Below are 71233 nucleotides of genomic sequence, written 5' to 3' on the forward strand. Positions count from 1 at the left end.
GGTGGAGCACAGTTTTGTTTTGGTGCATTGGGCCAGGAGTGCCGTTCGGACATTGTTAAGTTTGAGGAGCCTATTGGCTATCCAAGTGGAGTGAGCAGCTGGATTTTGCCTGTATAAGTGATCTGGGGGATATAGTAAAGCTTCAGGAAGTGAGGTCGTGCTGAGGTACTTCCAGAACCGGCCACGTCCTCCTAAAAGCTAGAACATCCCTGAAGGGCAGCTCATCGCGCCGCAGCCCCTTCAGCCGACAAAGCCCTTCTTTTTCCTCCTTGGGGAATGGCGAGAAAAAGAAACAGAACTGACGCGGCGCGTCAGAGAGAACAGAACTCTCGCTCGCCGCAAGGAAAGACGCGATGCGTGTTGGGATGGGAACGCAGACGGGTCCCAGCGGGTGGGGCGGTCTCGGGGGCGGGTGGGCGGGGGCCTGAGGGTGGGCGGGGCCGCGGCGCGGGCGCACGTCACCGAGGGGGGCGTGGCCGGCCTCCTTCCCTCCCGCAGGTCCACGGGAGATCAGCTGGTCTGCGCTGCCATGACGTGGGCCGGGGCACGTCACCGCCGAATGGCAGCCTCCAGGAAGGCACCGCGAGTAAGGTGAGGGCACTCTGCCGCGGAGCCGGTGTCCGGGCAGCGCGCGCCACCCCCGGCCCCGAGCGCGCATGTTGCACTCGGGAGGGCAGGGACGAGCGGGTGAGGAGCGGCGGGCTGCCCACCGCAGTCGGGCGCCGGCCGGGGCTGACCGGAGCCCCGCGAGCGAGGCCACGGGGAGGGAGCCATGCAGCCGGGCAAGTTCCGGTTCGTTTCCGGCGGGGTCGCGGGCACCCCCGGGCAGCCCGAGCCGGGTCCCTGGACGAGTGTGTGTGCGGAGCTGAGGCGCTCGGCCTGAGGGGGCGGTGGCCATCGCCGCCCCCTCCCCGGCCCGGCCAGAGGCCCCGCTGTGGCAGGAAGTTGACCCCTCCTGGCCCCTCCCGGGGTTCGGGGAGGCGGGCGAGCCCCTGCCCTCGCCCCTCTACCCTGGGAATCTAATTCTCAAGTTACATGTATGACAGTATGACACCTGCAGTTCGTTTTCCTGATCTGTCACCGCCACTAAGATCGGCAGCCGCGGCCCTTCCCACCCAGATGGGTTTCAGAGGCTGTGTACGGGAATACTTGGGCATAATCTCCAGGAAAATCTCACCAGTAACCTGCCCTGGGTTCTCCCTGGATTCAGGGAGGTGAGAAGGATAATCCCCTGGATTCACATTAAACAGCTTTCAGCCTGTGCTTCAGCCGCAACCAGGGTATATTTACCAGAGCAGCTAGCAAAACAGGAGACTGAGAGATACGTTGAGAGGTCACAAAGGCCAGAAGCCAAACTCTCTGGCAATCCACACGGGGTCAGCTGTCCTCTGACCAGTTGCAACTTGAATGAAGAGGCTGGACAGCATGGCCAGACGCACTTGCTGAACACAGACCATGGCTTGTGCTTGTGTTTGTGAGTGGACGGATCCCAAGCTGACCTTGACTTGGACTTGGCCTTGCCACAGCGTGTTGGGGATGAGTAGAGGACCTGCCCGCTCGGTGGAAGGGTGTCTGATGTGGGGCTAACCTGCATGGGGAAGGAGCTGCCTATGTGTTAAGTGCTGGAAGTGGGGTCAGGCAAGTGGATAATGAGTTCTCTTTCTAGAAACTTCTATGCCGAGAAGTAGCCTTTGAGGACCAAATTGATCTTTGCTGGATTCATAGAATCACAACATTTTAAGGGTAGAAGGGTCTTTCAGCATCAGCTGAGAGAGCCTCCTTACCTCACACAAGAGGCAACTGAGAGGCTGAGAGAAGGGAGGCCATTTGCCCCAGGCATCTCCCCTAATGGCAGAATTTGAGTGCCATTCAGTGTAAACATGACTTAGTTTAGGTGATGGCAACTAAACTCAAATTGACTTATGCAAGGGGGTGAGCTGGCTTCTAGTGCAGCTGAGTCCACGAGACCACACTGGCATCAGACTTGGCTTCTCTCTTACACCTCTTGGCTCTGATTTCTTCAGTGTTGGCTTCATTCTCAGGCAGACTTTCTCCTTTGGCAGGGTATGACAGTTCTAGTCTGACAGCCCCCGCAGAAATAGGGCCCTTTTACCTAATGGTTGGAGCAGAAATTCCAGATCTGATCCTCACTGGACTGATTTGATCCTTACGTCCATCCCTGAACCGATCATTGTGATTTGGAGGGATGGATTGAGCAGGTCTGGGTCCCAGTACTTGGTGGGTGAGTGGGTGAGACTCATTCCAACTCTGTGGACTGAAAGTGGAGAAGAGACGTTCTCAGAAGGAAAACCTAGGTGCTCTGATCAAAAGAAGGAGGGTTGGATTCTGGGTAGGCAAAATAACATTGCCCACTTCTTCATCCTAGAACTTGTTCCATTCTACCCTTGTCTCACCTCACAGGGCATGATTGAGCATTTTGGTCCTCGTGTTGCCCCATCCTGAACGATATACGTGTACGATTCTCATCATGGACTGGGGGAAGGGGGAGGGTAACAACACTGCTGGGATTTCTTTAAAAAGAGAGAGGGAGAAAAACGTGTCATAACCATCTTATAAAAAGATTGAATAGCAAGTTCTCTGCATGCTTCTTTCTTCTTACCGTCTCATGGTACGTCATGACACTGAGAAGGTGTAGGCTGAAGAAGTCCTGGGCAGGAGAAGAGCACTGAGCTGCAAGTTGGGAGGCCTGGACTCCAGTTCTGCCTGAGTCATCCTATAGCCCTGAGGCCTTGAGCAAATTGTTTGATCTCTGTTTCTCAGTTTCTTTCTAGAGGGGGGAGCTGAGCTGGATCATCCCTGAGGTATATTCTAGCTCTAACATTTAATGATAGCCCTGCTTTGACCGAGAGTCTGAGAATGTGTCTGTCCAAGTAAGAGAAGGGTAGATGGATCTTGGACTCTACCGAGACCAGGGTATGACAGGAGCATGACCATTTTAATGTTTAGCTGCTTTGTGGCTCCTTTGATCCTTACAGGCAGGTGGAGGTGGTGATGCTGACAGAGAGAGCTTAAACTCAAGTTCTCTGTGAGCATCAGCTGTCAGACCTGATTTCTGGTCTTGGCTTTGCAGCTCCTGATGTGTAATGGCCTGTGGCAAGTTATCTTTGTTTCTTCTCTTGTGAAGTGAATGAATAGGGCTACTTCTGAATAACCCCCCTCCAGCTCTCTTGTCCTGTGTGTGAACCAGTCACTGGCACCAGTTAAATTTGAATAGATAGAGAAATTGACTTCCTTGGCTCACCATCTTGTAAATGTGCATATGAAGTCAAGGGAGATCAGGTGAGAATGTGACTTGTATCGCTGTCCAAGAAAAGGAGGTTTCTTACTTTGTAAAATATAACAGCTTTATTGAGATATAATTCATGTACCACACAATTCACCTATTAAAAAGTACAATTCAGTGGTTTTGAGAATATTCCCAGAGTTGTACAACCATTACCACGGTCAATTTTTAGAACATTTTAATCCTCCCCAGAAGAAACCCTGTACACATTGCAGTCACTCCTCATTTCCCCAACTCCACCGCAGCCCTAGGCAACCATTAATCTACTTTCTGTCTCTATGGATTTGCCCATTCTGGACACTGAATATGGAATCAAACAGTATATGGTCTTTGACTGGCTTTTTTCACTTAGCATAAAATGTTTTCCAGGTTTACTGTGATGTAGCATGTATCAGTAATTATTCCTTTTTATTGCCAAATAATATTCCATTGTGTGTTTAGACCACTTTTATTTATCCATCAATTGATGGACATTTGTGTTGTTTCTACTTTTTGACCATTATGAATAATGCTGCTATGAACATTTGTGTGTAAGCTTTTTTTTTTTTTCATTTTTGGCATTTTAACATGGAGACAAAAGTGGTAACAATAGCAAAGCAAAAAATAATAATAAAAAAGACCAATATTTAACTTTCCCATCACCCAAGTCTCACACTGAAGTTCTATTCCCGTGTCCCCCATCAGCACCACTGAACTAAAAAATCTATTTTAAAGCACCCAAACCAGTCCAGACCCTCTCGAAACCAAGAGCCCCAGCCAGAGCTGTCGCCTCTCTTGGGTCCAAGCGAGAGGAGGGTTCCGGGAAAGGCACCTCATAACTCACGCAGCGCAACACCGGGGACGGGTTTGGGCACAGGGCACTTGGCGGGGAGCCGGGGTGGCAGTCACAGCCTCTGTGCTGACACGCAGGGAAGGGGACTTCTTCCGTGATCCCAACTATTTGGTTACACAGCCAAGTAAACGTGACTAGAGAGTTGGGTTAGCGGAACAGGAACCCGGGCCTCAGAAACAGATGGGGCCGCTTCCAGCAGGATCCAGCGGGGGGGGGGGGGCGGGGGAAGGGGGTTGGAATAAAGACAGAAGCACAAAGGCGATAAAGGCTGGTTGTGTGTAAGCTTTTATGTGGACTTAGTTTTCTTCGGTATGCACTTAGGAGTGGAATTGCTGGGTCATAGGCTAACTCTGTATTTAATCTTTTCAGGAATGCTAGACAGTTTTCCAAAGCTATTATACCATTTTACATGCCCACCAGCAATGTCTGGGTGTTCCAATTTTTCCACATCCTTGCCCATACTTGTTATTGTCTGTTTTTTTGTTTGTTTGTTTGTTTTTAATTATAATCTTCCTAGTGGATGTGAAGTGGTATCTCATTGTGGTTTTGATTTGCATTTCCCTAATGAATGATGATGTTGAAAATCTTTTCATGTGCTTATTGGTCATTTGTATATCTTCTTAGGAGAAATATCTCTTAAAACCTTTGACCATTTAAAAATTGTAATATTTGTCTTTTTATTTTTGAGTTGTAATAGTTCTTTATATACTCTGGATACTGGAATCTTATCATATATATGAGTTGCAAATATTTTCTCTCATTTTATGGGTTGTCTTTTCACTTTCTTTATGGTATCCTTTGAAGCATAAAAGTCTTTAATTTAGTGAAGTCCAGTCTATTTATTTTTCTTTTGGGGCATTTGCTTTTGATGTCATATCTAAGAAATTGCCTAATTCAAGGTCATGCAGATTTATGCCTGTGTTTTCGTCTAAAAAAACATTTACGTCTGTGTGATCCATTTTGAGTTAATTTTTGTATATAGTGTGAGGGTAGACGTTCAACTTGGTTCTTTTACATGTGAATATCCAGGTGTCCCATCATCATTTGTTGAAGAGACTATAGTTTTCTCCTTTGAATGGTACCCTTGTAAAAAATTGACAGTAAATGTGACGGTTTATTTCTCAACTCCATTTCATTGATAAGTCTATCCTTTTGCCAGTACCACACTGTCTTGATTACTGTAGTTTTATTAGTTTTGAAATCAGGAAGGGTGAATCTTTCAACTTTGTTCTTTTTCATGATTGTTTTGGTTATTCTGGATTCCTTGCATTTCCGTATGAATTTAGGATCTGCTTGTAAATTTCTACATAGAAGCTAGCCGGAATTTGATAGGAATTGCATTGAATCTGTAGATTATTTGGGGGAGTATTGCCATTTTAACAATATTGTCTTCCAACCCATGAACATGGAAAGTCTTTCCATTTATTTAGGTCTTCTTTAATTTCTTTCAAAATGCTTTGTAGTTTTCAGAGTATAGGTTTTTTACCTCTTTTGTTAAATTTATTCCTAGGTATTTATTGGTTTGGTGCTGTCATAAATGAACTTTTCTTAATTTCATTTTTGCATTGTCCATTGCAAGTATGTAGAAATACAATTGATTTTTGTATATTGATTTAGTATACTGCATTCTTCTTCTTTTTTTTTTTTGGCCACATTACATGACATGTGGGATCTTAGTTCCCCAACCAGGGATCGAACCCGTGCCCCTGCAGTGGAAGCATGGAGTCCTAACCACTGGACCACCAGGGAATGCCTGTATCCTGCATTCTTGATGAGCTGTTTGCTAGTTCTGATTTTTTGTGTGGATTCTTTAGGATTTTCTATATTGAAGATAATGCCATTTGCAGTAAAGATAGTTTTACTTCTCTAAAGGCTAATCTGGATGCCTTTTATTTTAGTTTCTTGCCTTATTGCCTTGGATAGGACCTCCAGCACAATCTTGACTAGAGGTAGCAAGAGTGGACTTGTCTATTTTGTTCCTGATCTTAGGGAGAAAGCATTCAGCCTTTTGACATTAAGGTTGATGTTAACCATGGCTTTTGTAGTATTCTTGATCAGACTGAGGAACTTCTCCTTTTCTAGTTTGTTGAGTACTTTCATCATGAAGGGGTGTTGGATTTTGTCAAATGCTTTTTCTGTGTCTATTGAGGTGATTATGTAGTTTTTGTTCTTTATTCTATTGACATTGTGTATTACATTAATTTTTATATGTTGAACCAATCTTGCATACCTGGGATAAATTCCACTTGGTGATGGTGTATGATCCTTTTATATCTTACTGGATTCAGTTTGCTAGTATTTTGTTGAGGATATTTGCATTTATATTTATAAGAAATATTTAGGTATCTTACTTTTTAATGAAAGAAAATACGGTTCCCCCAGTAAAGGACACCTCATTCTGTCCAAGGAAATTAAAGTAGCAGCCATCTAAGAGCAGGCCTGGAATGACTGGTGAAAATGTCTGGCTGTGTGGTGGACTAAGCACATACAAATGTGGTAAAATTATAACAAAACTATTTTTAAGTTCATAGCTGAATAAAATCTAAAACCCTTTCTGTAGCCAACAACAGGCTCCTTGTTGCCTCTGATCTTGTCTCCTAACCGCTTACCTCCCTGTCCCCCAACACACACATCAATACCACACTGGCCTCCTTGCTTTCCTTCAGGTATACCATGCCTTAGGGCCCTTGCACTTGCTGTTCCCCTTTTCTGGAGTGTTCTTCCCCTAGACATCCACATGGCTCCATCCCTCACTTTTTTTTAGGTCTCTGCTAAAATGTCATCTGTTAGTAAAGAGGCCTTGCCTGGCAACCCCATCTAAAATAACCTTTCCTCTTACCTTGCTGACACTGTCTTCCCCTTGCCCTGCTTGACTTTTTTTCATAGAACACATACTCACTGCCTGATAGACCGTTTTCTTGTGTCTGTTGCCTCTCCTCCTATATCCTCCCCTTCTAGGATCCTCCCGCTTTCCCCTGCCCCACCATGTAAACCTCTTGAGGTCAGAGATGTTGTCTGTTTTGTTCACTGTTGTGTCTAGAATAAGGCCTGGATTATAGAAGATTTTCAGTAAATATTTATTGACTGAATGGGCTTGAAAGAAAGAGAAATCCTCAGGTGCCAGAAATGTAGGGGAGCTTAAAGCCTGCATGGCAGCTGGTAAGCTGAGCCTTGAGGGATTATACATGCTGTAGGCCTTCGTAGTTGGGGTCCACGGCACCAGACTATCCTTGTATGAGGACAGGACACTTGTATGTAAATCTCCTTGCTAAGAAGTTAAAGTGAAAATTAATCTCAGAAGCAAACAACAGTGACAGCAGTGCTTGTACAATCCAGGATACGTCTCATTCTCATAGATAAAATAGTCTGTGAGTCTATAAGAAAAAGAATGACCCACGAAGAGGGAGCCAGCAGACCAAGCAAACTTGAGGATTACTATTCCAAGACCTTCTAATGGAGGGTCTGAAATGAATTTTAAAATAAGGGCCCCAAATAATTAAAGCTAAGAGAAGGAATAGAAACCATAGTGAAAGAATATGACACCATGAAGAAAGGACAGGCAAATTTGAAAAAGAACCAAATAGAACTGTACATGTGAAAAATATAGTCATTGCAAATAAAATATTTTTAGACTAGTTAAACAGGAGATTAGACATAGCTGAAGAGAATTCATGAATTAGAGATTGGGACTGAGAAGGTTTACCTGCCATGGTGTTGTTGTATCTGCAAGTTTTATCTGAAACTTATTTATTTCATCACTGATACTGGGGTGAGAGTTTTTCTGACTCACGAAGGAAAACGGCTAAGTCAAGTTGATGTTCCTCTCTGACTAAGCCTTGCCACGTTTACTAAGGTCAAAGTCTGCAATATCCTGTTCTTTCTCTTCCTTAGGGCAAACTACCAGGATTTTCAGCTGAAAAATCTGAGAATAATTGAACCTAACGAGGCAACACACTCAGGACACCCAGGTGTAGAAACAGGTAATAATTTTGTCTGTTACTGAGATGGAACATCTCAAAAGGATTTGGGGTTCCCTCACCCCAACACCAAGTTGGGAGAGAAGAGAGGGTAAGGGATTAATAATTGATCATGAGTGGGGATGAAGGGATATATATCTGGAAATTAAAAACCATTTTGTCTTTTGGTTTCCTGGGTTGTTATTGTTTTTATGTGTGTGTATAGCTATTTTTCAGTAGAAAGTTAGAGTTATGGTTTTTGCATTTCCTGTTCTTGGGATGGTGGTGATGGTGGTGGTAGTGGTAGAGACAGGTTGTTATTGAAAAAGTCCTATTCTGATTTTTCTAATTTCTAATATAATCCTTTATTGACCACCTTAGAGATTAGCTTTCAGTTTTCGTTATAAGACTATGAAATAAGAAAAGTTTATGGTGTATTATTGTGCTTTATAAATTGAATGGGCATTCAGGAAAATCTTTTTGGGAAAAATTTCTGGAACCATATCCTCTTCCCAGGACTGGTTAGTTATATTATTGGGTTGCCAGAAACCTGAATTCTGAAAAGTGGTGTATTTCTATATTTCTGTCCCATGTAAACTGGTGCTTTTCTGTGGGCTACCCAGGAGAACTATAGTGTTTCCTTCTAGTTGACTGAAAAAATCAATCCTGTGAAGCACGTTAGAAACCATAACAGATCTCTCTTTGGAAGGTCAATGCTGCAACTACATGCAATTTTAGGTCCTTTTTCTTTAAAAATTTGGATGTATCTAACACATTTTGGGCCGTGTTAGGAGGGAGGACAGGAAGGAATGGGAAAAAGAGGAAGTAGGAAAGGGAAAAGTGATAGAATAATTGAATTTAGAGTTTGAAGAGAACTTATCTTTCTTTTTATTACATATGAAGAAATAGAGGTTCAGGGAGCTTCAGTTGTCTGAGGTTGTAAATCCCAGCTGGAAACTGGAACCCACTTGTTTCGATTCCTTTGGCCTTAAAATGCTTTAAGAGAGCCTCTGTTATGTTCCCTAGATAATATGATCTAATAGAGCATGGGCTTGGTAATTGGATAGAGCTTGGGTCCTGGTCCTGATGACCCAGTTGATTTGGGCAAGGATTTAGCTCCTGTTTATTTATCTGTAAAATGGGAATAGTGAAATCTCCCTGGGGGGGATTATTGTGAGAATTAACCACTAATGTATGTAAAACCCTTGGCCCTTGCTCAGCAGTGGGACAGAGAAACAAACCACCATCTCTAAAGCTATGGATGCTGGAAAAGCAGCTTGGCATCTGTGCAAATGTTAAGGTGCTGAAATTGGAGTAAGCCAGTCCCTTCTATTCTTATAACAAGGCATGTAGGAATCCCAGCTGGTGCTTCAGATTCAGATTCAAATAATATTTCTTGAGCTTCTACAATGTATCAGATGCTGTGCATGGAGCTTTCACACATGCTGTCATGTTAAATTCTTCTAGCCACCCAGTGAGGTAAATAGGGTGTGCTCTTCATGTACTTCCAAGCAGTGAAAAGTCTTTTGTTTGTGATAAAGGCTGAAGGTTTAGGAGCTTATGTCTAAAAGCAGACCCACATATGCAAGAGACTTGCAAATGAGTCATTCTTTTTAAAGCATGATTTAAAAATACCTGGCAATGTATGGGCTAATTTTACATCATGGCCTAGGTTTGTTGTTCTTGGCTCCCCACTTCCCTGCACACCCTGATTAGCTCTTGGCTGCTTCTAACATTTCTGAAAAGTAATGGGATGTGGAATGAGCAGATGCTATTATACAGCATCTTCTAGGATCCTAGCTTTCTTTCACTGAAGATTCATTACTGTTATGCTGAGTCTGAAAAGATCATAAACACAAAGTTGTGATATTCATTCAGCCATCTTTGAGTGAGTGTATGCATATGTTAGGTGCTTGGCTAGATACATGGATTCAGAGATGAAGTTGACATGGTCCCTGCCTTAAGGAGAAGCAATATATACACCTAATGCACCATTTATCACATTGCTTTCATAGTTAGTTAATTGTGTATCTACCTCTAGTAATTGCAAACACAACATTTACTAGACGCCAGACACTGTTTCTAAGTGCTTTGTATATAGTAGCCCATTTAATCCTCATAAAAATTACCCTATGAGGATCACCAGCCATAATTTTCACCTCTGCCATCTTGACTCATTTCAACTGCTGCCACCTCAGTGGCTGGGTTTTATAATTATACCTGCTTTGTCTCCTCCTCAGTTCTAGCTGCTCACCCATTCAGTCACTTTTAAGGCCTGTTGGCCTGTGGCCACCTCTCCCTCAGCCACCTTTGCCCATTGTATCCTCCTCCTTGATAGGTGCCTCCACTGCCACAGCCCATTCGTTGCCTCAGCCAGTGCCCCTTATCACATCCTATCTGTTAGTTGTGGTATTGGGAGTTCTTTCATTGGGTCTGATATAGGTGACAGGTGGCTGCATCAGACTCAGGACACCGACCAAATATGAAGGGCATGAAGGATGAGGAAGGAAGGCGCAGGGGAGATGTTAATAGTGGTGAGGGGGGCAGGTGGCATTGTGGAGGGAAGTGTGAAGATGCCACTGTAGTGGAGTGAAACTGAGGATGCTGGTGATTCTGGGGAGGCCAGTCAAGAGGAGGAATGGAATGATGAGGCAAGAGATGGTGATGAAGGTCAGAACGTGGTGCTGAGGAGGCCGGTTGTGGTGACCAGGAAGCAGAGGATGTCTTTGACCGGCTCCATTTTGCCTTTGATGGTTTTCAGTTTGTAATTGAGGATTTTGTGCTTGCCATTGGTTCTGTTGACTTCATTGATGAAGTCAGTAACATAATACTGATCCATACTACAGTCAGTGCTACTGACACCCAGTCGGTGCCATCAAAATCTGTGAGTCAGGATGTGCCCAAATAGAAGCCAGATTCTATAAGGAAATTGATGATCCTGAAAGAAAATATACTGGCTGCTGTCATATAGTTGCTTTTTAAAATTCCAGATGCTCAGGCTGTACTCCAGACTAATTAAATAAGTTCCCCAGGTAGTTCTCATGTGCAGCCAAGGTTGGAATACTGCTCCAAAGGCTGTCTCCGTTTTTGCTTGACTTTTAAAAATGTTAAATTGCTCAGAAATATGGTTCGGAAACACAGATTTATTCTGAGGCTCCTGAAAGATGTCATAATAAAGTTTTCAGATGCTGGCAAGCGTATGAGGTCATAATAGCCTTCATTTTGAACCCAGTGGAGGTATTGACATATAAATTTACGTCAGATTAGATACTTCTGATCCCTCTTTTTTAGGTACGTGAGAAATTATAGGCTCAGTAGGTCAGACAAAAGGAAAGGATGTCCCTCTGAAAAGTATTCAGAAGCATCTGTAATGCAGGGATCATGGACATGTTTGAATCATGAATAGGACCATTTCCATTGTCTCTCTCTTTGAGTACTTCTGTCTTTTGGAGACTTCTGAGTGGGAGCCCTGAGGCCAGCAGCTGAAGCTGCCCTTGCAGATTATGAATAAAATGGGGCACTTTTTCAGTGAGTCCCAAGAGTAGTAGTATGGTACCTCGTAGGGGAATCTATTGGAGATAACCATAAAGACTGAGGCTTTTATAGCCTAAGGTGCTGGTGATGATGGAGAAGCAGCAGATAAAAATGCTAAAGAAAAAAACAAAAAAAGGATCTATACCTAGCAGAGTACAAGCCACAGTGAGCCAGGGTGTAAATTCTTGAAGATAACCTGTAGTACAATAGCCTCAACGTAAATTACTTACAGCATTGTGCATTAGGATGTTTTTGGTTAAGTCAGGTATTTTTTATTTGTTTAAAAAATGGGTTGGCAAAATCCAAAAGTCTGACAACACCAAATGGTGGCTAGGATGTGGACCAGCAGGAACTTGCATTCATTAATGGTGGGAATGCAAAATGGTACAGCCACTTTAGAAGACATTTTGGTAGTTTCTTACAAAACCAAATATACTCTTACCATATGATCCAGCAATCATGTGCCTTGGTATTTATCCAAAGGAATTGAAAACTTATGTCTACAGAAAAACCTGCAACATGGATGTTTTATTTTTATTCATAATCACCAAAACTTGGGAGCAACCAAGGTGTCCTTCAGTTTGTGAATGAATAAACAAACTGTGGTACATCCAGACAATGGAATATTATTCAGCAATGAAAAGAGATGAACTATTAATCCATGAAGAGACATGGAGGAATCTTAAATGCATATTGCTAAGTGAAAGAAGCCTATCTGAAAAGGCTATATACTGTATGATTACAACAATATGACTTTCTGGAAAAGGCAAAACTATGGAGACAGTAAAAAGATTAGTCATACCAATGGATTGGGGGGAGGGGAAAGAAGGATGAATAGACTGAGCAGAGAGGATTTTTAGGGCAATGAAAACTATTAAACTTAAATCATAATGATGGATATGTGTCATTATACATTTGTCAAAACCCATAGAGTATACAACACCAACAGTGAACCCTAATGTAAACTGTGGACTTTGGGGGATCATGATGTGTCAATGTAGATCATCAGTTATAACAAATGTACCACTCTGGTACTTAACTAGTCATTGAGTGGCGTGGAGCAGTCTGGTTTTGGTACAAACTCTCCTGTTGTTGCAGACAGCAGAATGGCTCCAAAGGTAACTTCGGAGCTGCTTCGGCAGCTGAGACAAGCCATGAGGAACCTGGAGTATGTGACAGAACCAATCCAGGCCTACATCATCCCGTCGGGAGATGCCCACCAGGTACTGAGTGGAGATGGGCTGGCGATGGAACTCGTCAGCCCCTCGTTTCTTTTTATTCCTTTCCCTCAGCCCCAATGTGTTTGTAGGATTCAAATTGTCAACCCACATCTAAGCATGTTCTCCAGGGCTAGGCACAGGGACCTGTGTCCAGTAGAGTCTCACTGAATGCTTATTGATTTGGCCCTGGCTTCCTTATTTCCACTGTATATAGCTAGCTTTCAATACATTGTGGAAGAATTAGGAGATAAATGAAGGGGCAGAAGTCTGGACCTTTCTGTTGCTGATGCACTTTACCCCATCTCCTTTGCCACATCATGTCCCCAGCAGAATTGTCTGTCCTGCCTCCCTTCTCCCCATCCAGACTGTCCTGTCCCACTGGCACAGCCAGAAGGGCAGCCAGAAATTCATCTTGGATCTCCACTCTAGCAGGTTTTAGGGATGATTCTGTATATTACCCCCATCATCCCCCCAGCCACCACCTTTGGTGGAAGCATTTCAATAAGTGCCCTCTATGTCTGAGAACACGAGTGATTTAATTATGGGAGAGTCGGGTTTAGAGAGGTGGAGACTGCATGTGATGGGGCTGAAAAGCAGAGGACGAAAGGATTCTAGGATTTACTTTTTTAGGTCGTTGAGTCAGCAGGTGTTTGGATGCCTACACCATGGTCGTGGTACTGCAGGGTTACAGAGACGAATTTAAGTTTGAATTCCTGCCCTCCCCGTGTTTACGGTTTAGTAGAGACCTGAGGTGGTATACAAAGTGCTATTCTTCCATAGAGTCATCCACACATATACTTCTTATAGCCTTTGTTTATGTGCACTGCCTTAGGTATGGTACGTGACACAAAGATGAGAATGGTCCTGGTCTCAAGAAGTAGACAGTTCAGTAATGGAGCTCAGGTGTGCATACACACGTCGGTATTGCAAGGTGGACTGTGGACGTGCCATCAAGGAAATCTGGGCAGAGGGCTGTGGGTGTTTGAGGGTGAGAGGGGAGGGTGATGGAAGGCTTCATGGGCAGGGAGGCAGGTGAACTGGACCTTGAAGGACGCATAGAGTTGGGTAAATAGAGAAGGGGGAAGGGATTCTAGATAGAAGGATTAGTAGGAGCAAAGGCAGAGAAGCAGGGAAGCTTAGAGTGCTTTTCAGAAACAAGGTGGTAAGTTCCTCTGGCAAAAGCCTAAGGAAGTAAAAAGCAATAGTCAGAAATACTGGTGTTCTAGAATTCTTTAGTTGCAGGCAATAGAAACCACCTTGAAGTACTCTGAGCAATAAAAATGCTGCTTTATAAGGATTTAGGGGCAGGGCCACTGCACTGGCACAACTCCAGATTGTGAATGGTACTCTCTGGAGTTGTGCCTCAGGTAGTCTGTCCCGTGGAACCTGAGGGCAGGGTGCAGCTGGCCCTCTAGGAGGACTGGAATGGGAGGGGTTTCAGCTCTTGCTGCAGATAAGTTTCTTTCTGTCTCAGGCAACAAGGTAGATAGTGAATAGATGGCCATCTCACAGTATCTGCATATATATCTCTTTATCTGTTACTTTCAAGATACCAGATTGAGCCAGAACCTTAATTCCAAATCCGGAGGCCTGGGTGAGAACTTGATTGGTGTAGTAGCTTGGTGTTTACCCTTGGTCACTGTGAGTGTATAAGTACGTGTGTGTGTGTGTGTGTGTGTGTGTGTGCGCGCGCGCGCATGTGCATGCGTGCTCACATGTGAGATCACGTGTGGCACTGACATGACTGATGAGGGTCTGCCATGATGGAGGGGGTGGCAGATAAGGGTATTACTGTAAGCTGAAGCAAAGTTCCCGAAAGAGGTCCACTCTAGCTGACCTCCTTTCTGCCCCTCCTCCAACAGTGGCAAACCATATGGTCGTGACAATATCAGGCCAGTGTTAACCTGGGGACAGCATCAAGATTGGACCCCTGCTTGGAGGCACAGGAGATTTCCTGGCCTCAGGAGCAAATGAAGGGCTGAAATAAATAACCAAAGGGACTGGATGATTTGAGGCAACAGCATGACATTCAGGATATTTTGATGTTTAGAACAGAGTTTCCCAAACCGTATTCTACAGCATTCCTGTTGTGTTTTGTAAGGTGTTCTGCAAAAAATGTAGTCAGGGGTCAAGAAAATAGTGAAATGAGCTGAACAGTTTCTTTTTTTTTTTATTGTGGTAAAAAAACTTAACATTTAACCATTTTTCACACCACTGTACAATGCATCAGTGTTAACTGTGTGCACATAATTGTACAGCGGATCTCTAGAACTTTTTCGTCTTGCAAACCTGAAACTACAGCCACTGAACCCCTCTCCCTGTCCCCGCCAACTGCCATCCTACTTTCTAAGAATTTGACCACCTTAGGTGCCTCATCTAAGTGGAATCATGCAGTATTGTCTTTTGGTAACTGAAAAAAACTTATTTCACTTAGTGTAATGTCCTCAAGGTTCATCCATGTTGTAGCTTATGACGGGATTTCTTTCTTTTTTAAGGCTAAATAATAATCCATTGTATGCATATACTACATTTTCTTTATTCATTTGTTTATGAACATTCAGGTTGCTTCCACCTCTTGGCTCTTGTGAATAATGCTGCACTGAACATGGATCTGTAAATGTTTCTTTGAGATCTTGTTCAATTCTTTTGGATATATACCTGAAGTGGGATTGCTGGATCCTATAGTAATTCTATTTTTAATTTTTTCGGGAACCTCCATACTGTTTCCCATGGTGGCCATGCCATTTTACATTTACCCCAATAGTGCACAAGAATTCCAATTTCTTTACATCCTTGCCAACACTTGTTATTTCTTTTTTTTGATGGTGGTGTCCTAATGGATATGAGGTAATATCTTGTGGTTTTGACTTGTATTTCCCTGATGATTAGTGAAGTTGAGCATCTTTTCATATGCTTGTTGGCCATTTGTGTGTCTTCTTTGGAGAAGTGTCTATTCAAGTCCTTTGCCCATTTGAACAGTTTTCTAAACTGTAGGATTTCTCAAGGCCTTTAATATATGAGTGTGCACTGTACAACTCTAAGGAACAGATGAAGTATTCAGCACTTTTCAGATTTAAATGTCCATGGAATTCCCACAGTCATCTCAGGAGTGGGGTAGGGGACTCTGTTCCATGGAATTCCTTAGTCTGTTGATCTTCAGTAGCACTTTTTGTACCACAGTGGGTTTGAACTTGCTCCTTGAAGACGTGAGAGGAAGGGGAGGTGTAAAGAGGAGAGGCCCCTGAAGATGAGGGTTTGGCAAGTAGACGCAGTTGAAGGGGTGAAGGGGGAGGTGGGAGAACAATGTGTAAGTGTAGGAGAAGCAGCAGATCAGGCCGGAAAGAGGCTGTTGGCACGTGAGAAAGCCGAGGTGGCCGTGTACTGTAATGTTAAATTTAGTAGGCGGGGGAGGTAAGGAGAGACTGGTGGGGTTTAGGGTGGGGCTTTGGTGACAGAATTCTTCCATTCACCTCTGTTCTGTAGATGAACAAGATTCACCAGCTTCATAGGAACCAAAGTTTCATCTTGACTAAGGGCTGGATGAGTAGGTAGGGTAGCCGACATAGCTTGGGCCTGAGGAGGTGTAAGTAGCAGAGGAACTGGGCATCCCACCATTTAAGAAGGGCAGACCTTGGCCTTGTCCTCAAGGAACTCCTTGTTTCTTCTCCTGCCTGGGTACCTCTGATGGGCTCTTCCTTGCCTCCTGTCAGGCCCAGGCTTCAGCCTTTGGACTTGGGCTTCCTGTCACATGGATTCCCTGCTGGATTCACCAGTGGTGTTTTTCATTCTCTGCCTTTCAACTGATTGGATGCAGCCCATGTGTATCGGTGAGGGCGATCTTTATTGGGTCTACCAATTCAAATGTTAATCTTTTCCAGAAACAACCTCACAGACACACTGAGAAATAATGTTTTACCAGCTGGCTATCTGGGAATCCCTTAGCAAGTCAAGCTGACACATAACATTAACCCTCACAGCACTAGCACACTGCTGTCTGAAATTGGGTCTCTCCTTTGAAAGGGTCTCACAGGCTGTTGTGGAGCAGCAGCCAAACTCCTGCTAGTTCTGCTTTACTTGTGAACCTTCACCTCCAGGGGAGGCCTCATTGTGTGGAAAGATTGGACCTGTGAGTATTACTTGCGTTAACCTTTGAAGGCTTCCAGTTAAGGGTGTGCTGGAAGCTTTGTAGTGTTGGTATTTCAGTTTCAGTTTCCTTTTGCCTGGAGTTAGGATAAAATCTGTGTGTTTACTGGTAGGGGATGTTCTTGTAGCCAAGCCAAGTTTATCTTGATGTTCTTGGTCCTGGGTGCTGTTCCTGAGCCAACTTTTTTTGGTATCATAATGCTGGTTTTTGGTCTGATACTCTGATTGATTTTTTAAAATTCTGTCTTTGACATTAGGTGTGACCTAATAGACCCAAAGCAATTTCTTATTCAGCTTTGGGAATGGCAGCGACACTGGCCAAACCCCAGTGATGTTCCAGGCTTCCCCTCAGTGTTTCATCTCCTGCTAATGGATCTGGAATATCAAAATTGGATGGGTCCTCCCTAAATGAGGAAGTTTAAGCTCTAATCCTGGAAAAATGTGTTTTCCAGCAACATCCTGAAAACACAAAAAGTTAAGCTTGCTTGATATGAGCTGTCACTTTTATTGCAGAAGTCACTATTTGTTTAGGCTTCACAAACTTATATTCTTGTACTCTTGCTGTCCTCTTCTCTCTCACCTCCCTCCCCACTACCCCCCCCCCCCCCATTTTTCTTTTATAATCTTTGGTTATCATTTCTATTGCTGTAGCTTAGCCATCTGCCTTGCAAGGCGGGAGAAGTTGTGTTTTGCTTGTCTGGTGCATATTTCCTGACTACCATATCAGGGCTAAGTATTGGGACAAATGTAAAAGGCAAGCAGTTAGCATATCGGTAAGCGTATGGGCTCTAGAAACTGTCTGGGTTCAGGTGGCAGATTTGCCACTTAACTAGCTGCTTGACCTCAAGTAAGTTACCTCAAACTCCTAAGTGTCAGGTAATCTCTCTGTGTCTCAGTTTCCCCACCAGCAAAAATGGGACAGTGACACATCTATCTCTTAGGGCTGTTGTTAGGATCAAATGAGTTAATAGATATAAATGCTTAAAGCATGTCTGTCACCTAATAAGTCTCATTATATTAGCTGCTATTTCTGTTGTTGTTATTATTACTATTATAGAAATGAATGAGGGAAAATATTCCCTTAAAGAGGTTAAAGAGTAGATAGCCCCAGTCACAAATCTAACACAAAATGCGACTAGTAAATGTCATAGGAAAGAACTCAATCAGCACTGTCCAGTAGAAATATATGAGGCACATATGTAGTTTTAACTATTCTAATAGCCATAGTAAAAAAAAAGTAAAAAGAAGCAGTGAAATTATTTTTAATAATACATTTCATTTACCCCAGTATGTCCAAAATATTATCATTTCATCACATCATCAGTATAAAAAATCATTAGTGAGATAGTTTACATTTCTTTTTTTATACTGAGTCTTCAATTCCGGTATGTATATCATTACAAAACATCTCAACTTGAATGTGGAATGTTCGTGGGAAATATTTGATCTGTATTTAGATTTCATAAAATTTACAGTTGAAAAAGTGGCCTTACATACCAAAGTTTTTCTAAACATACTTAAAAAGTTTTGTAATAACTGAGCCTTGAGCATCAGTTTTAAAATTTATATTTAAATTAGTTGAAATAAAATCAGACATTTAGTTTCTCAGTCACATTAGCCACATTTCAAGTGCTTGGTAGCTACATGTGTTTGGTGTCTACTCTAATGCTAAGCACAGATTTAAAGTGTGGACTGAACTCACAGGTGAGAGGGAATATTTTAAGCTGACAGGGTCAAGGAAGGCTTCATGATGGAAATGCATTTAAATTGGAATGTGAACAGGTAGAATTTGGGTGCTTATAGGTAGAGAGGTACAAGAAATACCATGGGCAAATCCATGGAAGTAGGAGAACGTGAATAATGATAACCCTAAAGAAGAAAGAATAATAGGGTCTGGTCAAGGCCACTCAGGAGCCACCAGAGTCAGGAGTTTAGGTTTCTGTTAGACGGTAGGGACCCACTGAAGGTCTTTGAATAAGAGAGTGACACGATCAATCAACGGGAGCAGTGTTCAGTGTGGATTGGAGAAGGGAGACACTGGGAACTGAGAAGCCTGTTCCGAGGCCACTGCAGGATCCCAGAGTCGGGCTACAGAGGGCCTGGACATGGGTGCTGGTCTTAGGAGCAGAGAAGAAGGGAAGGGTTTGGAGGAGAAGCAGTAGATAGATGGAGCGAGGACCTTGCAGGCAGATGACCGAGGGAACTGGGAAGTTTGGAAGCTGAGAGGGTTTGTGGTGCCGTCCACAGAAAGAAATGAGGAGCCCCACGTTCCTTGTTTCAGGCCCCATGGAGAGGAGGGCCCTCGTTGGGATGACTGTTAGGTGGGACTCTGGGTCCTTGCCAGGGCTGTGAGGACAGGGAGGAAGTGCTGGCTCTGTGTGACCTGCCGCAGGAGCCTCCTCAGTAACAGAGAGGCTGCTGTTCTCTGGGGCTCTTGCTCCTGTTTCGTTTCAGGCTAGATTCAGCGTTGCTGGAATTTCTCCTACGGGTTGGGGAGGGAGGGTGTTAGAGAAATGAAGAGGAGTCTTGAATTCTGTCCTTTGTGTACTTTGCAAAGCACAGATACACACACCCACACACTGTTGCGTGTTGGAGACAGTACGTACCCCGAATACGTAATTGTGCAAGGACTTGGCACTCCAGGGCTCTGCTCCTCTCTGTCCTTTGCGACTCTAAGGGTTTTTTCTTTTAAACTCAGAACAATGGTTGTAGTATTAATGAGTTTGGGCCCGGGGGGACTTTTACAGCGAGGAAGTGTCCATTGTCTCTTGTAATCTGGGTATTTTCATGTACCTTCTAAGCCAAATGTTGGGATTTGCGGGCACTACTGGCCCCAAATCAGGAGAATCATTGGCTGGGGCCAGAACTGCACTGGCCCCACCTTTGAGAAATCCGAACTCTTCATCCTCCCCTTCTGTGAGGCCCCTCTTCTGCTTTTGGGCTCGGCTTAGTCCAAAGATCCCGTTCTTGGGGGGGGCGGCCCTGCCACCTTGAGCTTTTGGCTGTGTTTATGGTTCCTCCTTCTGGAAGACATGACTCTGATTTTCCGAAACTCTTTTTGATTCTACTTCCATTCCTCCAGGAGCTGGCTTCCTGTTTTTATTTCTTAAATAGGCTCTTTCCTGGGGTGGAGGTAGTGATTTTTATCCCAGAGTGATTTTATTCACCGTATTAATTAGAGTAACGCTAGCTGTGGTAACACATCTCAAAGTTTCAGTGACTCTGTATTGTAGAGCCTTATTTCTTGTTCATGCAGCAGTCCAGAGTGGGTGTTCCTGGTTGGTGGGTGACTTTCTTCCACTAGGAAGAAGAGTGATTCAGGGATCCAGGCACTTTCCATCCTGTGATGCCGCCATTCCAGCTGGCGGAAGGGAAGGAGTATGGAGAGGGTGCGTCCATCTTTAACTGCCCTGACTCAGATATCACTTCCCACCCACTTTCCGTTGGTGAGAACTAGTCATGTGATCCCTCCTAGATGCAAGGGGGCCTGGGAAATGAAGTCCTGGATGGGAAACCAATCGTTCTTCAGTGACTTTACAGTAAGGAAAGGGCATGAATCTTTGGGCAGCTATCCGTTTTTCCCACATACCTTGACTTGGTTTCATTTAAGAGACAAGAAAGCCAGTAAGTGGGGGAGCCAGGCTTGAACATAGGTTTGATTCCTGCATGTAGGAGACATCTATTATGTGGTTGATGAAGATAGAGGTGAATGGGGGGCATACCTGTGTTCCTTGTTCCCTCACAGTTTATAATCCACTTGTGTAGACCAGATGTGCATGATCTCTGTACAGAATAAAAGAGGTTGCTTGGCAGTGTGGTAAAGGCATGGGCTTTTGAAAGTCAGACCTGAGATCAGATCTCGGCTCAGCCACTTAGAGCAGTGGTGTCTTGGTTGGGGGGTGGTGGTAAGTAAGTAATTTACTTCCCTGAGCTGCTGATTCTTCTTCTTTTTTTTTTTTTTTAAATCTGTAAATGGGAAGGATGATACCTTCCAGAGCTGCTGTTGGGGTTAGAATTAGGGGAAATGAAGATAGTTATTGGCAAGTAGTCAATCTTAGCCAATATTATTTGTTATCATCACCCAAGGTGGGGAGCGTCGATAAATGCCATTGTGGATGGTTCGGTAAAATTGAGAGGTGTGGGAGATCTCTGAAAGCTGGATGGGTCAGAAAGCTTTGTGGAAGAGGGCATGTTTGAGCTGGATTTGGAGACATGGCTGAGGCTTTTTTTTTTTTTTTCCTGTAGTTTACTGATATGCTTTATTTGGCTGTGTGTTATTTAAATTGTTTGAATTAGATGCCAACATTTAAAAATTGAGTGATCTCTCACGAACGTACATATATTTAGCTTTTCCTGAAATATTGAAGGTTGGCAACACGTGGTTCACATTCCAGCATGACAGGAATCAGAGCTGAGTAGGAGCTGCTCTCTCTAGAAGAGACAGCCTCTTGTCCTGCTTTACTCATTTAGTTTACCTGCCTGTACCCTAGGGCTTTTGAGTTTGAAACCCCAGTTATAATCCCTTCTGGCCTTTTTCCTGTTGGATAAAGCATTAGTTTCCTGTTGCTGCTGTGACAAACTTTGTGGCTTACAACAAAACAAATTTATTATCTCACAGTTCTGGAGGGCTGGAGTCTGCAGTGGTCAGCAGGGCTAAAGTGACTTCTGGAGGCTCTGGGGAGAATCCATTTCCTTGTCTTTTCCGGTTTCTAGAGGGCACCTGCATTTCTTGGCTTGTAGCCCTTTCTCTGTCTTCAAAGAGGTGGCTAAGGTCTTAACTACGGAGAAAGGTTCATCTCTCTTCCTGCTTGTTCATTTATTCTGCAAGTATTGGTTGTGGGCCTAGTGTATGTCACCTGTGCCCTGTACAGGGACAGTGACAAACAAGACAGACAAACACCCTGGTCTCATGGGACTTACATTCTGTGGGGCAGGACAATAACAGTGTAAAAGAGTCATTAAGAAGAGAAACATCTAGAAAAATGCGCTATACAGAGAGGTAGAAGAGGCTGAGTGGCTACTGTAGCTGGATAGTCTAGGCAAGCCTCTCTGGGGAGGTGACATCTGACCTGAAATACAATGATGGGAAGGAGCCTGCCATGCCATGATCAGAGGGAGACTTTTATAGGCACAAGGAAAAGCATGTGCAAAGGCCTTGAAGCAGGAATGAGATTGGCAAGCGCAAGGAGCAGAAAGCAGGTGGTGTGGCTGGAGCACCGTGAGTGGGAGGATTGTGGGAGGAGAGCAGGGCCGGATCAAGCTATGCCTTGGGGACTGGGCTGGGGTTTGGATTTTATCCTAAGTGTGATGGGAAGTCACTGGAGGATTTTAAGCAGGATGCTAACATGATACATACACATTTTGAAAAGCTCACTCTGAGTGTGTGTGAAGAGTGGATTGTAGGGACAGTGGTCCAGGTAGAGATGAGGGAGGCTTGGACAGGGGCATACTAGAGATGGAGAGAAATGGACAGTTTTGGAGAAAAAAGTCAACGGCTGTGTTTCTTTGTGGCTTTTTCCTAGTATGCTAAGGCTTTGGCTTATTTTAGGCCTTTTGCTGTTCTCTAGGGAGAATGTTCCCGGGCTTTGCCAGCTTCATGGCTGGGGGAAGAGTGGGAGGCCCGGGCCCAGTGCTTGTCTGGCCTCTGCTTAGCCTGTTGGTGTGGAGGTGACAGCTTTGGTCAGTGATGTCTTTCTGGCATGTTGGCCACTTAGGTCATGTCTAGACGTTCTTGCTCCACCCTCATCTCGATCCCAAACCAAACACATCCACCTGCTGTTAATTCCATCTCCCTTTGGAGAAACTCTTCTCCTGCCTTTGCTGAGAGGCAGCTCCAGGTAACCCCTGGGGGGCCGTGAGCCTCCACCCAGGCTTCCCCAGGTAGGGGTGGGGCACTCCTAGAGAGCTGTGTCCCTGCGTGCCAGAGCCCAGCCAGGCTGAGCCCCTCACCCGCCTCCTCACTGTGCGTCGGGTGGGAGAGCACCCAGCCAGGGGGACCTCCTTGTTGGTCCAGAGTGCCCCCTCTGTATTTTCCCCGTTGTGTACTCTGATTTTTAGCGCAAGGTTTTTTTTGTTAACTGAGTTTCCCCAGCCTCTTAGCTGCTTTTTCACCACTCAGGAGGAAGAGATTAATAGCATCTCTTCTGGTGCATGTGCGCAGCACCCCCGGATTTCTGGCGAGTTGTTCTGAACACTCACTTACTGCTCCTCTCACAGGAGAACTAGGAGAAGGGCAGGAAGAGACTCCCCCATGTTGGCCTTTCCTTTTTCAGTCTTGCACTCACTAATCCCTGGTGAATAAACAAAGGAGGGCGCTACAGTTCATAAACGATGCTGGAGGCCACTTCTTTTTATGTCCTTAGTGCTATCTGGTCAATGTTCCCTTGTGTTTTCGGGATCAAACATTTGCTTGCCATTGCATTCAGCAATCTGAAATGACCCGTTGTAGAAATGAGGAACTGAGGCTGAGAGAGGAGAGGAGACTCGTTGCAGACCACGTAGCTGGGCCTGCTAGAGGGCAGGTGCGGCCCAGAGCTCTCAGAGCTCCTTCATCCTGCCATCATGATTCTGCTGACCCTTCCAGCACCTCTGTGGGTCACGGTCTTGTGACTGGTCTGAGGCTGCGATTGTGGCTGCCTTGGTGAAAGGGGCAGCTCTCATCCACGCGGCAGGACTAGAACCTGGGAGCCGTTTTCCCCTACATCATGTTGACTGTCCCAAAATGCCTTGGGGTCCAGCCAGCAGCCCCCTTCTCTATCCTAAGCATTCTTAACCCTGCCAAGTCCTTTAGCTCAGGAAAAACCTGCTAACAGAAGGAGCAGTGGTTCTGGTCTCAAGTAGATCAGATCCTGGCCCTGCTATTGATGTGTTAGTTACTTAAAGATTCTGTGTTTGAACCTCAGTTTTCTCATTTGCTATTGGTATTATCCTGGAGAGTTATTTTGAGGTTGGGAGACGATGTGTTTTATGGGGGCAGCATGGCATAGGGCTTCAGAGTTGAGGCTCTGAAACCACCCAGGTTCAAATCCTGCCTCTGCTACTTATTAGCTGTGTGACTTTGGACAAGTTACTTGACTCTCTGTGCCTCACTGGCTATTACCAGAAGTTACACAATGTGGCCTCGTACCCTTTCCCCAGGAATGGGAAACTCTTACTTTCTTAGCCCTAATCCCATTCCATTCAGAGGCAAGGGATTATCGGCTGGGAAGGACCTGGATTTGAACATGATGTTTTATTTTGCTGAAGCCTCCTGGGTTAGAGGAAGCATTTCCCTTCGTTCCCTAACAGGAAGGGACAGGGTCTGCGTGGGAGAGATTGGTGACACTGCCTTGGATGGGGGACACAAACAGGAAGTTCAGAAATAAGCTGATATCTAAAGAGACTTAAGTTAGAGAATTATTGGCACATAAAACAGAAATTCGGGCTTTTGAGAAAAATAACAGATGCCTAAATGTCAGTGGCAAAGAAGGGAGAAGGCTATTGGTTTGTTTTTTGAGTAAGATCTCAGTGAGGAAAGAGCAGTTTTGATCTGTTTCTCTTGACTTGCTTTGTTCTCCCGATGAAAAAATTGAGGTTAAAGGGAACAGCCCTTTAGCCCTTAATTAATTAGGGTCTTCTGTAGTGTGCACTAATTAAAAAAAAAAATGTTCAGCTTGCCTTTTCAGCTAGATTGGCAGTTCCTTGAAGGCAGGTGCCCAGCTTTTGCCAGCCTTTGCAGTCCTGCTGGGCTAAGCAGGAGTCAGCATGTGACTGATCAAGGTCCAATTCCTTGTCCTTTTTGTTTTCCAGAGTGAGTACATTGCTCCGTGTGACTGTCGGCGGGCCTTTGTCTCTGGATTTGATGGCTCTGCAGGTGAGTTTCTAAATTCTCTCTTTGTTCTTTTGGTACTTTTGTTTGCCTCTCAAAAAATAACTAGACCCAGTTTCAGCCTGTGATATAGAACCAAAAAGAAAATGCAAACCAGACGTCCCCATTGAGCCTCTGCAGAGGGGATGTGGTCCCGGCACCCCCAGCTCCTAAGCTTACATTTTAGTGTCTCTTTATGCCTTTGCTTTTCAAGTCTTAAAAAATGTTACTTAAAAAATATTTTTGAACTTTTTACTAACTGTAACATACATACAGAAAAGTGTATCAATTAACCTGAATACCCCTGTGTAACTAGCACTCCAAATAAGAAGTGGGACACTAATAGCATCCTTAAAACCCCCTCCTTAGCCTATTGGTCCTGTGTAATTGTCTAAGTGCTTGACTTTTGGTTTCTCTGTTTTCAGTTTCAGCTTAAATAACAAAGATGAATGTCGAGCTACATTGTTGCCCTGCCCTAACTTTCCCAAAACTGTTGTGCCCTTGAGTTTTAGGATGGGTTCCCCCCTTCAGACTCCCATCCTTCAAGCTGCTAGACTTGGTGCGAGCCCCTCTCCTCGCAGTTAGCGCACTGCTTCTGTTGATGTAAAAGGCACTTTAGGATTGGTTTTGGCTGACACCTCTGCTGAAAGCCCTGAGTTCTGCTGGGCCTGTGGGAACTGAGGGCAGGTAGAGGTGGGAGGCATAAACTCCCGGCTGGTGACCAACTGCTGCATCACAGTGAACACTGACAGCATCCAGGTGGTCTCTCTTGGGAAAGGTGAAACACCTCCTTTAGGGTGTCTGCTGGAGCAGATGGCTGTGATCACTGAGCAGATCCACCACTATCTTGTTGTTAATTACGAGACCCTTGTGGCCGCAGGTCCACAGACCTCTTTCTACTGGCCTTGACTCATGCTGTACAAGTGGGGTCCTTTCTGTGCAGGGACCAGTACCCAGGCTGACTCAGGACTGTTTCTTTCACAGCTTGGCCCACAGCTGGTTTTCAGTGGTATCATCTTCTCTTGCCTGGAGGTTCTCTTGGAGTTAAAGGCCCCGCTGCCCCACCAGAGGCCCCACCAGAGCGGTGGTGAGGCCACACGGGATCTGGTGCCCCTCACCGTGCTCACCTGCCTGCTGCCGTTTTGTGCAGCTTCTAGGTGGTGGTCAGAAACCTTTCTCATCTCTTTGCTCCCCTGCTGTAGGCACAGCCATCGTCACAGAAGAACATGCGGCCATGTGGACTGATGGGCGCTACTTCCTCCAGGCTGCCAAGCAGATGGACAGCAACTGGACGCTCATGAAGATGGGTGCGTAGAGGCACCGCTCTCTCAACTTTAGTTGGCAGCTCTGGCAGGGGACCCTAGGGCTCCTCAGGGCTTCTGGATCTTACCCCTTTTATGGGGCCACGGACCCCTTGTAGAATCCAAGGTGTCTTAGTCTGCTCAGGCTACCAAAACAAAATACCATGGACTGGGTGGCTTAAACAACAGAAATTTACTTTTTCATTTCTGGTGGCTGGAGGTCTGAAATCAGGGTGCTGTTGTGGTCAGGTTCTGGTGAGAGCTCTCTTCCTGGCGTGCAGACAGCCTCCTTCTCGCTGTATCCTTCCATGGCTCTCTCTCTCTGTTCCCCCGCTCAGAAGGCCACCAGTCCTCCTGGATTAGAATTCTACCTTATGACTGCATTTAACCTTAATTACCTCCTAAACCCCCTGTCTCCAAGTATAGTTACATTTGGGGGAGGGCTTCAATGTATGAAGTTTGAGGGGACACAGTCCAGTTCATGGCACAAGGAAAACCAAGAAAATGACATGCTGATATACACATACCATTACACGTTCAATTTTGGAAGATCCTGGTTCAAGATACTCATTTCAGTGAGGAGAAACTGAGGGCCAGAGAGGACAGTTGCTTTGCTGCAGCTCACATAGCTTGCTGTGCATTTGATTCATGCACTGGGGCCTTTCCACTGCTCTTTGCTGCCTCGTGATTCAGAGTGAGATAAAGGTAAGGGGCCACTGGCAACTGAAGCTAGGAAGCTCTCCCTCTGAGGATCCTGACTTGCTTCTGGCAGCTCAGCCATAGTGCAAGAGCATGGGTCTGGAACTTTCTTGGGCAAGTTGCTTCACCTTCAGTGCTTCAGTTTCCTCATATGTAAGGTGGAATAGTAATAGTAAGTACCACATAAAATGGTGAGGATTAAAGAAATAGTATATGGGAAGCATAGAGCTCAGTGTTTATTGGATAATGATTGTGTGTGTGTGTGTGTGTGTGTGTGTGTGTGTACTCTTGTTTTTTCATTTAATTTTGTGCTGTAGTTTTCCTTGTCACTCTAATAGTCTTTTGAAACATGATTTTAGTCGTTGTACAAAGGTCTCTGCCTGCTGAATTTTGAACTTGGACAATAGAAGGAGGGAAAAGGGGCTACCAGGGCTGAGTGAGGAAGAGAAGATGAGGCCAAATCCCTGATATTTCTTTTTTTTTTTTAAAGGATTTTCTTATTTATTTATTTATTTATTTATTTATTTTTGGCTGTGTTGGGTCTTCGGTTTGTGCGAGGGCTTTCTCCAGTTGCGGCAAGCGGGGGCCACTCTTCATCGCGGTGCGGGGACCGCTCTTCATCGCGGTGCGCGGGCCTTTCTCTATCGCGGCCCCTCCCGTCGCGGGGCACAGGCTCCAGACGCGCAGGCTCAGCAATTGTGGCTCACGGGCCCAGCTGCTCCGCGGCATGTGGGATCTTCCCAGACCAGGGCTCGAACCCGTGTCCCCTGCATTAGCAGGCAGATTCTCAACCACTGCGCCACCAGGGAAGCCCCCTGATATTTCTTGTTTGTAATTGGAAGTAATGAGGAAATCAGGTTGTTACCAGACTCATGGTTCAGGGAACAGAGGGCTGTTGACACTGAGTTGAGTTGAGTTGACTCCAAGATCCAAGCAGTTAGCCTACTGAGGTAGTGTGTGTGTGTGTGTGTGTGTGTGTGTGTGTGTGTGTATGTATGTGTGTTTCACACACTCTCCATATATATGTGTTGTTTGTCTTAGGGAGGGAGGAATTAGGAACGTTTTTATCCTGGCAGTGGATTTATTTTAAATTTCCGTTTCTCAAAAGTCTTTTTAAAAATATAGAAACATCAAAGCTACAGGTGGTTGTTGCCCCAGTTGTTCTCCCTCTTCTCTCTCTCTCTGTCACACACACACACAGAGGCACTTGGGGCTGTAGGGCTATTATAAATGGATAGGCCACTAGACCTCTACACTTCTTGATTACATGCCTCTGTTGACGGTATATGTGCCCAGTCCATCTGTATTTCAAATACAAGCAAAGATTAATATCTTATTTTTTAAGAAAAATTACAAATGGAAGTCCTAATACTTTCTGCTTGTACCCCAGTGGATCATTCAGTGTGCCTCTGGGGTGTGGGCATCTCTCTTTGGGGCCTAAACTCCAGCTGTTAGATAAGTCAGCGCTTTGGGGTTCAGAGTGTCAGAGGAGCGAATACTGTCTGCCTGTCCTCTAGAACAGCCCCAGCGGATGAGTCCTTCTCCCTTCCAAGCCCTTCTCTAGTTTCTGCCCTAAGCCCACCTCCTCACTGTCTCTCCTGTGTAGGGAGATTCTGGTGGGTGTAGCTGGGGAGTGGTTCATCCCTGGGGTTTTTGCCAAACATCTGTCTGCTAGGAGATGATATGACTTCATCCTGTGAAAGTTATACTAGGGGCATTAAAGAAACTTGGTTAGTAAGTGGCTTGTTCAGCGGTTTGAAAAAAATAGGAAAGAATCAAATAGCAAAATAACAACTCAGTGCCAGCTTCTAGGCAGTTTTTTAGAACAGATTCATGAGCTCATTTCTTTTTTTTTAAAAAAAAATATTTATTTATTTGTTTGCTTTTTTTGGCTGCATTGGGTCTTAGTTGCAGCATGCGGGCTCTTCGTTGCGGCGTGCGGGCTTCTCTAGTTGTGGTGCTCGGGCTCCAAAGCGCGTGGGCTCTAGTTTGCGGCACACAGGCTCTCTAGTTGAGGCGTGCGGGCTTGGTGGTTGTGACGCCTGGGCTTAGTTGGCATCGAGGTGGTTGAGGCACGTGGGATCTTAGTTCCCCGACCAGGGATTGAACCCACGTCCCCTGCATTGGAAGGCTGATTCTTAACCACTGGACCACCAGGGAAGTCCCATGAGCTCATTTCTTTACAAACCTTTGAACTTCCCTTCTGTGGTTATGTGGTTATCAGTACTCGCTAGGAAGAATAGTAGAACAGTACTATTTCAGAATATGTGAACTTTTGCTCTTAATATTTTACCGAAATGTTAATTGTTTAGCAAAAATTTGATGAAAAAAGTATACATCCGAAACATACAAGATACTGGGTCGAATTAAAGAAAAACGGGGATATAAAAGTAACTTTAGTTCCTTTTTTGAAGCTTATTTGGTGTCCTATGACTGTTTGCTCTTGGTAGTTAGGAAGCCCAGGGAGCCAGTTAAAGACACGATGTTGGGTTCCTGTGTGTCCCTCTTACAGTCTTTGGATACATTTCTCTGCTGCCAGTCAGCCCTGGTTGTCTGGTGGGGGCCTTCACTCTGCAATGCTGCCCTCCAGATAAGGGGAGGGCACTGTGGTGTGTGTTCCCTTTACCTGGTGTGTGATGTAAGGGAGGCTCCCAGCTCCAGCCTTCACCATATCACCACCCACCCTCTCATCATCAGTAGTGGTAAAGTGACCGAAGGCTGATACAAGATGATCTTCACGATGACACCATGTACCTGTATTGCAGCGATTCCTGGGATGCCTTTTACCAGGGGTCTAATGAAAATCCTGTTTCTTTTTTTCTTCTGTCTCACCCATTCCTTATATACCATCTTACTTTATGTTTTCCTTTTATAGCATCTTACACTTTTCATAGCCTTCCAGGATTAAGTTCAGATTTTCCAAGTGCCGTCAATTCTCTTTGAAGAAGGTGCTTAATAAAGACCCTGCTATCATGATGTTGGTGAATTGCCTTCTTCTGGATAGGACAATGAGCTCGGGTCCCCTGGGAATTGCTTCTCATCTGTTCTTCCCTCTGTAGGTCTGAAGGACACACCAACTCAGGAAGACTGGCTGGTGAGTGTACTTCCTGAAGGATCCAGGGTTGGTGTGGACCCATTGATCATTCCTACAGGTGAGTAAGCATAGGCCCTTTCATCTTGGGTGAGGAAGTGAGTTGTAGAGGCCTCTCCATCCTCCCTGTTTGCTTGTGGGTTGTGGAACATTTGGGGGCTCAGCATGATTTGATGTCACAACAAAGGTCAAGGTGAGGAGAAGAGTTAGCACAGGGCCACGGGATAGCCTTTCAGAAGGTGCCAGGCTCTCAAAGCCCTGCTGCCTGTAAAGGGTGTTCAGTTCATAGCTAGACCACGTGTGTTTCTCCTCAGATTACTGGAAGAAGATGGCCAAGGTTCTGAGAAGCGCTGGCCATCACCTCATTCCTGTCAAGGAGAACCTTGTGGACAAGATCTGGACAGACCGTCCTGAGCGTCCCTGCAAGCCCCTCATCACACTGGGCCTGGATTACACAGGTCAGAACCACGGCTGTGCCCAGAAGGCCCCCGACCATTGGCCCCTTCACCTAAACGAAAGTCCTCTGAATCCAGGTCGAGCTTGAGCTGATTGGAGGATTTTGCCCCGCCCTGGCACATGGGGCATTTGATGCAGCAGGAGTTCAGTTTGTTTCCACAGTTGCCACCTACTTGCCACCTACTTTGGCATAGTTTATTCTTGCAAAGCTCTTCTGGGCAGACCTGTGGGTGCTGCTGAGATGGCTTTTTTACCATTCAGTTGCTAACTGCCCCTCTAACGTGTCTAATATTGGAAACAGACTAGAGGTTTCTTTTCTTTTTTTGATTTAGTCACCTTGAGAGTTTTATTTCTTTATTTAAATTTTTTTTCCTTCTCACATATTTATTAATCCACAATCAGTGTCAACAGCTGATTGGGTTGTATACACACCCCAGCCTTAGCAGATTGTCTTTTGTTTTGTTTTTTAAATTAATTTTTATTGGACTGTAGTGAGCCTAGAGGTTTCTAGATTCCATTTCCTTTTCTTCTGTCAGCATTTGTAGGTTTACCTTCCCAGGCCCCCTCCTTCTGTCCGTCCTCTGCTTTGGTAACTTTCGGGTGTGGGTGGGTTTCTTTGGCTTGTGTGACAGTGGTGAGTGAGGGGCAAGCTCTGTGAACATTCTGTGGGCGATGAAAGTGCGGTTTATGGGAGAGTGAGGAGTGCAGAGGGAAGGGCCTGGGAGGTGGGGCTGCCGGGGAGGGAGCCTTGCTGTAGAAACGGCAGAGGAGAGGTGGATGGGGGATGTCTGGAATGTAGGCACATTGCCCAGAGGGGTCCTGGGAAGAAAGCGTTACAGCCCAGACTCTCAGTCAAGTTTGAAACAGCATTCCCGAGCTGGTCTTCACAGCAGCGTTTAGTTGTGGGGACAGCCCCCAGCTTGCTTTCCTTGTGACACCCTCATCTGAGGGTATTACAGATTAGGGGGATGGGTCCAGTGAGCGGCCCAGGGTCAGCTAAACATTTTCCATCAGCGTGTTCTGAGTTTTGTTCAACTGAAGCAGAGGCTCTGACCTATTGCTTATAGAAGGGGGGAGAGCAGGTGTGGCTGGTAAAACTTCTGTTCAGCAGACACATGAGTGCCTGCTGTGTGCAGGACACTGCTAGGTGCTGGGCGAATAAGACAGATGCCTGCTGTGTTCACAGGTGGCTGCGCCCTGCGTTACATGTGCTGTTTCAGGCTGGGTGGTGGTGGTGGTGGTGCTGATGGGGTGAGCTCCTCTAGGACCCCAGTTTCATCCTGGGGAGAGCAGGGAGGCCGTGGCTGTGCCTGACAGCGCAAGTGTGATTTGGAAGTGGTTGTCACACTGAGTCAGACTGTAGAGAATTCCTCGGTCTTAGCACTGAAAGGCAAGTCTCGTATCTCCAGGAATGTAAAGTGGTTCCCCTGACCTCTAAGACTCGGTGAGTTCTCTCTGCTGGGTAGTGTGTTCTCAAAGCTCCCTGTACAGAAGTGTAACTAATTGCTGGTTTTTTGGGTTTCTTTTTTTTAATTAATTAATTTTATTTTTGGCTGTGTTGGGTCTTCGTTGCCATGCGCAGGCTTTCTCTAGTTGCGGAGAGCGGGGGCTACTCTTCATTGCGGTGCGCAGGCTTCTCATTGCGGTGGCTTCTCTTGTTGTGGAGCACGGGCTCTAGGTGTGCGGGCTTCATTAGTTGTGGCTCACGGGCTCAGTAGTTGTGGCTCGCGGGCTTAGTTGCTCCAAGGCACGTGGCATCTTCCCAGACCAGGGATCGAACCCATGTCCCCTGCATTGGCAGGTGGATTCTTAACCACTGTGCCACCAGGGAAGTCCCACTAATTGCTGGTTTAATTGTCTGTCTTCCCCTCTAGATTATAAGCCCCATGAGTGCAAGGACTGCATGTAGCTCAGAGCTGTAACCACAGTGACCAGCATGGTACCTGCAGATATCTATGCCTGGGAAGTGTAGATGCTTCATAGACATTTGTTGGATGAACAAATGAATTACTTTTTCTTTGAGGCAGTCAGGGCTCTTGACAGTCAACTAGCCTAGAGTCACTTCTCATGTATGGGGCTTGAATCTGGGCCTTCTGTCTGCTCAGATAACATGCTCCCTGGGATATGGTGCTGGTTAAAAATGTTTGGAATGGGTTCTTTCACTTGGCTTCCGCAGGTCCCTGGGACCAGACCAGGGCTGGAGTCGCAAGTACGTTTGTTTCTTGCAGGCATCTCCTGGAAAGACAAGGTTGTAGATCTTCGGTTGAAAATGGCCGAGAGGAACGTCGTGTGGTTTGTGGTCACTGCCCTGGATGAGATTGCATGTGAGTGCTCTGGTTTCGCTGTTGGGGTGTGTTACCCAGTCTCTGCATTGGTTCTCTGGGAATCTGTGTGTTCATGCAATTCAGCTTTCTGAGTGGCCAGGGAATAAGCAAAAGAGTGTCACCAGTTGGGTATATGATATGCCAAGTAGGATGGAGAAGTAATTATAGGGAGTCGGGGAGGGGAATGTAGCTTGGTCTGGAGCTGTATTACAGCCAGGGGCTGATGTTAAATCTGTGATGATGTCCCCCTCTGGCCAGTCTACTCAGGACTGTGACATCTCTGAGGAGGGACATTTCCAACAAACTTTTGGTGCCTGTCAACATTCGTGTGTCTCTATGGGTATAGAAGAAAGATCATAGGAGGTATTTTTTTCTTTATCCTTTTCATGTATATCCCCAAGTTCTTCACAATGAGGATGTTCTACAAATATTTCTACTTCAGAAAACTCAGGAACTGAAAGTTCTTCAACAAGCCTTTTGGTACAATAGCAGTTTTTTAATCTTTAGACCTTAAACTATCCCCATGGAATTGTTCAGTGCCTTCTAGAACCTGAAGGAATCTTCTTATTCTGTCTGCTATTTTCTGACTGGATTTGACCCAGGGTACCTGAGACAAGGCACTGCCTTATCCTTTGATTTTTCTCACTGGAGAAAGAAAGTTTACTGCACAGTGTCCTAGCTCTCTAATCCCCAGTTCCAAACTTTGTCAAGAGTGTCAGTGATTTATATCCCTAATTAACTAAATAACTTTAACATCAGAGGAAATAACGTATAAAGTTAATTTCTCTCCTTTATTATTAAAAAGACACACATTTCCATTGCAGAAAACCTGGAAAGTGCAGAGGAAGTAGAAAGAAGAAAAAAAAATCACCTATAATTTTCTTACACACAGAGAATCACAGTTAACATTCTGCACATATATAATTTTGTAGCTAGATTTTTTCCAATGTATCGGGATACTCTAAGCATACATAAGCATAATTTTAAGTGAATATTAAATATCTCATCATATGGTTGTATCATAATTTACTTAACCATTCCCCTACGTATGCCCTTTGAGTAATTTCCAATTTTCTCGTGATTTTGTTACCTCAGAGTACTTGGTGCATCACAATCCATGTCTTAGTTTCTGATAATTTTCTTCCAACTTCTGGTTGGCTTTAGAGGTGGAGTTATGGATTAGAGGGTGTGTGCATGGCAGGGCTTTTGACCATTTTGCCATGTACCTGCCGGGAAGGTTGCACAGGGGTGTATGAATACACCCCTCTCGCCACACCCTCGCCAGCCCCAGGTGCTGTCATTTAAAAAGAGTGCTAGTTTGGTCTGAGGAAAAACATGTTGCCTCATTGCTTTACTTTGCGAAGCCAGATTTTAAAATAGAGGCAGTGCTTTTTACGCCAGGGTCTTCTCTGCACTCTCATCCTCAGGGGAGCAAGCATGAGGCAGCTGGAAGTCCTCGGACCAGAGCTGTGCTCTCTGCTGGTCCCTCCAGTTTCTCCAACACGCAGTGACCTCACTAGACCCCCTGACACTGGCCAAGGCAGGTCCTCCACCCAGCCGTGGTTCCGGGTGGGCCGCAGGCTCGGGTTTCATTCGTGGGCCGGAGCCCTGCTGACTCACTGCTTTTGTTCCTCTGCCGGGAAGCCCCGCCTTCCTGGGGCTCTTGACCCTCACACAGGGGGCCTCATCTGGCCTCCCTCGTGGGTGGGTCTCAGTTTTTCTACTCTAGGTCGCTCCCCTCGGAAGGGAGCGAGTGCCTGGCTCCCCTCCCCTGTATTTGCGAGTGCCAGAGCGCTTTTCTGTGGTACGTCAGGCCTGCTAGGCCTGGCAGGTCACCGCCGGGTGGACCATTTCAACTCTTGTCTGGAGGGCATTAGTTGGGTTTTCTGACTAATAACTCTTCCATCCCCTTCTCGGGACGGTGATGCGGTAGCATAAGAAACCGTTCTGGTGCCATCATTTGGCGGATATGAGCAACTGCAGCTCAGAGGTGGGACCAGGAAGTGAGGCTCCCAGCTTCTCGGAGAGATGCCGCCCAGTGCTTCCCTAGCGAGTGGAAGCTCTTCCCTTGCTCTACAGGCTGCCCCTTAAACTCTCCCTCAGGCAGGTGACAGGACCTTTTTTCTTTTCAGGGCTGTTCAATCTCCGAGGATCAGATGTGGAGCACAATCCAGTGTTTTTCTCCTATGCAGTCATAGGACTAGAGACCATCATGTGAGTGCTGGCCCCGCGCCTGAAAGTCCTTCCCCACAGCTCCTCGGAGCCCCAGTCGCCCCCTTCTGGCCCGCGCCCGCCAGTCTCGGCCTGACGTGCGCTAGTACGCTGCTTTTCTCCTGCCTTTTCCCTTTGCTGCCTCTCTTCCTTCCCCTTCTTGTCTTCCTTAACAGTAGATATTTATTTATATCCTGCCTCTGTTTTAATCCTGAAAATGATTTGAAATCTCTGAAAGTCTCTGTAGTACGAGGAGATAAAAAAAAATAGGTGGTCGAGGACATCAGAACAAAACTGGAGAGAGTGAGGTTAGTTCACAAAATTCCTGCTGCAAAGTCTTGTTCAGGCCATACATTTGATTCCAGATTTCCCAGCAGCCAATGCCAAGGGGAATATGGGCTCTTGTTATACAATCCTGGGTCCACGATGCAAATAGACCCAGTCATTTGGAAGGTCAGAAGTGACACAGAAAAACCCCCTGAGCTGTGCCTTGTCAGTTTCTCTTTTAAACTGCTGCTTGTGGCCAACCTGCCATTGCTCTTCTTATTTGGATGGCTTTCTGCATTCAGACAACGTATTTATTGAGTGCCTCTTATGTGCTAGGGTCTCTGTTAGGTGTTGGGGTGAATGAGACAGACAGCGTGCTGGGTTAGAGTTGCAGAGATGAGAGGTTTCCTCAGGGCATTCCGGCACATAGTGGGCACTAACTTGTCATTGGGGTGGGTACGGGTGTCACTGGAGGGGCCTGGCCTGGTCAGAGGAGGCTCTTGGGGAAAGTAATATTGAGTCCGAGATTAAGGGTACGTGGGGGTTAGCTAGGTGAGTAGGGGGCAAGGAGGAAGAGGAACGGTGATCTAAGCAGGGGAAGCAGCGTCTTCAGAGGCTCTGGGCAGGAGAGAGCACAGTGTGCGTGGAGGACCCAGAGTGGTCCAGTGTGGTTGGAACCTGGAGTGGGAAGCCGGCAGGTGGGCAGGGCCCCCATAAGGAAGGCCTTGTGAGCCAGGTTCAGGAGCTTGGGCTCTTGTCCTGAGGATGCTGCGGAGCTACTGAATGAGTTTTTCACACGGAACTGCGTGGTCAGGCTTGTAAATCATAAAGAATGTTATGATTGGAGTGAAATTACGGGGTGAATTATGATTGCTGCAAAAAATAGGGTGGATAGGGAAGACTGGAGGCAGGGAGACCAGTTAGGAGGCTGTGGCACGGATCCAAGTGAGAGACGGTAGTGGCCTGAACCTGGGCAGCGACTGGGCCAGGCTGCAGTGAAAGCTGGAGAGGTCTGAGGGGTGTTTAGGCTATAGGTTCAAAGATCTCAATGTAGGAGGGAAGGAGGAGCATCAAGGAGGACAGTGCCTAGGTCCTGGCTTGGGGAATGGGGTGGAAGGTGACAGCATACACAGGGCAGGGGACGCAGTTTGGGGAGCAGGATTTGGGAAAGGCATGGAGGAAAGAGAAACTGCTTGGTTTGGATGCCAGGAGGTAGAGCCTGTCGCTTGTGTGTGGGTCTGTGTTCTCGTCCTCTCACTCCTGTGCCCGCCTTTTCTGTCACCTCACCTCTGGCCCCTCTGCAGGCTCTTCATTGATGGCGACCGCACAGATGTCCCCAGTGTGAAGGAGCACCTGCTGCTTGACTTGGGCCTGGAAGCTGAGTACAGAATCCAGGTGCTTCCCTACAAGTCCATCCTGAGCGAGCTCAAGACCCTGTGCGCCAGCCTCTCCCCGAGGGAGAAGGTGTGGGTCAGCGACAAGGCCAGCTATGCCGTGAGCGAGGCCATCCCCAAGGTTGGTAGCCCCAGAGACCCATCTAAACGTGCCACTCCAGCTGCCAGGCCCTTTCCAGTCCTGGCATCCTGCGGCTTGTCTTTGAAGCAGAGGTTGTTCAGGCAGATTTCCAGGACTGGTTGTTGGGTCAGAGGTGTCGTCTCCCTGGATGAGCCCTTTGGGCTGGAGTGTGAGGCTTTTAGAACCCATTGAGTTCTGTGTTTTCCAAAACATGACATGAGAGATGATTTTAGGTGGTACACATTCATACTTAGGTTTATTTAAATGTATCTGTTTTAAAAAGCATTTTAACAGTTACAGAGAATGAACTAGTGGTTATCAGTAGGGAGAGGGAAGGGGGGAGGGTCAAGATAGGGATATGGGATTAAGAGGTACAAACTACTATGCATAACATAAATAAGCTACAAGGATATATTATATAGCACAGGGAATATAGCCAGTATTTTATAATAACTTTGAATGGAATTTAACCTTTAAAAATTATGAATCACTATGTTGTATACCTCACACTTATATAATACTGTATATCAACTATAAAAAAAGTGTTTTAGTGTGTACTATAAAAAAATATGATTAGCATATGAGACCGTATATTATAAAAATTGTTTCTTAAGAGAGAGTTGAGTTCAGTAACCTATGTTGATTCAAAGATAGTCTAAAGAAAAGTCTTAGTAAATAAGGGTCCAGGGGGTAGCAGCTAGGGTAAGACCTGTGCAGGTGGTATGAGAGTATCTCAAGTTTGGGAGACACTACTCTACACCCACCTCTCCCACCACATTTCATAGTTAAGGAGACCTGAGGCCCAGGGAGGCTTTGGGAGTTGGGGATTTATCAAAGGTCAAATGATACTGATAGCCCTGCCTTTGACTGAGCCCCTGCTGGGTGGTGCTAAGCAGCTGACACCTTCCCCCTCATTTTAACTGAGGCCTGGCGCAGGAGTTCAAGGCACCTTAGTTGTAGCCTTTTTGACTGTCCTGCCCTGGGCCTCTCTCCTCCACTAAGCAGTGGGCCATCCTGGGAGGAGCCCAGGCCTGGCCCTCTAGACCTGGCCTGCCATTGCACCCCTGTCACTGTCACACTGCATGACGTAGTTACTCAGAGCTTTACCTCCTTGGGGATCATGCCTGCCTTTGTCTCATGACGGGTAGGTATCTCAGAGAGAGCAAGGAGAGTGGAGAGAGAGAAAGCCCTTTGAGAAGCTCTGTGCTAGTGCAAGTGCAAGGTGGTGCAAAATCCCTCCCCCCTCCCTGTAACACAGGGCTGGATTCTAACTTGTTTTCAAATTGGGAAGGCTCTTCCCCGGCCCTTTAAGGCCCTTTAAGATCAGGCCTTTAATAGTAGCTGATCCCTGAGCAGGAGGCAGGAAGGAGCAGGAGACTCCCCTCCCCCCTCATCCGTCATGTGCGTCCCTAGACAGTCGGAAAAAGCCTCCTTTGTGCAGCCAGAAAGGGGTTGTTTCGGTCATGCCTTGATCTGTTAGTGAACTCTGACCATGACCTTGGAGGTTTGAAAAGCAGTATCTCTCTGATGGCTGGCAGCCAGCAGTCTCAAAAAGCTATGGGGTGGGGGATAGACGAGAAATAACTTGTTTTATGTTTTTACTTTATCTTTTTGGATGAGCTCAAGCACCTTTTGCCATGCTCAGAGTCACCAACCAAAAAGGGCAGGTCTTCGGGCCCCAGGGGACAGCTGGGTGGGTCCTGAGTGGGAGCTCTTCCAATGATTTGTCTGAAGTGTGCTGTGCTGGGTGGAGAGGTGATAGCCTTGGTCTTGGGTGAGTGGAGCCAGACTCGATTTCCCATATGACTGCCTTTCGCCCCAGGATCATCGCTGCTGTATGCCTTACACCCCCATCTGCATCGCCAAAGCTGTGAAGAATTCTGCTGAATCAGAAGGCATGAGGAGAGCTCACGTGAGTAAAGCAGCCTGTGCAGAAGAGGGGAGGCGTGGTGGTCAGGAGGCCCAGCTCCCTCACCTGCTGTGTGGCCCTGAGCCTGGCACAAGGTGGGAACTTCTCTGAGCTTTCCAGAGTTAATGAGAGAATGAAATAAAATACTGGATGGGCTAGATCTTTACATAATATAACATAAAACACAAAAGGAGATTGACGATGATAGTGTAGGTGATGGTGATGATGAAGGTGAGGCCTCTGAAGAGGCCTAGATGTGTGTTTCAAGGCCAGCAGTGGACCTAGAAAGATTTGGGGCCCAGAGACGGCTTCTGACAGCGGCCTGTCTTTCCTGCTCCGGTAGTACAGGAATGACCCCTCTGAGGGTGCTCGTGTGTGCTCTGAGGTGGGCCGCTTCCTGACTGTGCCTGAGCTACTCAACAGCAGGGGAGCGCTTTCCCCCGTAGTGGAAACTGCTGCACACTTGTTCACAGGAAATGCCTGCATGTAAAGCCCTGATTGCTGATGGTTTGTAGCCCTATAAGTGCAGCCTTCTCAGTATCACATTAGGGCTGGGCTTTGAATCTGCCCATCTGATTTTCAGTAATAACTTTAAAAAATGTCTCTGTTATTTGCACAGATTAAAGATGCCGTTGCCCTCTGTGAACTCTTTAACTGGCTGGAGAAAGAGGTTGGTTCTTAGTCTTTGTTTAACACATGGATATAGATTACTCAGAAATTATCTACATGTGATTCGAACTGTGACTGTGGTTGACCACGAGGTCTAAGATCTTGATCTAATTTTAGTACTCTCTTTTAATAGTTCTTTGTGGAAATTTGGTGTGTATTTAAAAATTCTTTAATTATAAATAGTAGTAACAAAGATGAAGAAAGAAATTCCTTAACAGAATGGATACTTTCTGGTTAAGGAATTGTCTTATAACTAAGTGGAGTTTCATTATAAGAAAAAATGACTCAACGATATTACAAGCAAGCTGACTGTGTTAAGAGAAAAAAGATCTTTGTGTATATTTTGAACTTTAAGCCATAAAACTTTTTATATTAAATTGACTCCTGGGCATTAGTTTCTTGCCCTTTTCACTCCTTGTAGTTGACAGGAAGGTGATTTCTTTGTGCTCTTATTAAACAATATCATATTCACTTTAAATATTATATAAACAACTCTTTTAAAGTAGCTTAAATTGGAAGAAGAAAATATCACCCTGATTCCCACTGGTGTAACAGTTTTTTCCTCTTTGGCAATTGTTCATCTGTGTACATTGTTTTTCCAATATAAATCATTTTTACATGTCTCTCACTGTACAGCTACGATTTTGTATTTTGTTTATTTTATTTATTTATCATAGTGTGAGCATTTTCCATGTGCTTTGAGGTCTTTAAAAAAATGATTCAAATAGAGACTGTGTTTAGTAGCTAGACTGATTTATTTACCCATTCCTACTATTTTCAAATGTTTAGATTGTTTAAAATTTTTTTTGCACTTACCAAACACCTTGTAATAGTATCTTTGCATTTATCTTTTTTATTTATTTAGGATCACTTTCTTAGGATGATATCCTAGGTGGGGATGCTTTTTAATTTTTAAATTTAGGTGTATTAAGTTTTGGGAGGTTTCAGGATATAACACTGAGGGAAATAGTTGAGTGAAAAATTAAATGTATAGAAACGCTTCTACTTTTAGATGGCTTTGGTAAGAGCCTTTGGAAATTCCCTCCTTGTAAAGATGAGACATACGCTGTGTCCTATAGATTGGACAGTTGGGACATGGGGATTGAGGAAAAAGTAAGCTTTTAATGCACCCCCTATAATATGTAGGAGACGGATGAATTTATCACACCCCGATGGTTTATAAGCAACTTCCTTATAGGTGCCCAAGGGTGGCGTGACGGAGATCTCCGCTGCCGACAAAGCTGAGGAATTCCGCAGGTAAGGATCACTTTGGGGGCCCATGAACCTTGTGCTCGTTTCCTTGGTAAGTTAAATGAAGCTGGGAGGGCCCTGATTCTTGGCACAGTAAAAACCTTTAAACCACTCTGCTCTTGTGTGTCTTTCTGTTCCAGGCAGCAGGCTGACTTTGTGGACCTGAGCTTCCCGACAATTTCCAGTACGGGACCCAACGGCGCCATCATCCACTACGCGTAAGGCATGCGGAGGAGCACACCGCCTGGCTTTGCTGCTGCTTCTGCGCAGGAGCCTGAGCAGGGGAGAGACATTATTTTACCAGAGGCCCTGGCGCCCACCTCCGTGTGTCTGTTGAGATTGTTCTTATGTGGGAAATAAGACCTTGGAGGTCTTATTTTCTCTTCTTTGCTCTAAATCCCCAAGCCTCTGCCTGTTGGGAGCCAACTCTTAGGCACAGACGTTTCGCATTGACATTCTCGCGATGTCAAACGGGTTGTCCCTCCTTCCTTTGAGGCTGCAGTATCTGTATTCATAATCCCTGAATCTTAGTAGTTAGAGTGTTTAGTGTTTTTCTTTTCTGACAGTGGCAGCCCTCTTGATGCACTAGTCCAAACATCCTATGAGCGCCATCACCTCCATACCAAAAAGCTTATCGCTAGGCTGTTGGAGCGCCCTGCTGCGGTTGAAGAGATAATCTGTAACCTCTCTCCTCCCCAGCCTATGGGGGTTTGTGCCACATGACCTACAAGAGCCCACGGGCCCACAGAGCCACGCATCCCTGCACTGTGAGACAAAGGGGGCACTGGTGAATGTAGGACTGCTAGACCTGCCTGTAGAGGTGGTGGGAAATGGGGCTCCAGCCTCAGCTTCGCCTGGCTTATGTGGTTCTGCCTCGTGTGGGCATCTTGAGTCCTTCGCTCCCCACCTGTGATGTGCATAGTGAAGGAACACTTGGCTGTCTCACTGTGCTGCAGTGCTGTACGTGGGCACAGATTCCTGCCCCCCGCCTTTTTTTTTTTTTTTTTTTTTTTTTGCCCCCCGCCTTTTTAATCGCCTTTAGAGTTTTTAGTCTTGGGACAAATTTTGAAGCTGTTGTGTGGGAGACAGTCACAGATATGTGACTGTACAGTTCTCTCACATTAATGCCTCTGTTCCAACATTAAAATAGCAAAAGGACTTCAGTTTTGTCTTAGATTTAATGCAGGTGATGAATTTCCTGGCTGGATACTACTCTAGAGTTTTGCATATAATTAACACAATAAATAATTTCAGACCAAGGGGGGAGAATTTTGCTTCTCCTTTGGTGCCTCTTCATTGTGGCTGTTGGAAGCCTGTTGACAGAGAGGGTGCTGAAACTGGGCCCATGTCTGGTTGTCTTTTCTCCCAATTGGGCTCGAGTGCCCACTTTCACCCTTATTGCCTGGAAGTGAAGGAGAGCCTCTCTGAGAACCTCTCTTGGCTGCAGGGTGGAGACTTGGAATGCTCGCGTCCCTTGTAGCTTTTCCCAGTGCAGCATATTGTCTGGAAAAAGGCATGGAGAAATCAGATCAGAAATCAGATTTTTTCCCCAGCAAAAATCCCGTTCGGTTTTCTCCCAGACTGAGACATTGACCTTCTGCCTGTCTGGCGGTCTAGGAAGCAAGTGGGGAGGCACCTGGTGGGATTAGGACTGAGGGAGGGAAGTGGAGGTTGAGGCGGCAGCGGCCTGGACCACCCCCCCGCCCCCCCCCCCGCCCCCCCAAAAAAGACAAATGACTGCAGCTGCTCTCTTCCCACTTCCCAGCTTGGTCTTATTGCTTCTATTGATTATTATTTTTGTAGCTTTTACAATTATCTGATGAACACTTGTTTTCTTCCAGTCACAAATGGAGGAAGATACAAAGAAATATGTTATTTCCTTCTCCCAACCTCTTTATCTGCTGGGGAGACAGGTTGACTGGGTCTTTGAATAGTAGAAGGTTAATATTAGTTGAAATAATTAACCTATTGGGTAACTTTAGTTTGATATAATTTAAGGCTTACATAAATTGTTCGCACAGTACAAAGAACTCTTGTATTCCCTCCTCCCAGATTCAGGAAGCATTTACATTTGTGGAATAATTAATTTTTAATTAACTTTCTTAGGCCAGTCCCTGAGACGAATAGGACCTTGTCTCTGGATGAGGTGTACCTCATTGACTCGGGTGCTCAATACAAGTAAGTGAATCGGGGCTGCGTAGAGCTTGACTCCACTGAGTCAAGGCAGTTGAGTGGGTGGACAGGCCAGGCTCCAGCCGAGAGTGCTCAGCTGGTCATCTCGTTCTGCGCCAGCCGCTGATGGAATTGTTTCCACGTCTTGTCCTTTTTTTCACCCCTTGTTGAAACAGCCCAGTTGTGATCCTGTTCCCACAAAAGACTGTTTGATAGAAATGTTTAGTCCTTGGCTGGAAGCTGTTAAACACTAAATAAATAACTGAAAGTAAGCTTTCAGAACCATTGGGAAGTCTTCTGCTCCAGCCCATAAACCACCTGGCAGCTCCCCAGACTTTTAGTGGCCCCAGGGCCTTGTGAAGTGAGGGCTTAATTTTTTTAAAATCTTTTTTCATTTATTTATTCATTCATTCATTCATTCATTTATTCATTCATTTATTTATTTTTAAAAATTTATATATTTATGGCTGTGTTGGGTCTTCGTTTCTGTGCGAGGGCTTTCTCCAGTTGTGGCAAGCGGGGGCCACTCTTCATCGCGGTGCGTGGGCCTCTCACTATCGCGGCCTCTCTTGTCGCGGAGCACAGGCTCCAGAGGCGCAGGCTCAGTAATTGTGGCTCACGGGCTAGTTGCTCCGCGGCATGTGGGATCTTCCTGGACCAGGGCTCGAACCCATGTCCCCTGCATTGGCAGGCAGATTCTCAACCACTGCACCACCAGGGAAGCCCGAGGGCTTAATTTTGAATGAATGAATGGGAAACGAGGGTTGTCCCTGAATTTCTGAATTTCCTTCTTCATGCCTTGCTGCTTTCGCAGTCATTATCTAGAATAGTTTCTCAGAGAAACCAAGACTTGGTTGGGTCTTGATGTGGAACCCACGAGGAGGAGCAGGAATAGGTGTTGTCTGCATTGAGAGAGCACGAGCAAGGCCTTTTACTGCTCCTTTCTCCACTGAAGTTGGGACTTTGGCTGGTGGAGATGGAAGCCACAACCTAGCCTTGGGTTGGAGTTAATAAGAGCCTAGAGCTAAGGGTATTTGGATTTCTTGGGTAATGGTGTAACTTTGGTTCACTTCTAAATTTTAGCAGGATTCTAGAAGTTACTCTATGTCAAGGGGTGGATTAGGGTGTTCTAAAAGATGCATTTGGGTATTTTTAGGGTCCAGTAAACCGCTTGCTATCCTGACAGGAGGAATTAGAGTTTGACCTTCTTTTGCTAGAAACAGGTTCCTATTTACTTTTTCCACCTCCCTTTCATTCATAACCCCAGGGATGGTGTCTTCCGTGAAACAGTCCTCACACTGTAGACCAAGAGTGTGTCTGTCAGGGCCTGACTGAGTTCACTCCCACTACACTGGGCCATCCTTGCATTCACACTTTGTCTCATTTTATTTTCTTTTAACAATTTCATTGAAATATAATTCAGCTTACTCATTTGAAGTGTACAATTAATGGTTTTTAGTTTATTCACGGAGTTGTACAACTGTCACCACAATCAATTTTAGAATATTTTCATCACCTCAAAAAAGAAGCACCATTCCTGTTAGCAGTCACCTCCCACTTTCCCCTACCCAGGGAACCACTAGTGTACTTTCTGTCTGTATGGATTTGCCTATTCTGGACATTTCATATAAATGGAATTATATGGCCTCAGTGGCTGACTTCCATCACTTAGCGTAATGTCTTCAAGGTTCATCCAGGTTAGAGTGTGTATCAGTATTTCATTCCTTTTTACTGCTGAATAATATTTCATTGTATGTGTATACTACATTTTGTTTACTCATCAGTTGATGGACATTTAGGTTGTTTCTCCGTTTTGGGTGTTATGAGTAATGCTGCTGTGAACAATCGTGTACAAGTTTTTGTGTGGACATATGTTTTCAGTTCTCTTGGGGGTTTACCTAGGAGTGGAATTGCTGGGTCCTAGGGGAACTCCATGTTTAACCTTTTAAGGAACTGCAAACTGTTTACCAAAGTGGCTCTACTATTTTATATGTCCACCAGCAGTGCATGAGGGTTCTAATTTCTCCACATCCTTATCTGTCTCACATTTGAGCAAAAGCTTATTCTGAGTGAAAACTAATTTGTCCTTCCTTTTGGAAAGGGATGGAACCACAGATGTGACTCGTACCATGCATTTTGGAACCCCTACGGCCTATGAGAAGGTAAGAGAAAACTCGAGAGGCCCTCTCTGCTCTTTGACAGTTCTCTCTTGTGAAAAGGATTGTATACATAAGTAAAAATCATATGTGGGACAATAAAATAGCTCATTACTGTGGAATCAGGCTTATCTGCTTTATGACATCCATTTAATTAATTATTGGAGAGATTTTAAAAGCATTCTGTCTGCTAAGGTCAGAGTGGCTCAGATTCAAGTTTTAATAGCTTTGGCCTTCTCTTCAGTCAGGAAATTTCTTTGGGGAAGGGAGTGGGGTAGTGAAATATGTGCCTTTTTACGAACAGTGTCTAGATTTGATTCTGAAAGCTACCCCCGTTCTTTTTTCAAGTTCAGCGTTCCTATTTATAGGCTCAACTCTCTAGGAACCCTCTGAAATGACATGCACTGCTCAGTTTTTGGTCTGTCTGGCATGGAAAAGAGGAAACAGCTGTAAGGTAGAGGGATGTGTACCATGAGTCTGGAGACTGGGCTTCAGATCTTCTCTGCTGTTTACAGACTCCATGACCTTGAACTCAACACTTAGACCATCCATAAAAACGGTGAGAAGAGTACTCACCTCCAAGGCTGGCTGTGAAGGTTCTGTGAGCCCAGCAGGTTCTTGGATGATAGTCACTGCTTGGCAAATACTGGTTGAATCTCTGAGTATATCTCGTTTTCCAGGGAGCTCCTTCAGGAAGCTTGTCCAGGCAAGAGGGCTTTATGGGATAGAGCAGGGCAGATTTCCCAGTGTTGGTCCCTTGTGTCATTCACTTGTAGGCACCAGCAAATGAAGAAGGGTTTGACCTTGGGTCCAGATACCTACCTTTGGTGTGACTCTTCTTGTACTGTGTTCAATCCAGACCAGATTGAACAGTGTGGGGTTTAGTCCTGACTCTGCACCTTACTGGCAAGCCACTACCCTTCCAAACAGCACTTTTCTTGTCCAGGCAGTAGGGACTAAACCCTGAGTACAGATGGTGGTGAGGTGCACAGAGGTTGAAGCAGGACTGCCTGGCTCCAAGGCCACATGCTGCCACTTATGAACTGCACGACCTGGCATTCATCTCTCTGTGAAGTGGGGATGGCAAGAGTGCCTCCATCATGAAGTGTGGGATTAAACGTTCAGTGCTGTACGTATCGTGCCTGGCACAGAGGAATAGCTCAGTAAGTGTTAGCTAGTGTCATCAGTACTTTTTAGTACTTTTCCCCAGTCTTTCTGAGGCTCAGATGGCAGAGAATATGGCAGAATGTTCATTACAAGGGAAAGACTGGCGGGGTCATCTCTCAGTCAGTTCTCTTTTATTAAATCGAATTTCAAGATTTTCTGGAAAATTGGTACCAAGGCCAAGGTTTTTTTCCACCACCAGATTTTTTTCCTTTTTCCTCTGATGTTCTCTGTGGTATTGCTACAAAACCTTCAGAGGCAAGGTTTTCAGAACTACCCAAAAACTATAGGATTAAAACGTCTGTGCCAGTCCTGAACATGCCCTCTGGGTTTTCTTTGGCAGGAATGCTTCACATATGTCCTCAAGGGCCACATAGCTGTGAGTGCAGCTGTTTTCCCGACTGGAACCAAAGGTAGGTGATTCCTTCAATCACATGGCAGGCTTTTTCTTGTTCAGGCATCAGACGTGTCTAAGTTTGGGTGGAAGAACATGTCCTTCCCTCGCCGTACCAGCCCCCAGCCTACTTCAGGCCCATCCTGGGCAAATGGGGGTGCTGCATGGCCTGAGCTGAGAGGACCTCCAGGGAGCCAGGCTTAGGATTGGGCCCAGGGTCAGGTGTGAACCTCCCTCCTGACCAATTATGGTGTCAGGTGACCCATGTGGGTGGCTCCCAGGAGAGGGCAGCAGGGCATGAAGGCCTCAGGGCCCCAGTGGAAGTTGGTGCAGCCTCCTGTCTGCCCTTCAGTGCTGGGCCAGTGCCTCCTTTCAGGACCCTCATTGGGATTTATTTTACTGAGAACCTGACTTGAGATATATACCGTTTTGCATGAGGATGGGTGGGTGGGCCATTGCACGGGGAGTTGACAAGACCTGGGCCTTGAGTCTGCTTAGGCTAGGCTGGCACTCATCTCCCTGGGCACCACTTTCCTCATGCTTGCAGTCTGGTTAGAATCTCATCTTGTAATTCTGAAACTGCAGGGTCCCAGCGCTGGGAAGGGAACGTCCGTGTCATCTACTGCAGCCCTTACCTGCTACGGGCGACCATTCCTCACCTGCATCCTCCAGCTTCAGACTGAGCTCTGACGGCGGGGGGGAGCTGCCCTCCTCGGGAGCTCTGACTGTTAGAAAGTTCTTCTTTGTGCTGGGCTGAAACCTGAATCCTCCAGTAACTTTTACCCGCTGGTTTCTGTTTCACCTTCTGGAGCCAAACATAACAAACGTAATCTCCAAAGTGCTTTGCAAGTTGAAAAGTACTGTACAGAATCACCAAGTGGTTCTTAATATGTCTTTCAGGCCACCTTCTTGACTCCTTTGCCCGCTCAGCTTTATGGGATTCTGGCCTGGATTATCTGCATGGGACGGGACACGGTGTTGGGTCTTTTCTGAATGTTCACGAGGGTCCTTGTGGCATCAGTTATAAAACATTCTCTGATGAGCCCTTGGAGGCCGGCATGATTGTCACTGATGGTAGGTGTCCCTCACCTAGAGGGTGTGCGTGGGTCCTCTGGCCTTTCTGAAAGCTCTTTGTTGTTTCTTATATTTTAATTATTATAAAGTAAATTGGAAATAATTTCTCCTTCCTGAATTAACAACAACAACAGACAACAACCTTTTTTGATTATAAAAGTGATAAATATTCATTGTAGAAAAAGTGAGACTATGGAACGGTATAAAGAAGAAAATGAAAATCATTTGTAATCCAGACACCCAGCGGAAACATGACTTAATATTTTGCTATGTTAGCTTCTTGTCTCTTCCCATATCGTTACCGCATCTTTGTGAATGTATTTTACTGCCTGCATCATTGTGTCTTATGGATATGCCCCATAATTTATTTGGCAGATCCTCGGTTATTGTACTCCCTACCCTGAAGCCAGTTCTCAGGAACTTCTGAGTCTTTCTCTGTCTGGACCTCAAGTGCCTATTGAAAAGTGCCCCACGGGAGGAGGTGTCTCTGGGCTCTTACACCCAGATTGAGTGGCCCTTCATCTGTTTCTCCTTCTCCTTCGGGGAAGCGCTGTCATCCCAGGAGTGCAAGCTTCTCTGTGCTTATCTTCATCGTGGGCTGCTTCTCATTTTGGGGTTTGGTTTGTTTTAGAGCCAGGGTATTATGAAGATGGGGCTTTCGGAATTCGCATTGAGAATGTTGTCCTGGTGGTGCCTGTGAAGACCAAGGTGAGTAATTAGGTTTTTGTTTTTAAAATCCCTTATTCCTTAATGGGGGAGGATGAGGACTTTTGTCCTTGGAAGCAAGAGCATGTCATTCTGGGGCCAAAATGGAGCCTCCTTCCCCTGATAGTGGTGTCTCTCCTGGGATTCATTCTCCTCTGCAAAGCCAGAAGGAAAATCCTTAGTGAACTGGGACCCAGAATTGGACCTCATGGAGCCCCAGGCAGGCCCCTGCTTGATGTTAGCTGGGGCTCTGAGTTTACTGGAGGCAGCTTCTTGTCGTGAAGCCGCCTCTGCTGTGGGGGAGGGGTGCTCGCTTAAAGGCCCCTTCCAGACCCTGAAGCAGAATCTCCACGGCTGGGGCCCGGGAACTATTTTCAACAAATGCCCCAGATGATTTTTATCAGGTAAAGCTGAGGAAGCCCGAGTTATCCCCTGGGTTGGGCCCCACAGGTGTGGTGCCCTCTGGAAGACAGGTGTGTCACCCTTTCCCCATCACATTACCAAGAGGTCGCAGGCTTGAGGTGCTGGGCTTGACCTAGAAGACCTGTTTGCTTCTCCTCCATGGGTGATTTTGGAAATGGAACAGTTGGAGGGAGGTGGCTTCCTAAGTCTTCAGGGAAGCTGACTGCAGGGGTCTGCTCTCTGCTTGCACACTGACGTCACTCTTCTTGAGAGTGGCCTCTCCCCTCACTCCCGCAGGCCCCGCCAGGAGCAGAGACCCAGCGTGCCCTGTGTGCCCCGGCCATTCCATGCCACGTGCACTGGACAGGCCTGTTACCTGTCACCTGATGGGCCTGGCGGGGTCACGGCAGGCTGCGTGGCTGATGTCAAAAAAAGGGATCTGCTGGGGGACTTACGCCTTAGCAGAGGCTCGAGAACCAAAACCAGAGATCCCCCTGCTTCCAGACACCCTCTGTGCCTCTTCTCCATCACAGCAGGCAGGAGTCTTGTGGACCTGCTGCTGGGAGCCCCTCAGCTCTCTTTGGCTTTTCCTGGTGGCACAGGCTGTTGTTTGCCCAGTGGAGCAGCTCTTGGAAGGTGGCATCCGCTGTGTCTATTAAAAATGGTGACCAGTGAACCACGTCTCGATTCCTAGTTACACCCGGCTCTGAGGGACGGTCCTGTCTGGTGGGAGTGACCTTGTGGCGGGTCATTGTGGTAAAGAGGAGTAAAAGCTTCTGTTTTCTTCCTTCTCCCACAGTATAACTTCAGTAACCGGGGAAGCCTGACCTTCGACCCTCTAACTTTGGTTCCGATACAGACCAAAATGATAGATGTGGATTCTCTTACAGACAAAGAGGTAAAGAGGAGGCCTTGGGGGAGGGCGGAAGCGTGTGCGGTGGGGAGCCGCCCTGCGTTCTCCCCTCCGCTCTCGTTTTTAAGTCAGAGCCTAGGCCAGCTGAGTTGGAGAATCCTAGGTCCCCTGAGGACTGGAGGTGCTTTTCCTGTGTCTTTGGGTCTCGAGGTAGATGTAGCCCTGCCCTCCTCACTGTTGGGGGTGGTGGGGCTTCACAGGTGGGAATGACTAGCGTGCTGTGGCTTTCCAGGAGGGCCGGAGCCATAGCTGCCCTCAGGCGTGTTTAGCAAACATGGGCATGTGTCTCCCCTGCATTTTTGTGGGTGGGTGGGGCCACTGCACATGCCAGACTGTTTTCTGGTGTTGCGTGAAACGTTAAGGAACTGAGAAGCAAATGCTATTATCACATGCCGAGTTTTGTCACAGGCAGGGAGAGAGGTTGTTGCTTTGGGCTCTGAAGCCCGTCACAGAGCAGACGCACAGCAGTGCTCACCTGTCAGGCTCAGAGGGTGACAGGCCTTGGAACCCCTGCAAATCCCAGCACGGGTCCCCAGGCTCATGAGGCCAGCTGAGGCGGCAGGCCCAGGAACCTGGAGTACAGCTTGAGGGATCAGGCAAGTGATCAAGGTCAGAGCAGGGACAAGGGTCAAAACAGGGTGGAAACACCACCACCCCGGCTGTCTGCTGTGAAGTGGTCAGGCCCAAGCCAGGAAGACAGAAGCCAGAAGGACACAAATTCCAGAGCAAGGCAGGCAGGCAGAAGTCCAGCAGAAAGCAAATGCGTAGCAGAAGCCAAAGGCAGGACAAGCGTGGTGCATCACTCTAGAAATAAGAAGTTTTTGTTACCAGAGGCAGCCACTGGCCTCATCCCAGGGGCTTTTGAGGCAGAAACGTACCCTCAGTGGAGCCTGCGTGGGCCTTGTGCTTGGCACTAGAGGAAAGTGCCTCTGAGGGCTGGGGAGCCCCCTCTGCAGGGCTGTGGAACGGGCCCTCCCAGCCAGGAGCCCCCCTCTCTGCCTCACCCAGCTCACAGAAGGGTGACAGAGGAAGGTCATCTGCTTGCTGCTTAGATTCCCTCTGTGCTTGGGCACCTCATCTTGACCACCAGCCTCGATTCAGCCAAATGTTCCCACTCACAGCACCCAAACAAGCCCTGCTGATGCTGGTTTATTCAGTCTGTAGATGGGTACAGAACAGGAAGCAGCCTGTCAGCAGCACAGCGTCAGGTGTGTCTTTTCAGCAGGAAGATTCTCTCCTGCGGTCCTGGGGCTCTTCTCCGGTCCCCACAGGGGTGGCTTAGGTGAGAGGGGAGAACGACACAGAAGTGAGCATGGGAGCCACCCTGCTTACAGCCCTCTGCCCAAGGAACCAATCTCTCCTCGTGGCCCTCGAGCACAGCTTCGAGGGTCTTAGCAAGGGACCCTCTACTAATAAGTCACTTTGCCCTCTTGGAAGCCCAAGGCTGTGGCTTCCGCCAGGTGATTCCAGGTCACATAGGCCTTGCTGTCCGCGTGAAGTGTACCAGTCAGGAGACATTTCTTCCACGTGACCTTCCACTTTATCCAGGGAAATAGTGCATTGAGGAAGGTTAAGCAAGGCCATTTTTCCTTGAGGGAGAGAGTCTTTTTAACCTGTGACTCCCCCATGACATTGGACAAAGACCAGTGTTCTCTGTCTGGTCCAGTGTTCATTACTGTACCTTACATACCCCAATCACTGAACTATTCTTTTAGCCAATTAGTTTTTATAGGACAGATAATATCTTCTTACCTTGGAATCATTAGCAAGTTTCCACAAATTACAAGTAGAGGACAGTATTTAATATTCCAAGCAGAGTGTATTTATTATCTCTTTTAGCAAAAGTGTTCATTTCCCATATACCACTCAGTAAATCTGGGGCTTCATTCTGTCTTAAGAAGGCATAGTAATACCCCACAGCAAGATTCTATCCTTTGGGCTTTTAAAATACCAGTCATTGCCCTTCACCGTCTCCCAAACAGTCTTAGTAGAAACTTTAGGGAGTTTTGGGGTTAGGTCTGCATTCCCATCGATTTGTCACCATCGATTTGTCACCAGGTGGCAGCAGAGGACTTTGGTTGGACACGAATGTGGGTGCTGCAGGCTGCCAAGGCCTTTGTGACCTTGCTCCAGCCCCCTGCGGGTGCCCCAGCTTGCCCCCAACCAAAAGGGTCTTGGGAGTGTCTGTGGTCCTAGGCTTGCTCCTGCCTCCTGCACTGTTGAGCTGCTTTGGACGGCAGGCTGCCTTAAGCCCTGCCTGGCCTTGCTGCTGACGTGCAGCCGTTTGCTTGCGTTTGATATCCCACCCCTCTTCCCCACCTCCCAGAAAGACTAGTAGGCGCTTATCAGTGGGCACAGGAGCACCAGTTGGGTCAGTCATCGGCAACACCACCCCGTCTGTCTGATGTGACGTGGTCACGCCCCCTTCGGGGCAGTGCAGAGCGTGGGTTGTCACTCTCTTGGCAGAACGTGCTTCCCTCCAGCCCTCATCCTCCCTCACTCCTCACCCGGAGGAGACTGACAGAACCCTTGTCATCAGGTTCAGCGCATCAGTACCCCCCGCCCCGTCCCAACAGACAGACAGACACACACACACCCCCCACAAGTCCCATCGGGCTCCTCTTTTTTATTGCCTGGTGTGGTCGCCCCATTCATTTGAGGCTCTGAAAGTCAAGCTTACTCCCAACCCCACCCTGCAGCAGCGCAGTCCTTGACCTCCAAAGGCTTTGGGTGCATCTAGACGGCCACACTCACAAGACCCTCACCAGCTTGACTGATCCTAGTTTATTCAGCTTTGTAGGTGGATACGGGATAGGAAACTCAGCGCGTTGGTAGGACAGCCTCAGGTGTGTCTTCACAGCAGTTGAGGCAACCAGGGTGGGTGCAGGAGCTGTGAGACCCCTGCCCCCACTCTTGCATCATGGCTTCCAGGGGTGCTGTCGAGGGGGACACCCGGTTACAAGTTACTCTGCATTCAGGGAAGCCCAGAGCCACGGCTTGCCGTCAGGCATTCATGGTTCCCTCACACTCACTCCAGTCCACAGGCAGTAGATGGTTCCAGGAGCATTTTCACCATCAGCCATGTGGCCTCGTCCCATCTATTTCCAGGGAGGTAAGGAGGTCGCTTGTCCATGAGCAGAGAGAAAGGGTTTTGTGCTCCTTTACTCTCATCCTGTGATCTCAGCACATGGGGCCTCACTGCTCGCTGCACAGCCTTTGGTGAAGGTGTGATGGTGAGACCACGTCTGTATTCCTTCCCTCTTGCAGTGCGACTGGCTCAACAACTACCACCTGACCTGCAGGGACGTGATCGGGAAGGAACTGCAAAAACAGGGCCGCCAGGAAGCCCTAGAGTGGCTCATCAGAGAGACGGAGCCCATCTCCAAACAGCATTAATACCTCCCCGTTTTTTTTTTTTTTAAAAACGCTCTGGGGAAAGGAAGAAGCCTGGCCCACCCGTGACATCTTTCCCCTTTCTCTCCTTCTTCCTTACCTCCCCGTTTTACTTTTAGACTCTGAGAAGAACTCAAAATCTTCTTATCCTCTTTGATATTTTCTTGCAAACACTCGATCTTTTATGATTTTTTTAAAATTGTTGAGAATGAGCCAAGAATAAATTGCTGCCCCAGCAGGAGGATCACCACAAAGCCAAAAGCTTGATCGGGGGTACGCCCCGAGCAGCTGCAGGGGGTCCTCCAGCCAGTGATGATGAAGCAGCGAGCGCTCTGCGACAGTCACGCTCCAGGTGCTAGCCCCTTGTTCGTGATCCCCTTCGTGCGCACGAGACTGTATTTATGACCAGTGAATAAAATGTCAGAACGCGCTTCATCTGTGCCGTCTCTCTTCTTCCAGCACCATCCACCCTGTGTGTGGGGTGGGCTCACGTCCAGGGCACGTTTTCTAGGTGGACGGACCCCTTTGAGGAGAGAGTCCCTGGCCTCCCTGCATATTTTCTGACTTAATTTCAAGCCTCTTATTAGTCTTTTCTCTAGAAAGCCTAATATTTTGTTGAGTATTCTTATTATAAGTTTTTCTTTCCTGCTTCTAAAATATGTCATTGATGTACAAAAAAACAACAAAAAATCATGTCGAAAGTGGCAGTCTACTATGGTCTACCCTACAGTGGACAGTGCAGGCATCTCACTGTCTCACTACTTATAGACAGTGGTCTTTGGCAGGTGCCTGCTACTCCCTATCCTCGGGCGTTCTCTGGACTTGCACGTGTGGGGCAGCCTGAAGGGCAGGCAGAGCTAATGCCTCTGAGGCCTCAGACCATGATGGTCGGGCGTGGGAAAACGGACTCGTCTTCCCTCGGCTGGGATGTCCGAGGCGTGGTCTACACCGCCTCCTGGGGTTCCTCAGTGGGGCTGAGCCCTCCTGGCCCACTGTGGGAACTTGTTCAATAACACACCCTTTATTTTCTTCCTTCCCTTCTGCGTCTTACTTTCCCTTTCTCCCACCAGTGCTTCCTGGAGCCATCTCCCATTAAACCACTTACAGGCAAATCCTTGTCTTTGGGTCTGCTTCTTTAGGAACCCAAGTCATACCCCACAGGTATAACCACTATTTGCTATGTATTTTTGCCAATTTCTTTCTTTGTATTTAGCATTCAGTAATATATAGAATAAGTATGTGTGCATGTATAAAAGAATATCTATGCACACATACACATCACATGCACAGACATTGGGCCATTCTGTACATATGCAATTTCCTTTTTTAACTTGGCAATATATCCAAGTTATTTTTTCATATTGGTACCTATAGATCCAATTATTTTTAATGACTGTAGACTATTCTATTGCATGGCTGTCTTCTTTTTAAAACCAGTTTCATTAAATCTCAAACCACATCTTTGATTTGGATGGCTGTGAAAGGTAAGTAAGTAGAAAGCATACTTTGGCCTTCCACCAAAGCACAGCTGGCAAGGTCCAATGCTCATTACTTTCTCCACCTGGGGAGCAGCAACTGAAATGAACTAATCTGTATTTACCATTCAGATCCAGGGTAGCAGCAAAGAAAACTTTACTGGTAGGGTGAGCCTAAATTGACAGAGTACCTAAAAATGGACTAGTCAACATTTACACCGCCCCTCCTGCCTTCTTTCAGGGATCATTGATTCCAGCTTGCTATGTGGGAGGAAGCGAGAGAGACAGCTAGTTCTCAGGTTAGATTTGTAACAAGGCCAGGAAAACATAGGAGCAGTGCCTCACAATAACACGTAGTTTGATCCACCAAAGATCAATCCTTGAATGCCTTTGGTTCACCCTTGCTCATATTTCTAATATGTTCCCTAAGACTGGACTTAAATGAGACGTTTCTCCTCAGATGGTAGAACTTACTAATCGTGTTTCTTATCCATCAACTCTCTAAAAGGCAGAGGCCCTCCCCTTGAGGACTCAGACCGTCTTCTCCTCTGTGACATCCCGAACCTTCCCCTTTCTCAGGAAATGGGAGCTGTGAATTGCAGCTGATCTGGAGTTTAAACAGACTGTAACTCAAGTGTGACAGCAACTCCAATGTCTGTTCACCAGGCTGTTAAGCCTGTCACTTCCCAAGGCAGCCTCAGAGCAAAGTTTGATTTAATTGGCTCAAGCCCGCTTTCTTGATCTCTCCGGAAGGTGTCAAAGAAGGTTTTCACACAGAGACACTATGACTGTAAGATGCATCCTAATTTCTGAGTTGTTAGAATGTGAAACTCCATGTGGACTCCATCCTCTGCAACGGGAAGTATCTATATGGATAAGGGTTCTCTTCTACAGTGCTGTTTCCTATTTAAACAAAGGCTTTGTGCTGTGAGATCACTAGAGGTTTATGTTCACTCGGACCCCAGAGTCTTTTTCTGCCCTCGCCACGTGTTGTGCTTTGTACTCTGTAGCCTCAGGTAGTCTGTTAGTTTAGTGGTTTGGAGCTCAGCACCGATAAGATCAAAATCCTTTGTTGCGACCCCAGGTGAGCCAGTGGATTTCCTTTGTTCCATGATCGTAGCCAATACCTTTAACCTTGTCACCACTGTCATGGTGTCCTGGCTTCTCTGCCCCGTCCCCATCCCTTCAGTTCAAAAATGAGGTCCTTTAGCCACCACCTCCAGGACCAGCTCACCCAGAATCTAGGACCAGGCCCGTCCTCAGTCAAGCTGAATACTGAGGTGATTCCAAATCCTTTTTCTGCCAGTCCTGTTGCTCCTTTGTGTCCACTTCTAAGGTAGGGTCTCAGCTTCTGAATGATTCTCCCTGCCCGAGATCCAGCTTTTGCGCTCCTATCTGAGAGGCAATATCTCCTCTCACCGCTACCCCCCGCCGTCTCCTGCACTCCCAACCCTCACCTCTGCTCCCATGCTGATCTCATGTAGGCAGCTGACATTTTCAGATTTGGACACACTCCTTGCACAAGCTGGATGTCGTGGGAAGGCTCGGGGAGCTGGGGGGAACACTCTTGGTGATTCTGTTATGGATGAAATTGTATTTGCCACGATCATGGGTCAAGGAATAGCATCTGCAGACACAGATGTAGATGTTCCAGCTGTCCTTTGGCAGGAAGATGACAAAACATGAGGTACCAGTGGGTGTACAAATCCACGTGCATAAAGAGAAGGGAAGGTCATCGTTCTCCACCCCCCAGCCCAGTGTGCAAGGGCAGAATTAGAGGACATACGTGTAAGAGACAGACCTGATGCTAACTGGCAGAAATGCTCTCACTGCCTTATGAAGCAAGAGTCACTAATTAAAACACAATGTTCGGAGGAGAAGAGAAGATGGCGGAAGAGTAAGACGCGGAGATCACCTTCCTCCCCACAGATACATCAGAAATACATCTACACGTGGAACTGCTCTTATAGAACACCCACTGAACGCTGGCAGAAGACCTCAGACCTCCCAAAAGGCAAGAACTCCCCACGTACCTGGGTAGGGCAAAAGAAAAAAGAATAGAGACAGGACCTGCGCCAGTGGGAGGGAGCTGTGAAGGAGGAAAGGTTTCCACACACTAGGAAGCCCATTCGCGGGCGGAGACTGCGGGGGGCGGAGCGGGGAGCTTCGGAGCCACGGAGGAGAGCGCAGCCACAGGGGTGCGGAGGGCAAAGCGGAGAGATTCCCGCACAGAGGATCGGTGCCAACCAGCACTCACCAGCCCGAGAGGCTTGTCTGCTCCCCCGCCGGGGCGGGCGGGGGCTGGGAGCTGAGGCTCGGGCTTCGGTCGGATCCCAGGGAGAGGACTGGGGTTGGCGGCGTGAACACAGCCTGAAGGGGGTTAGTGCACCACAGCTAGCTGGGAGGGAGTCTGGGAAAAAGTCTGCAGCTGCCGAACAGGCAAGAAACTTTTTCTTGCCTCTTTGTTTCCTGGTGCGCGAGGAGAGGGGATTCAGAGCGCCGCCTAAACAACCTCCAGAGACGGGCGCGAGCCGTGGCTATCAGCGCGGACCCCAGAGACGGGCATGAGATGCTAAGGCTGCTGCTGCCCCCACCAAGAATCCTGTGTGCGAGCACAGGTCACCCTCCGCACCGCCCCTCCCTGGAGCCTGTGCAGCCTGCCACTGCCAAGGTCCCGTGATCCAGGGACAACTTCCGCACGGCGCGCCTCAGGCTGCTGCAACGTCATGCCGTCATGCCGGCCTCTGCCGCCGCAGGCTCGCCCCGCCTCCTCCGTACCCTTCCCTCCCCCAGGCCTGAGTGAGCCAGAGCCCCCTAATCAGCTGCTCCTTTAAGCCCGTCCTGTCTGAGCGAAGAACAGACGCCCTCAGGCGACCTACATGCAGAGGCGGGTCCAAATCCAAACCTGAAACCCGGGAGCTGTGCGAACAAAGAAGAGAAAGGGAAATCTCTCCCAGCAGCCTCAGGAGCAGCGGAGTAAATCTCCACAATCAACTTGATGTACCTGCATCTGTGGAATACCTGAATAGACGAATCATCCCAAATTGAGGAGGTGGACTTTGGGAGCAAGATACATTATTTTTTTCCCCTTTTCCTCTTTTTGTGAGTGTGTACGTGTATGCTTCTGTGTGAGAATTTGTCTGTATAAGCTTTGCTTTCACCATTTGTCCTAGAGTTCTGTCTGTCTGGTTTTTGGTTTTTTTTTACTTAAAAAATTTTTGTTTCTTAATAATTATTTTTTATTTTAATAACTTTATTTTATTTTATCTTACTTTATTTTATTTTATTTTATCCTCTTTCTTTTTTTCTTTCTATTTTTTCTCCCTTTTAGTCTGAGCCGTGTGGATGAAAGGCTCTTGGTGCTCCAGCCAGGCATCAGGGCTGTGCCTCTGAGGTGGGAGAGCCAACTTCAGGACACTGGTGCACAAGAGACCTCCCAGCTCCACGTAATACCAAATGGCAAAAATCTCCCAGAGATCTCCATCTCAACACCAAGACCCAGCTTCACTCAATGACCAGCAAGCTACAGTGCTGGACACCCTATGCCAAACAACTAGCAAGACAGGAACACAGCCCCATCCATTAGCAGAGAGGCTGCCTAAAATCATAAGGCGGCCACAAACACCCAAAAACACACCACCAGACGTGGACGTGCCCACCAGAAAGACAAGATCCCGCCTCATCCACCAGAACACAGGCACTAGTCCCCTCGACCAGGAAGCCTACACAACCCACTGACCCAACCTTAGCCACTGGGAACAGACACCAAGAACAACGGGAACTACGAACCTGCAGCCTGTGAAAAGGAGACCCCAAACACAGTAAGATAAGCAAAATGAGAAGACAGATAAACACACAGCAGATGAAGGAGCAAGGTAAAAACCCACCAGACCTAACAAATGAAGAGAAAATAGGCAGTCTACCTGAAAAAGAATTCAGAATAATGATAGTAAAGATGATCCAAAATCTTGGAAACAGAATAGACAAAATGCAAGAAACATATAACAAGGACCTAGAAGAACTAACGAGGAACCAAGCAATGATGAACAACACAACAAATGAAACAAAAAATACTCTAGAAGGGATCAATAGCAGAATAACTGACGCAGAAGAACGGATAAGTGACCTGGAAGATAAAAGAGTGGAAACAACGACTGCAGAGCAGAATAAAGAAAAAAGAATGAAAAGAACTGAGGACAGTCTCAGAGACCTCTGGGACAACATTAAATGCACCAACACTTGAATTATAGGGGTCCCAGAAGAAGAAGAGAAAAAGAAAGGGACTGAGAAAATATTTGAAGAGATTATAGTTGAAAACTTCCCTAATATGGGAAAGGAAATAGTTAATCAAGTCCTGGAAGCACAGAGAGTCCCACACAGGATAAATCCAAGGAGAAACACGCCAAGATGCATATTAATCAAACTATCAAAAATTAAATATAAAGAAAACATATTAAAAGCAGCAAGGGAAAAACAACAAATAACACACAAGGGAATCCCCATAAGGTTAACAGCTGATATTTCAGCAGAAACTCTGCAAGCCAGAAGGGAGTGGCAGGACATAAAGTGATGAAGGAGAAAAACCTACAACCAAGATTACTCTACCCAGCAAATATCTCATTCAGATTTGATGGAGAAATTAAAACCTTTACAGACAAGCAAAAGCTGAGAGAGTTCAGCACCACCAAACCAGCTTTACAACAAATGCTAAAGGAACTTCTCTAGGTAAGAAACACAAGGGAAGGAAAACACCTACAATAACAAACCGAAAACATTTAAGAAAATGGGAATAGGAACATACATATCGATAATTACCTTAAACGTGAATGGATTAAATGCTCCAACCAAAAGACACAGGCTTGTTGAATGGATAAAAAAACAAGACCCGTATATATGCTGTCTACAAGAGACCCACTTCAGACCTAGGGACACATACAGACTAAAAGTGAGGGGATGCAAAAAGATATTCCATGCAAATGGAAATCAAAAGAAAGCTGGAGTAGCTATACTCATATCAGATAAAATAGACTTTAAAATAAAGAATGTTACAAGAGACAAGGAAGGACACTACATAATGATCAAGGGATCAATCCAAGAAGAAGATATAACAACTATAAATATTTATGCACCCAACATAGGAGCACCTCAATATATAAGGCAACTGCTAACAGTATGAAAGAGGAAATCGACAGTAACAGAATAATAGTGGGGGACTTTAACACCTCACTTACACCAATGGACAGATTATCCAAAATGAAAATAAATAAGGAAACAGAAGCTTTAAATGACACAATAGACCAGATAGATTTAATTGATATTTATAGGACATGCCATCCAAAAACAGCAGATTACACTTTCTTCTCAAGTGCACATGGAACATTCTCCAGGATAGATCACATCTTGGGTCACAAATCAAGCCTCAGTAAATTTAAGAAAATTTAAATCATATCAAGCATCTTTTCTGACCACAATGCTATGAGATTAGAAATGAATTACAGGGAAAAAAACGTAAAAAACATAAACACATGGAGGCTAAACAATACATTAGTAAATAACCAAGAGATCACTGAAGAAATCAAAGAGGAAATCAAAAAATACCTAGAGACAAATGACAATGAAAACACGACGATCCAAAACCTATGGGATGCAGCAAAAGCAGTTCTAAGAGGGAAGTTTATAGCTATACAAGCCTACCCAAAGAAACAAGAAAAATCTCAAGTAAACAATCTAACCATACACCTAAAGGAACTAGAGAAAGAAGAACAAACAAAACCCAAAGTTAGCAGAAGGAAAGAAATCATAAAGATCAGAGCAGAAATAAATGAAATAGAAACAAAGAAAACAATAGCAAAGATCAATAAAACTAAAAGCTGGTTCTTTGAGAAGATAAACAAAATTGATAAGCCATTAGCCAGACTCATCAAGAAAAAGAGAGGACTCAAATCAATAAAATTAAAAATGAAAAAGGAGAAGTTACAACAGACACCGCAGAAATACAAAGCATCCTAAGAGACTACTACAAGCAACTCTATGCCAATAAAATGGACAACCTGGAAGAAATGGACAAATTCTTAGAAAGGTATAAGCTTCCAAGACTGAACCAGGAAGAAACAGAAAATATGAACAGACCAATCACAAGTAATGAAATTGAAACTGTGATTAAAAATCTTCCAACAAACAGAAGTCCAGGACCAGATGGCTTCACAGGTGAATTCTATCAAACATTTAGAGAAGAGCTAACACCTATCCTTCTCAAACTCTTCCAAAATATTGCAGAGGAAGGAACACTCCCAAACTCATTCTATGAGGCCACCATCACCCTGATACCAAAACCAGACAAAGATACTACAAAAAAAGAAAATTACAGACCAATATCACTGATGAATATAGATGCAAAAATCCTCAACAAAATACTAGCAAACAGAATCCAACAACACATCAAAAGGATCATACACCACGACCAAGTGGGATTTATCCCAGGGATGTAAGGATTCTTAAATATATGCAAATCAATCAATGTGATACACCCTATTAACAAACTGAGAATAAAAACCATATGATCATCTCAATAGATGCAGAAAAAGCTTTGACAAAATTCAACACCCATTTATGATAAAAACTCTCCAGAAAGTGGGCATAGAGGGAACCTACCTCAACATAATAAAGGCCATATACGACAAACCCACAGCAAACATCATTCTCAACAGTGAAAAACTGAAAGCATTTCCTCTAAGATCAGGAACGAGACAAGGATGTCCACTCTCACCACTATTATTCAACATAGTTTTGGAAGTCCTAGCCATGGCAATCAGAGAAGAAAAAGAAATAAAAGGAATACAAATTGGAAAAGAAGAAGTAAAACTGTCACTGTTTGCAGATGATATGATACTATACATAGGGAATCCTAAAGATGCCACCAGAAAACTACTAGAGCTAATCAATGAATTTGGTAAAGTTGCAGGATACAAAATTAATGCACAGAAATCTCTTGCATTCCTATACACTAATGATGAAAAATCTGAAAGAGAAATTATGGAAACACTCCCATTTACCATTGCAACAAAAAGAATAAAATACCTAGGAATAAACCTACCTAGGGAGACAAAAGACCTGTATGCAGAAAACTATAAGACACTGATGAAAGAAGTTAAAGATGATACCAACAGATGGAGAGATTATACCATGTTCTTGGATTGGAAGAATCAACATTGTGAAAATGACTATTCTATCCAAAGCAATCTACAGATTCAATGCAATCCCTATCAAATTACCAATGGCATTTTTTACGGAACTAGAACAAATCATCTTAAAATTTGTATGGAGACATAAAAGACCCCGAATAGCCAAAGCAGTCTTGAGGGAAAAAAACGGAGCTGGAGGAATCAGACTCCCTGACTTCAGATTATACTACAAAGCTACAGTAATCAAGACAATATGGTACTTGCACAAAACAGAAACATAGATCAATGGAATAAGATAGAAAGCCCAGAGATAAACCCTCGCACCTATGGTCAACTAATCTATGCCAAAGGAGGCAAAGATATACAAAGGAGAAAAGACAGTCTCTTCAATAAGTGGTGCTGGGAAAACTGGACAGCTACACGTAAAAGAATGAAATTAGAACACTCCCTAATATCATACACAAAAATAAACTCAAAATGGATTCGAGACCTAAATGTAAGACCAGACACTATAAAACTCTTAGAGGAAAACATAGGAAGAACACTTTTTGACATAAATCACATCAAGATCTTTTTTGTTCCACCTCCTAGAGTAATGGAAATAAAAACAAAAATAAACAAATGGGACCTAATGAAACTTCAAAGCTTTTGCACAGCAAAGGAAACCATAAACAAGACGAAAAGACAACCCTCAGAATGGGAGAAAATATTTGCAAACAAATCAACGGACAAAGGATTAATCTCCAAAATATATAAACAGCTCATTCAGCTCAATATTAAAGAAACAAACAACCCAATCCAAAAATGGGCTGAAGACCTAAATAGACATTTCTCCAAAGAAGACATGCAGATGGCCAAGAAGCACATGAAAAGCTGCTCAACATCACTAATTATTAGAGAAATGCAAATCAAAACTACAATGAGGTATCACCTCACACCAGTTAGAATGGGCATCATCAGAAAATCTACAAACAACAAATGCTGGAGAGGGTGTGAAGAAAAGGGAACCCTCTTGCACTGCTGGTGGGAATGTAAATTGATACAGCCACTATGGAGAACAATATGGAGGTTCCTTAAAAAACTAAAAATAGAATTACCATATGATCCAGCAATCCCACTACTGGGCATATACTAAGAGAAAACCGTAATTCAAAAAGATACATGCACCCCAATGTTCATTGCAGCACTATTTACAATAGCCAGTTCATGGAAGCAACCTAAATGCCCATCAACAGACGAATGGATAAAGAATATGTGGTACATATATACAATGGAATATTACTCAGCCATAAAAAGGAACGAAATTGAGTCATTTGTTGAGACGTGGAGGGATCTAGAGACTGTCATACAGAGTGAAGTAAGTCAGAAGGAGAAAAACAAATATTGTATATTAACGCATGTATGTGGAACCTAGAAAAATGGTACAGATGAACTGGTTTGCAGGGCAGAAGTTGAGAACCGGATGTAGAGAACAAACGTATGGACACCAAGGGGGTAAAACCGTGGTGGGGTGGGGATGGTGGTGTGCTGAATTGGGCGATTGGGATTGACATGTGTACACTGATGTGTATAAAATTGATGACTGATAAGAACCTGCAGTACAAACAAACAAAAAAACAACTAATACTAAAAAAAAAAAAAAAAGGAATGAAATACTGACACACACTACAGCATGGCTGAACCTTGAAAGCATGGTCTCACTGAAAGAAGCCAGACACGACAAGCCACATATTGAATGATTCCATTTCTATGAAATGACCCAAAGAGGTAAATCCATGGAGACAGAAAGCAGAGCAGTGGTGACCAGGGACTGGGGTGACAGGAATGAGGAATGACTGCTTATGGGGGGTGTGGGTTTATCTCTTGTGTTGATGAAAATGTTCTAACATTGGTTCTGGTGTTGGTTGCACAAGTCTGTGAATATACTAAAATCCATTGAATTGTGTACTTTAAATGGGAGAATTGTGTGATATATTATCTCAATAAAGTGGTTTATTAAAAAAAAAAAAGAACTGGGAGCACTGGTATGTTCTTACTTTTCTTACTTCATGTTTATCATTTTGCCTCCATGGCTCCTTCAGGGCAGGGGATGAGTCTGAGTAATTTTTCTTTTGAGCTTTCTTTATAGGGTAAACGTTGAATGGATGCTGGTACAGATGGACTCAAACTCCATCACAAGTGGTATGTTACAGCAACCCAGGCAATTTTTCTTACCTTCTGCCCCAGAAGTCAGTGCAACATGCTTTTTTTTTTTTAAACTGAGTGCCTGCCATGAGGCACTGCAGTCTCTTCAAAGTCCTGCTTCAGCTCTGAGGGCCTGAGGACATGGCCCACAGCCCATCCTCCTCTCCCCTGAATTCCTGAGTTGAGGACTCTCAGATTTGAATTGAAGCTTTCTTGCTCTGTTTTCTGGTCCTGTCCTGTAAGTGGGTTACAGACTTCTTTGCTGCCTGAAAAAACCCCATCTAGTCTTTTTTAAAGGGAAGTTGAAACTATTGTTTACTGTCACTGTGTGGACACAGTATGGGGGGGGGCTACAAACCTCCCCCACTTCTCTTTCCTCTCAAGAAAAGCCAAACGTTTTGGTTCTGCAGCTTCCCAGGCCCCGCTGAGAGTCTATGGACTTCATTCCTTTCACACTCGGCCACCAGAGGGGGCTCTGATCAGAAAGCTGAGACTCGAATCTCTGCCCAGTACGTCACGGGACCCAGAACGCTGGAGCTCAATCAGACCAGCAGGGCCCACGGTTGGGGATTTCCTGGCCCAGTCAAATTTCAAGCCAATATAATTTAGAGAGAGAATTTGCTGAACAGGGACAAACCCAAATGTATCAACAATAAAACAAACAAAAAAACAACCAAACTTCCAGGACATTATTACAAAATAGATAGACGAATATCGTCTCAGAATAAAGGACTGTCATTTAACCTAAACACATTTTAACTCACTGTAAAACTCATGGTATTCTTTTTTTTTTGCATTTTTGGGGACTAGATTCTTGCAAACGTCCTCGTTACACACGGCACCATGGACGCTGCTGAATGGAAGGAACCAGGCACAAAATAGGGCACACTCTAGAAGTCCTATAGAGGCGGGATGAGCACAGGTGAGGCTGATCTATGTGGCCCAAGGTCAGGGTCTGTTTACTCTGGGTGGGGAGTTAGCAACTGGAAGGAAGCATGAGGGGCTTTGGAGCTGCCGGTGATGCTCTGTTTCTTCATCTGGGTGTTGGTTTCACAGCACGTCCAGTTTGTGAAAAGAGAACTGTGCACTTATGAAACATGCACTTTTCTGTACGTATTATACTGGAATTGTGTTTAAAACACACAGTTCATCATTGTCTACCCTGAGCCTTTAGTCCTTTGGGACCTGCTGACCAAGTTCAACCCCACATTCCACAGAGGAGGAAACCGAGCCCCCCAAGAAGGGAGGCACCTGTTCTGGGTGACAAAGCAAGTCACTGGCCAAACTGGGACAGGCTTCCCAGTCTGAGGCTTAGCTCGGGGACCCCTCGCTGCTTCAGGCTTCCTGGTCCTTTAGTAAACACAGTGCTGGCGGCTGCGCTAGCAGGAAGGGTCCCGGCTGCCTTGGGGGGTGGCCTGCCCATGGGGAAGGTGCTCCGTTGGTGGGTGAGACATGGAGTGGGTGTTGCTGATACCCTGTCCTCACCCTGAGGCTCTTCAACTCCCTCTGCTGAAGAGATGTCTACTTCCAACCTGCAAGTCCTTTGCTCACGACAGCTTCATTTTATTATTTTAGAGAAGAAAGCTCTTCTCCTCCCTTTCAAGGCAAACTCTTCTCCCACTTACACCCCTGAGGCCAGCCAACCTGCTTTATTGCATTAATTCCTCTTGTATTGGCATCTTTTATCTTTTTCTCCCCCATAGGGTCTTATCCTTCTGACTACAGTTGTACCCAGTATTTTTCCCTCCTGAAAACAATCCTTTTCCTGGTCCTGACTAATGAATGAGTCAGTACATGTTTGGGGAGTGCCTATGCTGGGCACTGTACCAGGTGCTGGAGAGACACTGCCTCTGCTCACAGACATGCAGGTCTGGCTGCCTTGCAAGTTATTTTCAATGTCTTCAGACTTTTTGAGGAAGCTGAGTCCATCTTCATTCTTTCCAGCTCCTCATGTCCTATTTCTCTTCCACTTACTCTTACCTGACTCCATCCTCACTACCATTTTATTTTGTTAATTAATTCATTTCATTTAATTAGATTTTATACAACCAACGTCCTTTGAGTCGGATGAACACACGTGTAGCTTGCCTGGGACAGTCCCATGGTACCTGAGCTCTTATGACTAGCACCCTGTTTCGCTCTCTGAAGTGTTCTGATTTGGAGGTGAAGCTATCCGGTCACACTATCTCTTAGTAGTCATATACAGTGGTCTCTTCTTTTGCTCATTTGTGTTGAACCTTGTGTCAGTTTTGGCCAAATGTTGGTTAAGAGCTCAGGCGTGAGTTTAAATCCCAGAACCTCATCTATGCACAAGCTCTGAGCTTCAGTTTATCTGTAATTGGAGGAATAAAGGTAATCGTACCCACTTCATAGGGCAGCTGCTGGCTTCAGGGAGGGAAGCATTTAAAGTGCTTGGTGTGCCTCTGGGCACGGGGTGAGTGCTCAGTAAATAGCTTCTGGAATCTCCTTCCTCTCTTGATGTCTGGCCTCCCCAGGGTCTCCTCCAGCTCTCTGATGCTTTCTAGAATCTTCTCTGGCTTTTCAGCCTCTCCTGCCCTAACCTGCTGGAATTCACGGCTCCCCGATTTCTGGGATACAAGCCTCGTCTTGTAATGAAGACTGTGGGCTATGGCAACAGATGCCCTGGTTCAAATCCTTGCGCTGACACTTAACCAGCTGAGTGTGCTTGGGCATGCTGTTTAACCTCTTGGTGCCTCAGTGACCACACCTATAAAATGGGGCTGCCTACCTCATAGGGTGGTTATGAGGATCCTGTGGGCTAAGACTTGCACAAAGGGCTCAGCACAATGCCTGGCACCAGGGAATATCCAGTAAGTGTTGCTGCTATGCCCAGCCTCCCAGGTGTCCGAACTGATTCCTTCTTCTCCCGTACCCTGTCTCGTGCAATTTTGTCCATTCTGCCCCTGGGAACCCCTCAAAACTGTCTCCTCTACCTTCCCATTGCTGCTGCCCTAGTTGTTTCAGAACCTATTCCTTCTTTCTGACCTACTTATACCAGCATCCCTGCTACAATTCCCTTCCCTTTCCAGTCCATTTTCCATGTAAATAGCAGCTGAATATTTTCTGAAGCACATTTCCGATTTGCATCACTCTTCTGCGCTAAAACCTCCTACGGTCCACAAGACTAGATCTCAAATCCCCAGTTTTGCGCTTCAAGCTCTGCCAGCTGGACCCCACCTACCTAACCAACTTCATTCCCCAGCTTCACCCTTCCTGTGCCTGAAGATCCAGCTCAATGGACTTGATCTTTCTCTCTCACGTCCTCCCTGTGATTACCCATCTCAGAGCTTTGTCCCTGCTGTCCTTCAGGGACACCCACACCCTCCCACATTCCCAACTTCTACCATCCTTCAAAGCCCAGAGGAAACGATGCCTTCTGTTTGTAGCCTGTCCTGATTTCTCCTACACCCCAAATTGGAAGGATTCTCTAGAACTTGTCTGAATCTCTCCAATGACTGCTCCACTTTCTATGCTGCATTTTGTCTGAATATAATTTATCCACCACAGGTCATATGCCACTGTTCCTGTGTCTTCTTGTCTCTTGCCTGCTGTCATTAGCCTTGGCCGCCTCCCTCAGCATGTCCAGGACAGGAGCTATTTAATGCCACTGTGTGCAGGGCCTGTGTGCAGGCTCCGAGGTGGGTGCTATGAAGACCATCCGAGTCTCCTTCTCTGCTGCGAGGGAAGAGAAAGCTGAGCTGGGGGAAGGACGCGTGCACCTGTGTGCACACACACACACACACGCATGCAAATGTCTTAGGGACGTTCTCAGCAGCACAGCACATAAGCTGGGGCAGACTGAGGCGGCGCCCCAGAGAACTGGTGAGTCCGGAGAGGCTGCAGAGCAGGAAGGACTTGCCTCGTGGGTAATGGGGGAGCCTTGGCGGAGCAGGGAGTTTGCACAGAGACTGGAAGGCAGGGAGGCACAAGGCTTGGCTGGCAGGAGGTGGGGACCCTGGGCAGGGGGCAGTCTGATCTGTTTCTTCATTCGCCTGAGCGACAATTCCTGTCCCAGCTGTGAGACCTCTCGGAGTCTCCGTTTCCTCATCTGCCTACATCACGGTCTAGGGACCAAGATCACAGGCTTGGTTATCAGAGTGATCGGGTTTACATCCTGGATCTCGTAATTGTTGACTGAGTGACTTTGGGAAAGTCACCTGAGCCTGGGTTTTCTCATCGTGCCAGGATTGCAGGAGGTAGAATGACAGAGTGAGCCTAAGTGCCTGGATGATCATAAATGCTCGATACAGCCTAGGATGCAATTCCAGAGCCTCAAGCTCTTTGCCTTCTCTGGGGAATGCTGCAAGCTAGGCTCTGCAAGGGCTGGGTACACAGTGCCTAATTAAATCACAGGTTACATCCCAAAGCAAGATGGGTCTAAGGTTAAGTGATGCAATATGCCAGGATGTGTGAGCATTACAGACATAATTATGACCACAGCACCCATTCTCACGGGGCTTGTAGCCTGTTTAGGGGGATTAAGCCACCTTGAGCCAGTCTGTCGAGCACCTTGATTTACTGGTCAGAGAAGACAGACCAGGAAGGTGAAGCAGCTGGGAAACTTGTCTTAGAGAAGTTTTAGCAGGAAGGTCAGGGTCTTCAGCATCTCAGAAGACTCTGCAGAGTGAAGACTCATTCATTCAACAGATATTTATTGAGTGCTACTCTGTGGCAGGCTCCATTCTAGACACTGGGGTTACAAGAAGTAAAAAGAAAAGACAAAAATTCCTCCCAACAAGGAACTGAATTTTTTCCTGCAGGAGGAAGTTGCAGCAAAAACAAGCCCGGTATCAGGGTGACCTTCCTACAGCCACTGGTTCATATACAAAACAAAACGTGATAGACCTAGGACTCTAAGTCATGGCTTGGAGTTCTTGCAGGGTGAGGTGGCATGTGGCCAGCGGGCCCATCGTGACTGAGGTCCTCATTCAGTCACGGTCATCCTGGGTCAGGTAGAGTGACAATACCCACGTGGTGGCCTCTGAGCTCACCTCCCGCTGAAGCTGAATGAGTTAATGAATGACCACCAGGAGGTGCACCGTACTTTCATACATCTGGCCACAGACATGCCTTTCCCCCCCATTATCGTCATTAGTATCTCTGAAGGACAAAGGGCCAGTACAGGAGGGTGGGTTGTCATGGATCTACTTGGAGATGATTTCAAAATGACTATTCCTCTAGGTACAGATTTGTCAGTTTAGCACCGAGAGTAAAGCTCAATCATGAAAGCATATTGTTATTACTAAACTTCTGGTTAATATTTCCCCCCTTTCACCAGGCAGTTCCTCCTTTTTTTTAATTTATTTATTTATTTATTTATTTATTTATTTATGGCTGTGTTGGGTCTTCGTTTCTGTGCGCGGGCTTCCCCCAGTTGCGGCAAGCGGGGACCACTCTTCATCGCGGTGCGCGGGCCTCTCACTATCGCAGCCTCTCTTGTTGCGGAGCACAGGCTCCAGACGCACAGGCTCAGTAATTGTGGCTCACGGGCCTAGTTGCTCCGCGGCATGTGGGATCTTCCCAGACCAGGGCTCGAACCCGTGTCCCCTGCATTAGCAGGCAGATTCTCAACCACTGCGCCACCAGGGAAGCCCAGTTCCTCCTTTTGTAGCGATAATTTTTATACTGGCTTTGAAACCCAAATTCAATGATGTTAACGCTTTGCTTAAACTCCTCCAATGACTTCCCTGGCTCCCAGAATAAAGACCCTGGAACGTGGGGTTAGGGGCCTGCATGATCTGAAGCCATCCTTCCTCTCTAACGTATCCCTTGCCACCCGCTCCCTAACTCTCTTCCCTCCAGCCCTACGACCCTACTTTCAGCTCCTGGCAACTTCCAAATTCCTTCCCCTGGGCCTCTGCACACTCACTCACTCAGCCTGAAATGCTCATCTCCTCTGTCTTCACCTGTCAGCTCCCACTCATGAGTCAGATCTTAGCTAAAGCTTCATATTCTCAGGGAAGTGTTCCCTGATCTTCTGACCAGATCAGGGCTTCCACCGTAAACCCTCTCACCACCGCACAGGCTGCTCCTTCTAGCACTTATCACGTCTGTGAGCCAACATTTATTTTGTCATGATGTGACTGAGGGTCTATCTCCCCCACTAGACTGTGAATTCCACAGTCTAAGAGGCCATATTTTTTCTTCTCACAACTTCATCTCTAGCATATAGCACCATACCTCACACATGGTAGCGAAGTTTCACAGTTAATTTTCTATTCATTCAGCAAATATTTATTGAGCATCCACTATGCAATTCTAGTGATTATTGTACAAAGTGAGAAAGGAAAAAAACCCCAAAAGATAATGGTGGTGGAATCACTGGAGAAAGGAAAGTTGCAGAGGCAACATGATTTAAAGAGGCAAATGAATAAAATACAGAAGTTAGTGAAATGTGTTTCTCAGTGTCCGACAAAGGCTCTTGGCTTTCCACGCTTCAACTCATGGCTACTACCAGGTATTTGTGGTTTCCCAGGATTACAGACTTACTGATGTAGCCTGCACTTCCCATGAGACATCAAAACAGTAGTGAGGAGTTGTTCAGAACTCTGGGAAATTCAACGGAGAATTTTTATTTCATTCAGCAAATAGTATAAATACTTAGGCAGAGTCTTTGATGGGGTAGCTCTTACGTGTTAGGAGCAGCGGGAAGAGTCTCACCTGTTCAGACATGATTCAGTCACAAGGCAGAATGTACTTTGGTGACAGCAGGAAAGAGCTAGAGCCTAGATTTTTTTTATGTCAGCTAAGGCGAATCTAGAGAATACCGTTTTTCAGAATGGAAATCAAATCCTGCAGATGAAGAACTGTTTTTTAAGGGAAGTTTGTTTGCACTGACACGATCACTTGAGAGCATCAATCTGAGTCTCTGTATCCAGAATTTACTGAACTGTAGAATGAATATACTACATATCATCTGCCTTAGGCATTGCATTGTAAATATTTCATGGCTTTAAATATATGCCATGATTAGGTATGTGTTTTAGTAGTCAAGTGAATAAGGGTTTAAAGCAATGAAATGAAAATATTTCCTTTCAGTTCAGCATATATTCATCTGGGGGCTTTAAAAACATGTCACAGAGAAAATTCTATTCAAAGCTGAGGTTCTCCTGGTGATAGCAGAACTGAGGATGGGAAAGAGATCCCGAGTCTTGGTCTTTAGTGTTCCTTCCCATTTTTTATACAAGAAAATTCCCTAAAAATGCTCATAAATGTCCTCAGCTATTTCACAAATTTGTTTTGGTATTAGATAATATTACTCCAAAAGCCAGTTTTTAAATACATTAGTCAATAAAGATGGGGAAGAGGGTTTTACTGTTGAAGTGGCCTTGAAATCAAATGAACAAATAACATTCAACAAATCTTATTGAGCACGTACTATGTATTGAGCTGTTTATTATCCAATTTGAGATGACACTTAGCAGCTCCTGGCACCTCGGAGATCAAGTTAAGAATTATTTGAACCTCTAAA

General features: G+C 45.9%; 1 protein-coding gene across 3 annotated transcripts; it reads left to right on the top strand.

Annotated features, from left to right (window-relative positions):
* Window positions 1-480: 480 nt before the first annotated feature.
* Window positions 481-53331, top strand: XPNPEP1 (X-prolyl aminopeptidase 1). Of its 3 annotated transcripts, XM_057531169.1 has the most exons (21): window positions 481-591; window positions 8028-8116; window positions 12725-12849; window positions 24778-24841; window positions 26038-26142; window positions 29895-29987; window positions 30241-30384; window positions 32611-32706; window positions 34839-34920; window positions 36489-36699; window positions 38522-38611; window positions 39228-39278; window positions 40476-40534; window positions 40669-40746; window positions 42635-42706; window positions 44802-44862; window positions 46364-46433; window positions 47315-47488; window positions 48120-48196; window positions 49395-49493; window positions 52776-53331. In XM_057531169.1, the coding sequence occupies exons 1-21, from the start codon at window positions 530-532 to the stop codon at window positions 52902-52904; spliced, it is 2031 nt and encodes a 676-aa protein (XP_057387152.1). In that variant the 5' UTR covers window positions 481-529; the 3' UTR covers window positions 52905-53331. The 3 variants fall into 3 exon arrangements, with proteins under 3 accessions (XP_057387152.1, XP_057387153.1, XP_057387154.1); XM_057531170.1 differs by lacking the exon at window positions 32611-32706; XM_057531171.1 differs by lacking the exon at window positions 12725-12849 and having other exon boundaries at window positions 542-591.
* The last annotated feature ends 17902 nt before the right edge of the window (window positions 53332-71233 follow it).

Source organism: Balaenoptera acutorostrata, chromosome 16, assembly GCF_949987535.1.
Source record: "Balaenoptera acutorostrata chromosome 16, mBalAcu1.1, whole genome shotgun sequence".
Taxonomy (NCBI): domain Eukaryota; kingdom Metazoa; phylum Chordata; class Mammalia; order Artiodactyla; family Balaenopteridae; genus Balaenoptera; species Balaenoptera acutorostrata.

Bases quoted from the DNA above. Each gene is read 5' to 3' on its own strand.
- XPNPEP1 (XM_057531169.1), top strand. From the start codon at position 530: ATGACGTGGGCCGGGGCACGTCACCGCCGAATGGCAGCCTCCAGGAAG. The intron at 592-8,027 runs GTGAGGGCACTC...TCTCTTCCTTAG, and splicing joins AGGAAGGCACCGCGAGTAAG to GGCAAACTACCAGGATTTTC. The intron at 34,921-36,488 runs GTGAGTGCTGGC...GCCCCTCTGCAG, and splicing joins ATAGGACTAGAGACCATCAT to GCTCTTCATTGATGGCGACC.